The sequence below is a fragment of the Bombina bombina genome, unplaced genomic scaffold (assembly GCF_027579735.1).
Source record: "Bombina bombina isolate aBomBom1 unplaced genomic scaffold, aBomBom1.pri scaffold_1129, whole genome shotgun sequence".
NCBI lineage: Eukaryota > Metazoa > Chordata > Amphibia > Anura > Bombinatoridae > Bombina > Bombina bombina.
The window spans coordinates 4,360-76,448 of record NW_026510736.1 but is presented as its reverse complement, the minus strand read 5'-3'; the positions used below and the strand labels follow the sequence as shown (position 1 = coordinate 76,448).

The following is a 72,089-nucleotide window of genomic DNA, read 5'->3' as shown; positions in this document are numbered from 1 at the left end:
AATACTTTTCTTATTGCGGGATTGCATATCCAGCAATGGAGGACTCTGATAATACGTTAGAAGGTTCAGCACCTTCTATTCTAAATAAATGCCTGTTTATACTGTGAGGAGGCGGTGGTTTGTCCACCTGTTCAATTTTTTTCCAATTGCCTGGGTACCATTCTAAAGTCTAAGAAGGAGCTAAATCTGCTAACTCCCCCTAGCATAATTAGTCCCGCTGAGCCATCAACCTCTCAGGATTCTGTAGTCCGAGAGATGCCTGCCCTATCCCCTCGAACAGTTTCACATGCAGTTCCCCGCAGCACACCTATTACTCTGGCTGGAGGGGGCCTTTTCCCTGCTTCCTTTACCACACAGTTACAATCTGCTGTGTCTGCGGCCCTGAGTGCCTTACCTATCTCTAGTAAATGAAAGAGAAAGGTAAACATAGTTCTACTGAATTAGATTCAGCTAATGTATTTCCAATCGGATTTAGCCAGTATGTCTCAATTGTCCGAGGATGAGTTAACCTCTGTAGCGTCAGAGGGTGAGCTCTAAGAGTCGGAGACTTCATTTACAAAACCCTCTACTTCCGATTTAAGATTGAGCATCTGTGTTTTTTACTAAAGGAGGTGCTGTCTACGTTGGAGGTTCCAGAAGAGAAACTGCCGGAGGGACCTAAGAATCCTTAGTTACAGTTATGAGGACTAAAAGCTTCCGCAAACGTTTCCTGTCCCAGTTCGCATGGCAAATCTTATCAGTAGTGAATGGGAAAGAGTTGGAACTCCCTTTTTCCCCCTTCGCAACTTCTAAGAAGTTATTCCCGGTTCCTGATTCTCAGCTGGAATTGTTGGGTTCCATCCCTTAGGTGGATGGTGCCATTTCGACACTAGCCAAGTGTACCACTATCCCTCTGGAAGATAGTGCTTCCTTTAGGGAACCTATGGACAAGAAGTTGGAAAGTTACCTAAGAAGAATGTTCCAACATACAAGATTTTTATTTCAAGTGGCGGCTGCGGTTGCCACAGTTGCTGGGGCCGCCACCTACTGGTGTGATGCTCTGTCAGAACTTATTGAGGTGGAGAGGATTAAGGCCTTAAGCATAGCTAACTCCTTTATCTGTGATGCAAATATGCAGATTATACGCCTGAACGCAAAGGCTTCAGGGTTTGCCGTCCTAGCTCGCAGGGCTCTCTGGTTGAAATATTGGTCTTCGGATATAGTTTCCAGATTCCTTTCCTCACCCTTCAAGGGGAAGGTTTTATTTGGTCCAGGCCTGGACTCTATCATTTCTTCTGTTACCGAAAGGAAAGGTGCTTTCCTTCCGCAGGATAGAAAGAACAGACCCAAGGGACGGCAGTCTTCAAATTTCCGTTCCTTTCGTTTGGGTAAGTCCCAGGGAACCCAATCATCCTCCAAGTCTGAACAACCCAAGAGTACCTGGAAACCTGCTCAGTCATGGAATAAGTCAAAGCAATCTAAGAAGCCTGCAGATAACAAATCTGCATGAAGGGGCCGCCCCAATCCGGGATCGGATCGAGTAGGGGGCAGACTGTTGTTTTTCTCAGACGCCTGGTTCCATGATGTTCAGGACCCTTGGCTACTGGAGGTTGTATCTCAAGAGTACAGGATAGGATTCAAATCTCATCTGCCCAGGGGCAGATTCCTTCTCTCCACACTGTCTACCCTGGTTCAGGAAGGACAATTTATGACTACAATCGATCTGAAGGATGCATACCTGCATGTTCCGATCCACAATGATCATTTCCAGTTCCTACGATTTGCTTTTCTGGATCAGCACTTCCATTTCATAGCACTTCCATTTGGCTTAGCTACTGCACCAAGGATATTTACAAAAGTTCTGGGTGCTCTTATGGTTGTAGCCAGATCCCAAGGAATTGCAGGAGCTCCGTACCTGGACGATATCATGGTACAGGCACCATCTTTTGGTCTGGCAAAAGATTACTCTGCATTTGAGTCTTCTTCGGTCTCATGGATGGAAGATAAACTTGGAAAAGAGTTTTCTTACCCCTAATACCAGGGTGAATTTTCTGGGCACGGTTATAGACTCGGTATCCATAAGGAACTTTCTAACAGATCAGAGACGTTGCAAGCTGACATCAGCGTGCAGTGCCCTCCAGGCCGCCTCAAGATCTTCGGTGGCCCAATGCATGGATGTGATTTGACTCATGGTGTCTTGTATGGACATTATTTATTTAGCCAGATTCCGTCTCAGACGTTTACAACTATGCATGCAGACAATGGAACGGCGATCACTCGGTCCTGTCGCAACAGATCAAATTGGACAGCCTGTCGAGAGATTCGATCTCTTGGTGGCTTTGTCAAGATCACCTGTCTCGAGGCACGTGCTTCTTGAGACCGTCTTTGGAGTTTGTGACTACGGACGCCAGCCTTTCGGGCTGGGAAGCAGTCTGGGGTGCCAGGAAGGCACAAGGTTTGTGGACTCAGGAGGAGTCCACTCTTTCAATCAATATTTTGGAACTGCAGGCTATCCCAGTTTATCAGATTCCAATCAGATAATATAACTATGGTCGCCTACTTCAACCATCAAGGAGGAACAAGGTGTTCCTTAGCGATGAGGGAGGTGTCCTAAATCTTAGAATGGGAAGAAGCCCACAATTGTATGCTGTCAGCGATCCACATTCCGGGTGTGGCAACTGGGAAGCAGACTTCCTCGTCAGACGATCCTTTCACCCGGGGGAATGGTCACTCCTCCCTGAGGTGTTTGCAGAGATTTGCAGCAGATGGGGGATGCCGGAGATAGATATCTTGGCCTCTCGTCTCAATGCCAAACTTCCCAGGTACAGGTTGAGATTGAGGGATCCTCAAGCAGAGTTGATAAGCGCTCTAGAGGTTCCATGGAGGTTCAGACTCTTATATCGCTTTCCTCCATTGCCTCTTCTCCCTTGTCTGGTGGCCCACATCAAGCATGAGTAAGCATCAGTGATTCTAATTGCTCCATCCTGACCGCGAAGGACCTGGTGAGAATGTCCCCTTTTCCTCCGTGGAGGTTACCTTGTCGCAGGGACCTGCTGATCAAGTTCCCTTCCTACATCAAAATCTAGATTCTCTGAGGCTGACTGCATGGAGATTTAACACTTAGTTCTAGCCAGGAGAAGATTCTCTGAGCATATCATAGATTCAAGCTCGTAAGCCGGTTACTCGGCGCATCTACCATAAGGTATGGCGTACTTACCTACACTGGTGTGAGGAACGTGGTTTGTCTTGGCATAAAGTAAAAGTTGCCAGAATTTTATCCTTTCTCCAGGATGGTTTGGAGAAGGGTCTATCGGCCAGTTCTCTGAAAGGACAGAGAATAGCTGAGTTTTCGGATGTGCAGTCCTTTAAGGCTCTTCTGACTAGGATCAGACCTGTGTTTAGACCTGTGGCTCCACCTTGGAGCCTCAATCTTGTTTTGCGTTGTTTTTTTCTTTACAGCAGGCTCCTTTTGAGCCCATGCATGTTGTTGACATTAAACTGTTATCTTGGAAGGTTTTATTTAAGCCTTTGGCTGGATTGTCTTTGCCTCCTCCTGGTGGCCAGGTGTTGTATTTCTCAACATTAAGGAATGAAGTTATTGACTCCTCCCTGCTAGGAAAGAAAGGAATTTATCTGGTAAGAACACATGTTTGTTTTGTTATTTTTTATATAAGGTTATCAAGACCTTCATTCAGGCCAGAAAGCCTGTCGCCATGTGTATCTTTCATAAGGTGTTAAAAATCATTTTGTCCTGGTTGGCTAACAAAGGCTACCATTTGAATTCCTTTAGAATTCCTAGGCTTCTTGATTGTTTGCAGGACTGTCTAGACAAGGGTTTATCAGCTAGTTTTTTTAAGGTACTGAACTTTTACATTAGTTATCATAAGAAAGGTAACAACTTTCCTGATATCCAGACTTTTTCTTCAGGGCTTGATCAGAATCAATTAGTGATTTGACCAATTACTCCTGGTTTCTTGAGCCCCTCCATTTGAACCTATGCATGGTTAAAACTTTAATGTTTATTCTGAAGGCTATTTTTCTATTAGCCATTTTTTTGGGCAAAAGAGTTTCTGAGCTTTCAGCTTTATCTTTCCAGAATTCATTTATCAGAACAATCTGTTTTTCTAACAAACTATTATTTTCTTCCCAAAGTAGTATCTACTCATGAATCTTCTTCACAACCTTGATTTAGTAAGAGCATTACAATTCAGTGTTGAAACTACAAAAGAGTTTAGTCCATTAATGTTAATTCTAATAGCTCTTGAACCTTTTATAGACAAGATATGGAAGATGGCTACTTGGTCTTCATTGCACACTTTCAAAAACTGTTTTACCATATATATATGCTCCACCACCACACATGGTTGTCTTTTGGACGTCACTGGTTCGGTGTAAGATCCCAGATATGATGACCTCAAATACTCTCACCATTTGATGAAAGAAAACAAAATGTTTGCTTACCTGATAAAATTAATTTATTTCATGATGGTGAGACTCCAAATGGTCTCCTTACAGAATATTCATTCAGAGATTAGGGTTTGGTCTTTCTTGGCTACTTGGTCTTCATTGCACACTTTCAAAAAAAGTTTTACCATATATTATATATATATATATATATATATATATATATATATGCTCCACCACCACACATGGTGGTCTTGTGGACGTCACTGGTTTGGTGTAAGATCCCAGATATGATGACCTCATATACTCTCAACATTTGATGAAATAAAACAAAATGTTTGCTTACCTGATAAAATGAATTTCTTTCATGATGGTGAGACTCCAAATGGTCTCCTTACAGCATATTCATTCAGACATTCGGGTTTGGTCTTTCTGTCTGATTGAAAGGAATGTTAAAGGAATATTCAATAGTCTCACAGCCTAGAATGCAGTTGTTTCTTCTTTGAAGTAATAATCTGGATGTTGCTATGGAGACGATTACAGATTGCCCTTCGGTCCTAGATTCTTGTATCATAAAATCTTGATAGATTTGTTCATCAACCTTTATTATTTTTTTTAGCTAGGGCACAAATCTTTATAATGTTCGCTTTTTATTGTCATAATGAAGCTTCTTTAGGACAGTTATTCAAGGCATATATTTAAAAAGTGCCATCAGTTACATCTATTTACCTACCGCAAGTAGGTTTTTATTTCCATTTTATTGCTCCATTGACTTCTATGGGGAATATGTTATGGCATGCGCAATATTCTATTTGCGCTAGAAGTAAGCTGTTTGCGCACGTCAGGTTACCGCAAGCTTGATAACTTTTTACTTTCAACTTGTAATACGAGCGCAACCCGATGTGCGCAAAACGTTTACTATTAGCGCTCTAACGAAAATGCTAAATAGCGCTCCACTCGTAATCTGGCCCTAAAAGTTTGAAGAAATTGATTTTTCAGTAAGTATAACTGGTTTATATGAATCCACTTGTAACAATACAAAATATAAAATAGTGTTAATTTTTCAATGTCATGTAATTTTTTTCCCCCCATTTGTTGTTGGAGCAAAGCTGTAGAATTTACTTGTATTTATTGTTTGTTGTATCCATTACTAACCTTCAGTTCTCTATTTTTTTTCACGATAAAAATTATTTAGCAATGTTTGTTATATCCATGATTAACCTTCACAATAAAAATGATCTAACAATGAATTCCAGTGTTCAGTGGTATAAAAATATATTACATTTATTTGTAATATCACATTATTATTATCGGTTATTTGTGCCAACAGATTCCACAGCGCTAACATTGCTTTTAAACTTTTAGCTCTCACACTGTATATTTCTTGAATGATATTTTGTATTTCAACAGAGCTATGAAGAAAAAATTTCTGAAGACCCTCTCAGACAAGTATGCACAAACACCTTAACTTTACTACTGGCTGTTAGCCGAAGTGCACAAAAACAAAGTTTACATGGTGAGGTTGTTTATTTGCATATTTATATTTACTGCAATGATAAAAAGTAAAAATGTCTGTTCCATTTCCAGTCCTTACATAGATATATTTTGAATTACTGTACAAAAAGTAAAATGCTCATTTCAATCACACAAGATAGAAAGATCCTTGTTGTATGTTCCTTTATTAATAGAAAATTAGATATTTAAAGGGATAGTAAACACCAAAAATGTTATTGTTTAAAAAGATAGATAATCCCTATATTTACCACTAGTGGTAAAGCCATGTACACGGACCAAAATGTTTAATGAAAGAAATATACGTATCAATCTATCCCTATATATATCTATCTCTCTGCCCCTATCCCTCTGCCCCTATCCCTCTCTCTCTCTGCCCCTATCCCTCTATTTCTGTCCCTATCCATCTGTCCCTCCCCCCCCCCCCTTAAAAAGCTATCTAACCCCCCTTACTATATCCGCCATCTTAGCTACTGGCAACATTTAGTGGTCCCCCCGCACCTCCAAACCCATTTTCTGTAGTGTAGCTACCCCATCCCTACCTGTTCCTTTAAACTCTTTTTAGGGTAGGGCCCTCTCACTCCCTTCTCTCACCCCTCCGCTGCTGAGCCTCCCACACCTTCCGCTGACACCAGCAGAGATCATTACAGATGGTGACACACACAGTGTCACTGTCTGTAACGATCAGGCATCTGCCCTCATATGTAGCCGGAGCACCGATCGTGCTCCGGCTCCATATGCAGCAGATGCCTGAAGCTTCAGGAGCTCCAACTCTCGGCTGTTACGGAACTGGAGTGCTGGAGCTTCCTGAAGCTGTCTTGCGCTGCAAGCTACGTGCACTGCTTATGACGGTGACGGACGCGTTAGAAACGCGATTATAGTATAGATTCCCCAGTTTTGCATAACCAACACTTTTATAGAAATATACTTTTTACATCTGTAATTACCTTGTATCTAAGCTTTTGCTGACTGCCTCGTTATCTCAGAACCTTTGACAGACTTGCATTTCAGGCATTTATTGCTGAATCTTAAATAACTCCACGTGCATGGGCCCAATGTAATCGATATGAAACACATGAACTAACGCCCTCTAGCTATGAAAAACTGTCAAATGCATTTAAATAAGAGGCGGTCTTCAAGGGCTTAGAAATTAGCATATGACCCTACCTAGGTTTAGCTTTCAACTAAGAATAACTAGAGAGCAAAGTACATTTGATGATAGAAAGTTGTTTAAATCATGAAAGTTTAATTTGGATTTTACTATCCCTTTAAGTGATATTCAGAAATATATACTGAATTACACCATTATTTTGTGCCATTTATTTGGTGTATTATTGATATGTAAAATTATTTTAACATCTCTAAGAATTTCAAATTTTAATACAAAATCACATCTGATTCTAGTTATATGTTGCTGATCCTTCTAGGACTAGGTATAAAACTGTTAAAAGTCTTTGGAATGCCTCTCATGCCAAAATGCCTACTCTTTTTTTTTTTTTTTTCTACCAACATCTGTTTAAAGTTAGTTTGGGCTGTAGCTCTGTTTTTATACCATGCAGAAATAAGTTTTGACTATGCTGTCCAGACTACATATAGCATTTTAGGTCTCCTTTCTGCATGCCACTCAGCATCCAATATTAGTCCCTCAGATCTTTTTGCTGAGGCACTTACTGGGTATTATTGCCCCAAGATAAGAAATCTAATGGCAAGCGCTGAACTGCATGACATTTATTTTCCTTTTGGCATTCCAGATATCAAACAGCCTTATCTTCCTCTACTCAAGCTGCAGGATCCCCCTACACTTTATGAAGATCTGTCTCTTCCTAGTCTAGTTTAAGCAAACCAAAACGCCCTGTGTTTAGCAAGAAGGATTATTTTTATTTTTCTTTCATATAATTGGTGAGAGTCCACGAGCTGTTACATATAGGATACACATTCTCACCAGGAGGAGGCAAAGTTTCCCAAACCTCAAAAGTCTATAAACCCCCCCACACACACACATACCTCCGTTTTAAATGCTGCCTCTGTTGGTGGTGGTTTGAAGCATGATGTGCTTAATTACTTTAGTGAAAGGTGCTTCAGAGCATATTGAAGCCCGGTTCACCTCAGAGTACAGTGCTTGTCAGAGGAAAGTGATGGGAGTTCTGCCTCATGACACCATGTTTTCGCCCAAATCTTTTCATGGGCTCTCTGTAAATTCGGTTTCAGGGATTAATCTTCTGCCTCCCTTTACAGATAGACTTTAAACTCCTCCATTTCCTCTGCTGATATGATTCAGTACTGGTTTGGTTGTCTGCTATTAGTGGACGAGTGTCTATGTGTAAGTATATTTCTTTCATGTAATTGGCAAGAGTCCATGAGCTAGTGACATATAGGATATACAATCCTACCAGGAGGGGCAAAGTCAGGGCGGGACTGGGACCAAAAATAGGCCCGGGCATTTTAAGGCAAAGCAGCCCACATACATACACTCATAAGCACACACACCACACACACTCATACTCATATGCACGCACAGAACACACATGCACACAATATGCATGCACACCGTACACCACACATATACACAATTATATGCATGGACAACATACATGCACACCACTGATGCCCACACTCATAAGCATGCACACCACACATACAGACACACCACACACTCATGCACCCACAACACACACATATGCACTCACACCACACATACTCATATGCACGCAAACCACTCATACACCCACACTCATATACATGCACAACATACATACACCCACGCTCATATGCATACCCTCACACTCATATGTATGCACACACTACACATACACCCACATATGCACACAACACACAGTGCATGCATTAATACCATATATATATATATATATATATATCTGAAGCGGTTACAGTGGGCACTCTTCGTTCTACAAAAACACATAAAATACCAATGTATGAGATAAAAAAAATTGCAAGTCACATAAAATATAACTAAGCAAAGGACCCATAGGTCACTTGAAACATGCTTGTAACTAGATTATATTTGGTACTCATAATGCAAAGTCTTTTTGATTACTCTCAAACTGGAAAGAGAAGTAAAGGGGTTCCCTCTCTTATACCTAGCCCACAGAGCCCCACTACTTTATATTACAGATATATGTAATGTTATAGAGAGGTCCCCTTTGCCTCACACCCATATATAATATTATGGAGAGGTTCCCCTCTAAGACACACACACCATATCCCCAGTACATTATATAGAGATATATAATATTACGTAGTAGTTCCCTCTTACACACACACTATATCCCCAGTGCATTATACAAAGATATATAATATTATATAGAAGTTCCCTCTGACACACACACTATATCCCCAGTACATTATAGATATATAATATTATGTAGTAGTTCCCTCTGGCACACATACACACACCATATCCCCAGTACATTATATACAGATATATAATATTATGTAGTAGTTCCCTCTGACACACACACACACCATATCTCCAGTGCATTATATACAGATATATAATATTATAGTAGTTCCCTCTGACACACACACAAACACACACTATATCCCCAGTGCATTATACACAGATATATAATGTTATATAGTAGTTCCCTCTGACACACACAAACACACACCATATCCCCAGTGCATTATACACAGATATATAATATCATATAGAAGTTCCCTCTGACACACACACACCATATCCCCAGTAAATTATATGAAGTCTGATATAATATTATGTAATAGTTCCCTTTTGACACACACACCATATCCCCAGTACATTATATGCAGATATAATATTATTATGTAGTAGTTCCCTCTGACACACACACTGAAGTCCATGGCACCTGTAATCTCCATATGTGCAGCCCACAGCAAAGGAGAGACTCTCAGAGAACACCAGTGACTGCTATTGTACATAGGCAGGCGGCCGGCCCAGCCAGGCCTACCTGGCCTAGTACTACAGGCTGCTTAGGCTGCCTAAGCAGCCTGTAGTACTAGCTAGGCCTGGAAGTTAGGCTATGAATCATATACAGTATATAGAACAGAACAACCTCCAACTACACCAAGTCCAAAGAAAAGGTCTTCTCAGTCTCTCTGAGACCAGAGTGACCTCCTACCTGCCCTGCAGCTGCTGGCCACCTGCTGAGTCGAAGCCTCCTCAAGTCAATCATCATTGCTAGTGGCGCCGGCTGCACTCTAGCCCCCGGAATGGATGCCCATGGTCTGGACTCGGAGTCACTCTGGAATCTGGAGATGGAGTGACTGACTGGAGTGGAGTCTACTATGGAGGACTCAGGTCAGGGGACCCACCCGGCCCGGCGGCAGCATGTTTCAGGGGCCTCCATACACTGACACCCACATGACACACAGGCTGCTGCTGCCGCAGCACTAGTCTATCTAACAGCCTTGCAGCCTGAGCCTCTCTGTGTCACGTGGACCCAGCACGCGGCATGAGTGTAGTGCAGCCGCGTGCAGGGCATGTGTGTGACTGTGACGTCACTCGAAGTGCGCAGCTCAGCCTCAGAGTCCCAGGCCAGAAGTAGTGACTGTGAGCCTGTACGTGCAGCTCGATACAAATGGGAATTATGTTGTTGTACCACCAGTACTTGTAATTGTTTGTGTGCTGCAGCTTAATACAAAAAAAAATAATTTCTCAAAAAATTTTTTAAAAAAATTGTATGCCGTGTGTGAGGTTGCAGTGGGCAGGGCTAAACTACCCTGCGGCCTACCGGGCAAATGCCCGGTATGCCCTATGGCCAGTCCGGGCCTGGGCAAAGTTTCCCAAACCTCAAAATGCCTATAAATACACTCCTCACCACACCCACAATTCAGTTTTTACAAACTTTGCCTCCTATGGAGGTGGTGAAGTAAGTTTGTACTAAGATTTATACGTTATGCGCTTCTCAGCATTTTGAAGCCTGATTCTTCTCAGTGTACAGTGAATGTCAGAGGGATGTGAAGGGAGTATCACCTATTGAATGCAGTGGTTTTCATAGGTTCTCTGTTATCGGTCGTAGAGATTCATCTCCTACCTCCCTTTTCAGATCCACGATATACTCTCATATTCCATTACCTCTACTGATAACCGTTTCAGTACTGGTTGGGCTATCTGTTATATTTGGATGAATGTCTTTTGGTAAGTATGTTTTCATTACTTAAGACACTCTCAGCTATAGTTTGGGACTTTATGTATTTGATAAATTTCTAAATATATGTATTGTACTTATATTTGCCATTATTCATGTTTTCAGTATATTTCCTTTTGCAGACTGTCAGTTTCATATCTGGGAAATGCTTTTTTTAGGAAAAATGTATTTCTTACCTGGGGTAAAGTCTCTTTCTCCTGTTAAGTGTGTTCAGTCCACGGGTCATCCATTACTTATGGGATATATTCTCCTTCCCAACAGGAAGTTGCAAGAGGATCACCCAAGCAGAGCTGCTATATAGCTCCTCCCCTCACATGTCATATCCAGTCATTCTCTTGCAACCCTCAACAAAGAAGGAGGTCGCGAGAGGAGCTGGAGTTTTTACTTAACTATTCTTCAATCAAAAGTTTGTTTGTTTTTAAATGGCACCGGAGTGTGCTGTTTTTCTATCTCAGGCAGTATTTGGAAGAAGAAACTGCCGGCGTTTTTTATCTATGATCTTAGCAGGCGTAACTAAGATCCACTGGCTGTTCTCGACATTCTGAGGAGTGGGGTAACTTCAGAAACTGGGAATAGCATGCGGGGTCCTCCGCAAATGAGGTATGTGCAGTACTTTATTTTCTGGGAATGGAATTGACTAAGAAAATACTGCTGTTACCATATGATGTAAGTACAGCCTTATATGCAGTAGTAGCAACTGGTATCAGGCTGATAAATGTATGCGCAGTCGAGTTATATTCTAGGGACTAGAATTTGACTGAGAAAATACTGTTAACACTGAAATAATACTTAAGCCTTCTCTGCAGTGGTAGCGACTGGTAGCAGGCTTAGTGATAGCTTTGCATGACATTGAAAAATGTTTTTTTTTTTTTAATAAAACGTTTACTGGCAGGTTATTCGTTTTTGTGAGGTACTTTGGTGATAAATCGCTTTGGGCATGATTTTTTTCCACATGGCTAACATATTTTTCTGCATGGAAACCGTTATATCAGGGCTCCCACTGTTGTGATTGAAGTGGGAGGGCCCTTGTTTTAGCGCCTTGTTGCGCAGTTAAAATTATAGCACAGTCTTTCTGCTTCTTCCTCCTTGATCCAGGACGTCTCTAGAGAGCTCAGTGGTCTGCAAATTTCATTTGTGAGGGAGGTAATCAGTCACAGCAGATCTGTGACAGTGTGCTGACTGTGATTAAAAACGTTAAATCTTAATTGATATCTGTTTTATCCGTTTTGGATATTGAGGGGTTAATCATCCTTTTGCTACTGGGTGCAATCCTCTGCTAATAATACACTTCTTGTTAAGAATTGTTTAATTATATCTGTATTTTTGAAGCGCTGCAGCGTTTTTTATATTGCTTGTAAACTTATTGAAAGTGATTTCCAAGCTTGTTAGTTTCATTGCTAAGTCTGTTTTAACATGTCTGATTCAGAGGAAACTGTTTGTTCATCATGTTCAAAAGCCATTTTTGATTTGATATTGCTTTGAATAAAAGTCAATCTGTACCTATAAAGAAGCTATAACCAGACAACGAGGGGGAAGTTATGCCGCCTAACTCTCCTCACGTGTCAGTACCTGCGTCTCCTGCTCGGGAGATGCGTGGGATTGAGACACCTAGTACATCTAGGCCCTTACAAATCACTTTACATGATATGGCTAATGTTATGAAAGAAGTATTATATAATATGCCTGAATTAAGGGGCAAACGCGATAGCTCTGGGTTAAGGACAGAGCGCGCTGATGACACGAGAGCCATGTCTGATACTGCGTCACAATTTGCAGAACATGAGGACGGTGAGCTTCATTCTGTCGGTGACGGTTCTGATCCGGGGAGACCGGATTCAGAAATTTAAAATTTTAAATTTAAGCTTGAGAACCTCCGTGTGTTACTAGGGGAGGTATTAGCGGCTCTGAATGATTGCGACACGGTGGCAATTCCAGAGAAATTGTGTAGGTTGGATAGATACTATGCAGTACCGGTGTGTACTGACGTTTTTCCTATACCAAAAAGACTTACAGAAATTATAAGTAAGGAGTGGGATATACCCGGTGTGCCTTTTTCCCCTCCCCCGATAATTAGAAAAATGTTCCCTATAGACGCCACCACACGAGACTTATGGCAGACGGTCCCTAAGGTGGAGGGAGCAGTTTCTACGTTAGCCAATTGTACCACTATCCCGGTGGAGGATAGCTGTGCTTTCTCAGATCCAATGGATAAAAAATTAGAGGGTTATCTTAAGAAAATGTTTGTTCAACAGGGTTTTATATTGCAGCCTCTTGCATGCATTGCGCCTGTCACGGCTGCAGCGGCATTCTGGTTGGAGTCACTGGAAGAGGCGATTCGCACAGAGCCGTTAGATGAGGCCTTGAGCAAAGTTAGAACCCTTAAGCAAGCTAATGCGTTTGTTTCAGATGCTGTAGTACATCTAACCAAACTTACGGCTAAAAATTCCGGATTCGCCATACAGGCGCGCAGAGCGCTCTGGCTTAAATCCTGGTCAGCGGATGTAACTTCCAAGTCTAAACTACTTAACATTCCTTTCAAAGGGCAGACCTTATTCGGGCCCGGCTTGAAGGAAATTATTGCTGACATTATGGGAGGTAAGGGCCACGCCCTTCCTCAGGACAGGGCCAAACGAAAGGCCAAACAGTCTAATTTTCGTGCCTTTCGTAACTTCAAGGCAGGAGCAGCATCGACTTCCTCCGCTCCAAAAACAGGAAGGAACTACTGCTCGTTACAGACAAGGTTGGAAAGGCAACCAGTCATGGAACAAGGGCAAGCAGGCCAGAAAGCCTACTCCCGCCCCTAAGACAGCATGAAGTCAGGGCCCCCTATCCAGAGACGGATTTAGTGGGGGGCAGACTTTCTCTCTTTGCCCAGGCTTGGGCAAGAGATGTGCAGGATCCCTGGACGTTAAAGATTATATCTCAGGGATACCTTCTGGACTTCAAAACCTCTCCTCCACAAGGGAGGTTCCATCTTTCGAGGTTATCGACAAACCTAGTAAAGAGAGAGGCATTTCTACAATGTGTACAAGACCTCTTAATCATGGGGGTGATCCACTCAGTTCCGCGATCGGAACAGGGACAAGGATTTTACTCAAATCTATTTGTGGTTCCCAAAAAAGAGGGAACCTTCAGACCAATCTTGGACTTAAAGATCTTAAACAAATTCCTAAGGGTACCATCGTTCAAGATGGAAACCATTCGAACCATCCTACCCATGATCCAAGAGGGTCAATATATGACCACGGTGGACTTAAAGGATGCTTACCTTCATATACCGATTCACAAAGATCATTATCGGTACCTGAGGTTTGCCTTTCTAGACAGGCATTACCAGTTTGTGGCTCTTCCCTTCGGGTTAGCCACGGCCCCGAGAATTTTTACGAAGGTTCTGGGCTCACTTCTGGCGGTACTAAGACCACGAGGCATAGCGGTGGCTCCATACCTAGACGACATTCTGATACAAGCGTCAAGTTTTCAGAATGCAAAGTCTCATACAGAGATAGTTCTAGCATTTCTGAGGTCGCATGGGTGGAAAGTGAACGTGGAAAAGAGTTCTCTGTTACCACTCACAAGGGTTCCTTTTCTAGGGACTCTTATAGATTCTGTAGAGATGAAGATTTACCTGACGGAGTCCAGGTTATCAAAGATTCTCAATGCTTGCCGTGTCCTTCATTCCGTTCCAAGCCCATCAGTAGCTCAGTGCATGGAGGTAATCGGCTTAATGGTCGCGTCAATGGACATAGTGCCATTTGCGCGCCTGCATCTCAGACCGCTGCAACTATGCATGCTCAGTCAATGGAACGGGGATTACTTAGATCTGTCCCCTTTGCTAAATCTGGACCAGGTGACCAGAGATTCGCTTCTCTGGTGGTTGTCACCGGTTCATCTGTCCAAAGGAATGACCTTTCGCAGGCCAGATTGGACGATTGTAACAACGGATGCCAGCCTTCTAGGCTGGGGAGCAGTCTGGAATTCCCTGAAGGCTCAGGGATCGTGGACTCAGGAGGAGAAACTCCTCCCAATAAACATTCTAGAATTAAGAGCAATATTCAATGCTCTTCTAGCTTGGCCTCAGTTAGCAAAGCTGAGGTTCATCAGATTTCAGTCGGACAATATCACGACTGTGGCTTACATCAATCATCAAGGGGGAACCAGGAGTTCCCTAGCGATGTTGGAAGTCTCGAAGATAATTCGCTGGGCAGAGTCTCACTCTCTCAACTGTCAGCGATTCACATCCCAGGCGTAGAGAACTGGGAGGCGGATTTCCTAAGTCGCCAGACTTTTCATCCAGGAGAGTGGGAACTTCACCCGGAGGTATTTGCTCAACTGATTCGTCGTTGGGGCAAACCGGATCTGGATCTCATGGCATCTCGCCAGAACGCGAAGCTTCCTTGTTACGGATCCAGGTCCAGGGACCCGGGAGCGGTGCTGGTAGATGCATTAGCAGCCCCTTGGGTTTTCAACATAGCTTATGTGTTTCCACCATTTCCGTTGCTACCTCGGCTGATTGCCAGGATCAAACAGGAGAGGGCATCGGTAATTCTGATAGCGCCTGCGTGGCCACGCAGGACCTGGTATGCAGACCTAGTGGACATGTCGTCCTGTCCACCATGGTCTCTTCCTCTGAGGCAGGATCTTCTAATTCAGGGTCCTTTCAACCATCCAAACCTAATTTCTCTGAGGCTGACTGCCTGGAAATTGAATGCTTGATTCTATCAAAGCGTGGGTTTTCGGATTCGGTTATTGATACATTAACACAGGCTCGGAAACCTGTGACCAGAAAAATTTACCATAAGATATGGCGTAAATATTTATATTGGTGCGAATCCAAGAGTTACTCATGGAGTAAGGTTAGGATTCCTAGGATATTAGCTTTTCTACAAGAGGGTTTAGAAAAGGGTTTATCCTCTAGTTCGCTAAAGGGACAGATTTCAGCTCTGTCTATTCTTTTACACAAACGTCTGGCAGAGCATCCAGACGTCCAGGCCTTTTGTCAGGCTTTGGCTAGAATTAAAGCTGTTGCTCCTCCGTGGAGCTTAAACTTGGTTCTTAAAGTTCTTCAGGGTGTTCCGTTTGAACCCCTTCATTCCATTGATATTAAGCTTTTATCTTAGAAAGTTTTGTTTTTGATGGCTATTTCCTCGGCTCTAAGAGTCTCTGAGTTATTTGCCTTACATTGTGATTCTCCTTATCTGATCTTTCATTCAGACAAGGTAGTCCTGCGTACTAAACCTGGATTTTTACCTAAGGTTGTTTCTAACAAGAATATCAATCAAGAGATTGTGGTTCCATCATTATGTCCTAATCCTTCTTCAAAGAAGGAACGTCTTTTGCATAATCTAGACGTGGTCCGTGCTCTGAAGTTCTACTTACAGGCAACTAAAGATTTTAGACAAACTTCTTCTCTGTTTGTCGTTTACTCTGGACAGAGGAGAGGTCAAAAGGCTTCGGCTACCTCTCTCTCCTTTTGGCTTCGTAGCATAATACGTTTAGCCTATGAGACTGCTGGACAGCAGCCTCCTGAAAGAATTACAGCTCATTCCACTAGAGCTGTGGCTTCCACCTGGGCCTTTAAGAATGAGGCCTCTGTTGAACAGATTTGCAAGGCTGCAACTTGGTCTTCACTTCATACTTTTTCCAAATTTTACAAATTTGACACTTTCGCTTCTTTGGAGGCTGGTTTTGGGAGAAAGGTTCTACAGGCAGTGGTTCCTTCTGTTTAATGTTACTGCCTTGTCCCTCCCATCATCCGTGTACTTAGCTTTGGTATTGGTATCCCATAAGTAATGGATGACCCGTGGACTGAACACACTTAACAAGAGAAAACATAATTTATGCTTACCTGATAAATTTATTTCTCTTGTAGTGTGTTCAGTCCACGGCCCGCCCTGTCTTTTTCAGGCAGGTTCTAAATTTTAAAATTATAACTCCAGTCACCACTGCACCTTATAGTTTCTCCTTTCTCGTCTTGTTTCGGTCGAATGACTGGATATGACATGTGAGGGGAGGAGCTATATAGCAGCTCTGCTTGGGTGATCCTCTTGCAACTTCCTGTTGGGAAGGAGAATATATCCCACAAGTAATGGATGATCCGTGGACTGGATACACTACAAGAGAAATAAATTTATCAGGTAAGCATAAATTATGTTTTTTTCAATTGACTGCATTTTCAAATTCGCAGGCAGAATTAGGCTTGCGTAGGTGCAAAATGCTGAAGTTTATTGCTTCAATCTTGGCGCAAGATTTTTTTGGCGCAAAGTTATGTTCTTTGAAGCAAATTTGTCATTTCCGGCGTCTTAGTTGACGCCGGGTCCTTCACAAGGTTGCGTCATCTGTGACGCGAATGTCATTTCCGGACGTTTTTGGCGCCAATTTTTTTTTCTGTTTTTGTTGTGCGTCATACTTGGCGCCAAAGATTTTCATTATTTAAGACCCCATTCCTATATGCCTCTTGCCTTTTTCTCTATCAGATGGCTATGTTGTTTGTATTTTTTCCCATTCCTGAAACTGCCATATAAGGAAATTAATAATTTTGCTTTATATGTTGTTTTTTTCTCTTACATTTGCAAGATGTCTCAATCTGATCCTGTCTCAGAAATCACTGTTGGAACCCTGCTGCCTGATAACAGTTCTACCAAAGCTAAGTACATTTGTTGTAAACTTGTGGAGGTTATATCTCCTGCTGTGGTTTGTAATAGTTGTCATGATAAACTTTTACATGCAGAGAATGTATCCATCAGTAGTAGTTCATTACCTGTTGCTGTTCCCTCAACATCTAATGCACAAGATATACCTGTAAATTTAAAATAATTTATTTCTGATTCTATTCAGAAGGCTTTGTATGCCATCCCGCCTTCTAATAAACGTAAAAGGTCTTTTAAAACTTCTCATAAATGTTAATGAAATTTCAAATGACCAAGAACATGCTGAATTATCCTCCTCTGATGAGGATCTATCTGATTCAGAAGATCCTGCCTCAGATATTGACACTGACAAATCTTCTTATTTATTTAAAATGGAGTATATTCGTTCTTTGTTAAAAGAAGTGTTGATTACATTGGATATGGAGGAAACTAGTCCTCTTGATATTAAAACTAGTAAACTTTAAATTCTGTTTATAAACCTCCTGTGGTTATTCAAGAGGTTTTTCCAGTTCCTGATGCTATTTCTGATATGATTTCTAAGGAATGGAATAGGCCTGGTACTTCTTTTATTCCTTCTTCAAGGTTTAAAAAATGATATCCTTTGCCAGCAGTTACTTTAGAGTTTTGGGAAAAGATCACTAACGTTGATGGGGCTATCTCTACTCTTGCTAAACTTACTACTATTCCTATGATTAGTAGATAGGAAACTTTAATCTTATCTAAGGAAAGCCTATTTATATTCAGGTCATCTTCTCAGGCCTGCTATTTCTTTGGCTGATGTTGCAGCTGCTTCAACTTTTTGGTTGGAAAATTTAGCTCAACAAGTATTGGATCCTGATTTATCTAGCATTGTTCACTTGATTCAACGTGCTAATAATTTTATTTGTGATGCCATTTTTTATATCATCAACATTGATGTTAAATCTATGTCTTTAGCTATTTTAGCTAGAAGAGCTTTGTGGCTTAAATCTTGGAATGCTGATATGAGTACAGATTGCTATCTCTTTCTTTCCAAGGTAATAAGTTATTTGGTTCTCAGTTGGATTCAATAATTTCACTGGGGGGAAGGGAGTTTTTCTTTCATGTAATTAGCAAGAGTCCATGAGCTAGTGACGTATGGAATATACATTCCTACCAGGAGGGGCAAAGTTTCCCAAACCTCAAAATGCCTACAAATACACCCCTCACCACACCCACAAATCAGTTTTACAAACTTTGCCTCCTATGGAGGTGGTGAAGTAAGTTTGTGCTAGATTCTACGTTGATATGCGCTCCGCAGCAGGTTGGAGCCCGGTTTTCCTCTCAGCGTGCAGTGAATGTCAGAGGGATGTGAGGAGAGTATTGCCTATTTGAATTCAATGATCTCCTTCTACGGGGTCTATTTCATAGGTTCTCTGTAATCGGTCGTAGAGATTCATCTCTTACCTCCCTTTTCAGATCGACGATATACTCTTATATATATATATACCATTACCTCTGCTGATTTTCGTTTCAGTACTGGTTTGGCTTTCTACAACATGTAGATGAGTGTCCTGGGGTAAGTAAGTCTTATTTTCTGTGACACTCTAAGCTATGGTTGGGCACTTTTTTATAAAGTTCTAAATATATGTATTCAAACATTTATTTGCCTTGACTCAGGATGTTCAACATTCCTTATTTTCAGACAGTCAGTTTCATATTTGGGATAATGCATTTTATTGCGTCATTCTTGGCACGGACTTTTGCGTCATTTTTGACGTTCTTTTGTGCCAAAAATGTCGGCGTTCCGGGTGTGGTGTCATTTTTGGCGCCAAAAGCATTTAGGCGCCAAATAATGTGGGCGTCTTATTTGGCGCTAAAAAAATATGGGCGTCACTTTTGTCTCCACATTATTTAAGTCTCATTTTTTTATTGCTTCTGGTTGCTAGAAGCTTGTTCACTGGCATTTTTTCCCATTCCTGAAACTGTCATTTAAGGAATTTGATCAATTTTGCTTTATATGTTGTTTTTTCTATTACATATTGCAAGATGTCCCATGTTGAAGCTGAGTCAGAAGATACTTCTGGAAAATCGCTGCCTGGTGCTGGAGCTACCAAAGCTAAGTGTATCTGCTGTAAACTTTTGGTAGCTGTTCCTCCAGCTGTTGTTTGTATTGAATGTCATGACAAACTTGTTAATGCAGATAATATTTCCTTTAGTAAAGTTACATTACCTGTTGCTGTTCCATCAACATCTAATACTCAGTGTTCCTGATAACATAAGAGATTTTGTTTCTAAATCCATTAAGAAGGCTATGTCTGTTATTCCTCCTTCTAGTAAACGTAAAAAGTCTTTTAAAACTTCTCATTTTTCAGATGAATTTTTAAATGAACATCATCATTCTGATTCTGATAATGGCTCTTCTGGTTCAGACGATTCTGTCTCAGAGGTTGATGCTGATAAATCTTCATATTTATTTAAAATGGAATTTATTCGTTCTTTACTTAAAGAAGTCCTAATTGCATTAGAAATTGAGGATTCTGGTCCTCTTGATACTAAATCTAAACGTTTAGATAAGGTTTTTAAATCTCCTGTAGTTATTCCAGAAGTTTTTCCTGTTCCTGGTGCTATTTCTGAAGTAATTTCCAGGGAATGGAATAATTTGGGTAATTAATTTACTCCTTCTAAACGTTTTAAACAATTATATCCTGTGCCATCTGACAGATTAGAATTTTGGGACAAAATCCCTAAGGTTGATGGGGCTGTCTCTACTCTTGCTAAGCGTACTACCATTCCTACGGCAGATGGTACTTCCTTTAAGGATCCTTTAGATAGGAAAATTGAATCCTTTCTAAGAAAAGCTTACTTGTGTTCAGGTAATCTTCTTAGACCTGCTATATCTTTGGCGGATGTTGCTGCAGCTTCAACTTTTTGGTTGGTAGCTTTAGCGCAACAAGTAACAGATCATAATTCTCATAGCATTATTATTATTCTTCAACATGCTAATAATTATATTTGTGATGCCATCTTTGATATCATTAGAGTTGATGTCAGGTATATGTCTCTAGCTATTTTAGCTAGAAGAGCTTTATGGCTTAAAACTTGGAATGCTGATATGTCTTCTAAGTCTACTCTGCTTTCCCTTTCTTTCCAGGGTAATAAATTATTTGGTTCTCAGTTGGATTCTATTATCTCAACTGTTACTGGAGGGAAAGGAACTTTTTTTTTACCATAGGATAAAAAATCTAAAGGTAAATTTAGGTCTAATAATCGTTTTCGTTCCTTTCGTCACAACAAGGAACAAAAGCCTGATCCTTCATCCTCAGGAGCGGTATCAGTTTGGAAACCATCTCCAGTCTAGAATAAATCCAAGCCTTTTAGAAAATCAAAGCCAGCTCCTAAGTCCACATGAAGGTGCGGCCCTCATTCCAGATCAGCTGGTAGGGGGCAGATTACGTTTTTTTCAAAGAAATTTGGATCAATTCCGTTCACAATCTTTGGATTCAGAATATTGTTTCAGAAGGGTACAGAATTGGCTTCAAGATAAGGCCTCCTGCAAAGAGATTTTTTCTTTCCCGTGTCCCAGTAAATCCAGCGAAGGCTCAAGCATTTCTGAAATGTGTTTCAGATCTAGAGTTGGCTGGAGTAATTATGCCAGTTCCAGTTCTGGAACAGGGGATGGGGTTTTATTCAAATCTCTTCATTGTACCAAAGAAGGAGAATTCCTTCAGACCAGTTCTGGATCTAAAAATATTGAATCGTTATGTAAGGATACCAACATTCAAAATGGTAACTGTAAGGACTATCCTGCCTTTTGTTCAGCAAGGGCATTATATGTCTACAATAGATTTACAGGATGCATATCTGCATATTCCGATTCATCCAGATCACTATCAGTTTCTGAGATTCTCGTTCCTAGACAAGCATTACCAGTTTGTGGCTCTGCCATTTGGCCTAGCAACAGCTCCAATGATTTTTACAAAGGTTCTCTGTGCCCTTTTGTCTGTAATCAGAGAACAGGGTATTGTGGTATTTCCTTATTTGGACGATATCTTGGTACTTGCTCAGTCTTCACGTTTAGCAGAATCTCATACGAATCGACTTGTGTTGTTTCTTCAAGATCATGGTTGGAGGATCAATTTACTAAAAAGTTCATTGATTCCTCAGACAAGGGTAACCTTTTTGGGTTTCCAGATAGATTCAGTGTCCATGACTCTATCTTTGACAGACAAGAGACGTCTAAAATTGATATCAGCTTGTCGAAACCTTCAGTCACAATCATTCCCTTCGGTAGCCTTATGCATGGAAATTCTAGGTCTTATGACTGCTGCATCGGACGCGATCCCCTTTGCTCGTTTTCACATGCGACCTCTTCAGCTCTGTATGCTGAACCAGTGGTGCAGGGATTACACAAAGATATCTCAATTAATGTCTTTAAAACCGATTGTACGACACTCTCTGACGTGGTGGACAGATCACCATCGTTTAGTTCAGGGGGCTTCTTTTGTTCTTCCGACCTGGACTGTAATCTCAACAGATGCAAGTCTTACAGGTTGGGGAGCTGTGTGGGGGTCTCTGACAGCACAAGGGGTTTGGGAATCTCAGGAGGTGAGATTACCGATCAATATTTTGGAACTCCGTGCAATTTTCAGAGCTCTTCAGTCTTGGCCTCTTCTAAAGAGAGAATCGTTTATTTGTTTTCAGACAGACAATGTCACATCTGTGGCATACATCAATCATCACGGAGGGACTCACAGCCCTCTGGCTATGAAAGAAGTATCTCGAATTCTGGTTTGGGCGGAATCCAGCTCCTGTCTAATTTCTGCGGTTCATATCCCAGGTATAGACAATTGGGAAGCGGATTATCTCAGTCGCCAAACGTTGCATCCGGGCGAATGGTCTCTTCACCCAGAGGTATTTCTTCAGATTGTTCAAATGTGGGGACTTCCAGAAATAGATCTGATGGCCTCTCATCTAAACCAGAAACTTCCCAGGTATCTGTCCAGATCCAGGGATCCTCAAGCGGAAGCAGTGGATGCATTGTCACTTCCTTGGAAGTATCATCCTGCTTATATCTTTCCGCCTCTAGTTCTTCTTCCAAGAGTGATCTCCAAGATTCTGAAGGAATGCTCGTTTGTTCTGCTGGTAGCTCCAGCATGGCCTCACAGGTTTTGGTATACAGATCTTGTCCGGATGGCCTCTTGCCAACCGTGGACTCTTCCGTTAAGACCAGACCTTCTGTCGCAAGGTCCTTTTTTCCATCAGGATCTCAAATCCTTAAATTTAAAGGTATGGAGATTGAACGCTTGATTCTTAGTCAAAGAGGTTTCTCTGACTCTGTGATTAATACTATGTTACAGGCTCGTAAATCTGTATCTAGGGAGATATATTATAGAGTCTGGAAGACTTATATTTCTTGGTGTCTTTCTCATCATTTTTCCTGGCATTCTTTTAGAATTCTGAGAATTTTACAGTTTCTTCAGGATGGTTTGGATAAAGGTTTGTCTGCAAGTTCCTTGAAAGGACAAATCTCTGCTCTTTCTGTTCTTTTTCATAGAAAGATTGCTAATCTTCCTGATATTCATTGTTTTGTACAAGCTTTGGTTCGTATAAGACCTGTTATTAAGTCAATTTCTCCAACATAGGTGTGTCCGGTCCACGGCGTCATCCTTACTTGTGGGATATTCTCTTCCCCAACAGGAAATGGCAAAGAGCCCAGCAAAGCTGGTCACATGATCCCTCCTAGGCTCCGCCTACCCCAGTCATTCTCTTTGCCGTTGTACAGGCAACATCTCCACGGAGATGGCTTAGAGTTTTTTAGTGTTTAACTGTAGTTTTTATTATTCAATCAAGAGTTTATTTTGAAATAGTGCTGGTATGTACTATTTACTCAGAAACAGAAAAGAGATGAAGATTTCTGTTTGTATGAGGAAAATGATTTTAGCAACCGTCACTAAAATCCATGGCTGTTCCACACAGGACTGTTGAGAGCAATTAACTTCAGTTGGGGGAACAGTGAGCAGTCTCTTGCTGCTTGAGGTATGACACATTCTAACAAGACGATGTAATGCTGGAAGCTGTCATTTTCCCTCTGGGATCCGGTAAGCCATGTTTATTACGATTGTAAATAAGGGCTTCAAAAAGGGCTTATTAAGACTGTAGACTTTTTTTGGGCTAAATCGATTGATTATTAACACATATTTAGCCTTGAGGAATCATTTTATCTGGGTATTTTGATATAATAATATCGGCAGGCACTGTTTTAGACACCTTATTCTTTAGGGGCTTTCCCAAAGCATAGGCAGAGCCTCATTTTCGCGCCGGTGTTGCGCACTTGTTTTTGAGAGGCATGGCATGCAGTCGCATGTGAGAGGAGCTCTGATACTTAGAAAAGACTTTCTGAAGGCGTCATTTGGTATCGTATTCCCCTTGGGGCTTGGTTGGGTCTCAGCAAAGCAGATACCAGGGACTGTAAAGGGGTTAAAGTTCAAAACGGCTCCGGTTCCGTTATTTTAAGGGTTAAAGCTTCCAAATTTGGTGTGCAATACTTTTAAGGCTTTAAGACACTGTGGTGAAAATTTGGTAAATTTTGAACAATTCCTTCATGTTTTTTCGCATTTGCAGTAATAAAGTGTGTTCAGTTTAAAATTTAAAGTGACAGTAACGGTTTAATTTTAAAACGTTTTTTGTACTTGTTATCAAGTTTATGCCTGTTTAACATGTCTGAACTACCAGATAGACTGTGTTCTGAATGTGGGGAAGCCAGAATTCCTATTCATTTAAATAAATGCGATTTATGTGACAATGACAATGATGCCCAAGATGATTCCTCAAGTGAGGGGAGTAAGCATGGTACTGCATCATTCCCTCCTTCGTCTACACGAGTCTTGCCCACTCAGGAGGCCCCTAGTACATCTAGCGCGCCAATACTCCTTACTATGCAACAATTAACGGCTGTAATGGATAATTCTGTCAAAAACATTTTAGCCAAAATGAACACTTATCAGCGTAAGCGCGACTGCTCTGTTTTAGATACTGAAGAGCATGACGACGCTGATATTAATATTTCTGAAGGGCCCCTAACTCAGTCTGATGGGGCCAGGGAGGTTTTGTCTGAGGGAGAAATTACTGATTCAGGGAACATTTCTCAACAAGCTGAACCTGATGTGATTGCATTTAAATTTAAGTTGGAACATCTCCGCATTCTGCTTAAGGAGGTATTATCCACTCTGGATGATTGTGACAAGTTGGTCATCCCAGAGAAACTATGTAAAATGGACAAGTTCCTAGAGGTGCCGGGGCTCCCAGAAGCTTTTCCTATACCCAAGCGGGTGGCGGACATTGTTAATAAAGAATGGGGAAGGCCTGGTATTCCTTTCGTCCCTCCCCCCATATTTAAAAAATTGTTTCCTATGGTCGACCCCAGAAAGGACTTATGGCAGACAGTCCCCAAGGTCGAGGGAGCGGTTTCCACTTTAAACAAACGCACCACTATACCCATAGAGGATAGTTGTGCTTTCAAAGATCCTATGGATAAAAAATTAGAAGGTTTGCTTAAAAAGATATTTGTTCAGCAGGGTTACCTTCTACAACCAATTTCATGCATTGTCCCTGTCGCTACAGCCGCATGTTTCTGGTTCGATGAGCTGATAAAGGCGGTCGACAGTGATTCTCCTCCTTATGAGGAGATTATGGACAGAATCAATGCTCTCAAATTGGCTAATTCTTTCACCCTAGACGCCACTTTGCAATTGGCTAGGTTAGCGGCTAAGAATTCTGGGTTTGCTATTGTGGCGCGCAGAGCGCTTTGGTTGAAATCTTGGTCGGCTGATGCGTCTTCCAAAAACAAGCTACTTAACATTCCTTTCAAGGGGAAAACGCTGTTTGGCCCTGACTTGAAAGAGATTATCTCGGATATCACTGGGGGTAAGGGCCACGCCCTTCCTCAGGATCGGCCTTTCAAGGCAAAAAATAAACCTAATTTTCGTCCCTTTCGTAGAAACGGACCAGCCCAAAGTGCTACGTCCTCTAAGCAAGAGGGTAATACTTCTCAAGCCAAGCCAGCTTGGAGACCAATGCAAGGCTGGAACAAGGGAAAGCAGGCCAAGAAACCTGCCACTGCTACCAAGACAGAATGAAATGTTGGCCCCCGATCCGGGACCGGATCTGGTGGTGGGCAGACTCTCTCTCTTCGCTCAGGCTTGGGCAAGAGATGTTCTGGATCCTTGGGCGCTAGAAATAGTCTCCCAAGGTTATCTTCTGGAATTCAAGGGACTTCCCCCAAGGGGGAGGTTCCACAGGTCTCAGTTGTCTTCAGACCACATAAAAAGACAGGCATTCTTACATTGTGTAGAAGACCTGTTAAAAATGGGAGTGATTCATCCCATTCCATTAAGAGAACAAGGGATGGGGTTCTACTCCAATCTGTTTATAGTTCCCAAAAAAGAGGGAACGTTCAGACCAATCTTAGATCTCAAGATCTTAAACAAGTTTCTCAAGGTTCCATCGTTCAAGATGGAAACCATTCGAACTATTCTTCCTTCCATCCAGGAAGGTCAATTCATGACCACGGTGGATTTAAAGGATGCGTATCTACATATTCCTATCCACAAGGAACATCATCGGTTCCTGAGGTTCGCATTCCTGGACAAACATTACCAGTTCGTGGCGCTTCCTTTCGGATTAGCCACTGCTCCAAGGATTTTCACAAAGGTACTAGGGTCCCCTCTAGCTGTGCTAAGACCGAGGGGCATTGCTGTAGTACCTTACTTGGACGACATTCTGATTCAAGCGTCGTCCCTTCCTCAAGCAAAGGCTCACACGGACATTGTCCTGGCCTTTCTCAGATCTCACGGATGGAAAGTGAACGTGGAAAAGAGTTCTCTATCTCCGTCAACAAGGGTTCCCTTCTTGGGAACAATAATAGACTCCTTAGAAATGAGGATTTTTCTGACAGAGGCCAGAAAAACAAAACTTCTAGACTCTTGTCGGATACTCCATTCCGTTCCTCTTCCTTCCATAGCTCAGTGCATGGAAGTGATCGGGTTGATGGTAGCGGCAATGGACATAGTTCCTTTTGCACGCATTCATCTAAGACCATTACAACTGTGCATGCTCAGTCAGTGGAATGGGGACTATACAGATTTGTCTCCGAAGATACAAGTAAATCAGAGGACCAGAGACTCACTCCGTTGGTGGCTGTCCCTGGACAACCTGTCACGAGGGATGACATTCCGCAGACCAGAGTGGGTCATTGTCACGACCGACGCCAGTCTGATGGGCTGGGGCGCGGTCTGGGGTTCCCTGAAAGCTCAGGGTCTTTGGTCTCGGGAAGAATCTCTTCTACCGATAAATATTCTGGAACTGAGAGCGATATTCAATGCTCTCAAGGCTTGGCCTCAGCTAGCGAGGGCCAAGTTCATACGGTTTCAATCAGACAACATGACAACTGTTGCGTACATCAACCATCAGGGGGGAACAAGGAGTTCCCTGGCGATGGAAGAAGTGACCAAAATCATTCTATGGGCGGAGTCTCACTCCTGCCACCTGTCTGCTATCCACATCCCAGGAGTGGAAAATTGGGAAGCGGATTTTCTGAGTCGTCAGACATTGCATCCGGGGGAGTGGGAACTCCATCCGGAAATCTTTGCCCAAGTCACTCAGCTGTGGGGCATTCCAGACATGGATCTGATGGCCTCTCGTCAGAACTTCAAAGTTCCTTGCTACGGGTCCAGATCCAGGGATCCCAAGGCGGCTCTAGTGGATGCACTAGTAGCACCTTGGACCTTCAAACTAGCTTATGTGTTCCCGCCGTTTCCTCTCATCCCCAGGCTGGTAGCCAGGATCAATCAGGAGAGGGCGTCGGTGATCTTGATAGCTCCTGCGTGGCCACGCAGGACTTGGTACGCAGATCTGGTGAATATGTCATCGGCTCCTCCTTGGAAGCTACCTTTGAGACGAGACCTTCTTGTTCAGGGTCCGTTCGAACATCCGAATCTGGTTTCACTCCAGCTGACTGCTTGGAGATTGAACGCTTGATCTTATCGAAGCGAGGATTCTCAGATTCTGTTATCGATACTCTTGTTCAGGCCAGAAAGCCTGTAACTAGAAAGATTTACCACAAAATTTGGAAAAAATATATCTGTTGGTGTGAATCTAAAGGATTCCCTTGGGACAAGGTTAAGATTCCTAGGATTCTATCCTTCCTTCAAGAAGGATTGGAAAAAGGATTATCTGCAAGTTCCCTGAAGGGACAGATTTCTGCCTTGTCTGTGTTACTTCACAAAAAGCTGGCCGCTGTGCCAGATGTTCAAGCCTTTGTTCAGGCTCTGGTTAGAATTAAGCCTGTTTACAAACCTTTGACTCCTCCTTGGAGTCTCAATTTAGTTCTTTCAGTTCTTCAGGGGGTTCCGTTTGAACCCTTGCATTCCGTTGATATTAAGTTATTATCTTGGAAAGTTTTGTTCTTAGTGGCAATTTCTTCTGCTAGAAGAGTTTCAGAATTATCTGCTCTGCAGTGTTCTCCTCCTTATCTGGTGTTCCATGCAGATAAGGTGGTTTTACGTACTAAACCTGGTTTTCTTCCAAAAGTTGTTTCTAACAAAAACATTAACCAGGAGATTATCGTACCTTCTCTGTGTCCGAAACCAGTTTCAAAGAAGGAACGTTTGTTGCACAATTTGGATGTTGTTCGCGCTCTAAAATTCTATTTAGATGCTACAAAGGATTTTAGACAAACATCTTCCTTGTTTGTTGTTTATTCCGGTAAAAGGAGAGGTCAAAAAGCAACTTCTACCTCTCTCTCTTTTTGGATTAAAAGCATCATCAGATTGGCTTACGAGACTGCCGGACGGCAGCCTCCCGAAAGAATCACAGCTCATTCCACTAGGGCTGTGGCTTCCACATGGGCCTTCAAGAACGAGGCTTCTGTTGATCAGATATGTAGGGCAGCGACTTGGTCTTCACTGCACACTTTTACCAAATTTTACAAGTTTGATACTTTTGCTTCTTCTGAGGCTATTTTTGGGAGAAAGGTTTTGCAAGCCGTGGTGCCTTCCATTTAGGTGACCTGATTTGCTCCCTCCCTTCATCCGTGTCCTAAAGCTTTGGTATTGGTTCCCACAAGTAAGGATGACGCCGTGGACCGGACACACCTATGTTGGAGAAAACAGAATTTATGTTTACCTGATAAATTACTTTCTCAAACGGTGTGTCCGGTCCACGGCCCGCCCTGGTTTTTTTAATCAGGTCTGATAATTTATTTTCTTTAACTACAGTCACCACGGTACCATATGGTTTCTCCTATGCAAATATTCCTCCTTAACGTCGGTCGAATGACTGGGGTAGGCGGAGCCTAGGAGGGATCATGTGACCAGCTTTGCTGGGCTCTTTGCCATTTCCTGTTGGGGAAGAGAATATCCCACAAGTAAGGATGACGCCGTGGACCGGACACACCGTTGGAGAAAGTAATTTATCAGGTAAACATAAATTCTGTTTTCTCCTCCTTGGAGTTTGAATTTGGTTCTGGGGGCTCTTCAAGCTCCTCCGTTTGAACCTATGCATTCATTGGACATTAAATTACTTTCTTGGAAAGTTTTGTTCCTTTTGGCCATCTCTTCTGCTAGAAGAGTTTCTGAATTATCTGCTCTTTCTTGTGAGTCTCCTTTTCTGATTTTTCACCAGGATAAGGCGGTGTTACGAACTTCTTTTGAATTTTTACCTAAGGTTGTGAATTCCAACAACATTAGTAGAGAAATTGTGGTTCCTTCATTATGTCCTAATCCTAAGAATTCTAAGGAGGAGAAATTGCATTCTTTGGATGTAGTTAGAGCTTTGAAATATTGTGTTGAAGCCACTAAGAATTTCCGAAAGACTTCTAGTCTATTTGTTATCTTTTCCGGTTCTAGGAAAGGTCAGAAGGCCTCTGCCATTTCTTTGGCATCTTGGTTGAAATCTTTAATTCATCATGCTTATGTTGAGTCGGGTAAAACTCTGCCTCAAAGGATTACAGCTCATTCTACTAGGTCAGTTTCTACTTCCTGGGCGTTTAGGAATGAAGCTTCGGTTGATCAGATTTGCAAAGCAGCAACTTGGTCTTCTTTGCATACTTTTACTAAATTCTACCATTTTGATGTGTTTTCTTCTTCTGAAGCTGTTTTTGGTAGAAAAGTACTTCAGGCAGCTGTTTCAGTTTGAATCTTCTGCTTATGTTTTCAGTTTTTTTCATTATAAAATTTAAACTTTATTTTTGGTGTGGATTATTTTTTCAGCGGAATTGGCTGTCTTTATTTCTCCAACATAGGTGTGTCCGGTCCACGGCGTCATCCTTACTTGTGGGAATATTCTCTTCCCCAACAGGAAATGGCAAAGAGCACAGCAAAAGCTGGTCACATGATCCCTCCTAGGCTCCGCCTTCCCCAGTCATTCTCTTTGCCGTTGTACAGGCAACATCTCCACGGAGATGGCTTAGAGTTTTTTGGTGTTTAAATGTAGTTTTTATTCTTCAATCAAGAGTTTGATATTTTAAAATAGTGCTGGTATGTACTATTTACTCTGAAACAGAAAAGAGATGAAGATTTCTGTTTGTAAGAGGGAAATGATTTTAGCAACCGTTACTAAAATCGATGGCTGTTTCCACACAGGACTGTTGAGAGGAATTAACTTCAGTTGGGGGAAACAGTGAGCAGACTTTTGCTGCTTGAGGTATGACACATTTCTAACAAGACTTGGTAATGCTGGAAGCTGTCATTTTCCCTATGGGATCCGGTAAGCCATTTTTATTAAATCAGAATAAAGGGCTTCTCAAGGGCTTTAAAGACTGGTAGACATTTTTCTGGGCTAAAACGATTGATTTATAGGGGCCTTCTCTAATCATAGGCAGAGCCTCATTTTCGCGCTTCTATTGCGCAGTTGTTTTTGGGAAGCAAGGCATGCAGATGCATGTGTAAGGAGCTCAGATACATAGGAAAAGCTTACTGAAGGCGTCATTTGGTATCGTATTCCCCTTTGGGCTTGGTTGGGTCTCAGCAAAGCAGATACCAGGGACTGTATAGGGGTTAAATATGCAGACCTGGTGAATATGTCATCGGCTCCACCATGGAAGCTACCTTTGAGACAGGACCTTCTTGTTCAAGGTCCTTTCGAACATCCGAATCTGGTCTCACTCCAACTGACTGCTTGGAGATTGAACGCTTGATTTTATCAAAGCGAGGGTTCTCAGATTCTGTCATTGATACTCTTGTTCAGGCCAGAAAGCCTGTAACTAGAAAAATCTACCATAAAATATGGAAAAAATATATCTGTTGGTGTGAATCTAAAGGATTCCCATGGAACAAGATAAAAATTCCTAAGATTCTATCCTTTCTTCAAGAAGGTTTGGAGAAAGGATTATCTGCAAGTTCTTTGAAGGGACAGATTTCTGCTTTATCTGTTTTACTTCACAAAAAGCTGGCGGCTGTGCCAGATGTTCAAGCTTTTGTTCAGGCTCTGGTTAGAATCAAGCCTGTTTACAAACCTTTGACTCCTCCTTGGAGTCTCAATTTAGTTCTTTCAGTTCTTCAGGGGGTTCCGTTTGAACCCCTACATTCCGTTGATATCAAGTTATTATCTTGGAAAGTTTTGTTTTTGGTTGCAATTTCTTCTGCTAGAAGAGTTTCAGAGTTATCTGCTCTGCAGTGTTCTCCTCCTTATCTGGTGTTCCATGCAGATAAGGTGGTTTTGCGTACTAAACCTGGTTTTCTTCCGAAAGTTGTTTCTAACAAGAACATTAACCAGGAGATAGTCGTGCCTTCTTTGTGTCCGAATCCAGTTTCAAAGAAGGAACGTTTGTTGCACAATCTGGATGTAGTTCGTGCTTTAAAATTCTATTTAGATGCTACAAAGGATTTCAGACAAACATCTTCCTTGTTTGTTGTTTATTCTGGTAAAAGGAGAGGTCAAAAAGCAACTTCTACCTCTCTCTCTTTTTGGCTTAAAAGCATCATCAGATTGGCTTATGAGACTGCCGGACGGCAGCCTCCTGAACGAATCACAGCTCATTCCACTAGGGCCGTGGCTTCCACATGGGCCTTCAAGAACGAGGCTTCTGTTGATCAGATATGTAAGGCAGCGACTTGGTCTTCACTGCACACTTTTACCAAATTTTACAAATTTGATACTTTTGCTTCTTCTGAGGCTATTTTTGGGAGAAAGGTTTTGCAAGCCGTGGTGCCTTCCATCTAGGTGACCTGATTTGCTCCCTCCCATCATCCGTGTCCTAAAGCTTTGGTATTGGTTCCCACAAGTAAGGATGACGCCGTGGACCGGACACACCTATGTTGGAGAAAACAGAATTTATGTTTACCTGATAAATTACTTTCTCCAACGGTGTGTCCGGTCCACGGCCCGCCCTGGTTTTTTAATCAGGTCTGATGATTTATTTTCTTTAACTACAGTCACCACGGTATCATATGATTTCTCCTATGCAAATATTCCTCCTTTACGTCGGTCGAATGACTGGGGAAGGCGGAGCCTAGGAGGGATCATGTGACCAGCTTTGCTGGGCTCTTTGCCATTTCCTGTTGGGGAAGAGAATATCCCACAAGTAAGGATGACGCCGTGGACCGGACACACCGTTGGAGAAAGTAATTTATCAGGTAAACATAAATTCTGTTTTTATCCCTCCCTCTCTAGTGACTTGCGTGGAAAGATCCACATCTTGGGTAGTCATTATCCCATACGTCACTAGCTCATGGACTCTTGCTAATTACATGAAAAAAACATAATTTATGTAAGAACTTACCTGATAAATTAATTTCTTTCATATTGGCAAGAGTCCATGAGGCCCACCCTTTTTTGTGGTGGTAATGATTTTTTTGTATAAAGCACAATTATTCCAATTCCTTATTTTTTATGCTTTCGCACTTTTTTCTTATCACCCCACTTCTTGGCTATTCGTTAAACTGATTTGTGGGTGTGGTGAGGGGTGTATTTGTAGGCATTTTGAGGTTTGGGAAACTTTGCCCCTCCTGGTAGGAATTTATATCCCATACGTCACTAGCTCATGGACTTGCTAATATGAAAGAAATTAATTTATCAGGTAAGTTCTTACATAAATTATGTTTTTCTCACTTTTTCTGTTCTGTGTGAGTTTACTCTGAAGATACTAATGTTGAGCAATTGTGTGGTGTAAACTATTGTTTTGTTTTTCTCTCTCCAGGTGTCAAAGAATTTCAGTGAAGTCTTCCAGAAATTAGTACCAGGTGGAAAAGCCACTCTGGTTATGAAGAAGGGAGATGTGGAAGGAAGTCAGTCTCAAGATGAGGGAGAAGGAAGCGCTGAAAGTGAGAAGGGTTCCAGCTCACAGAGTAGCGTGCCATCAGTTGACCAGTTTACTGGAGTCGGCATCAGGGTAAGTTTTTGTGTTTTGGATATGTTAAGAAGTTCTTATATACATGTGCACACTGTTTGTCTTTTGCATTAACACTTATGAATTGTGAAAAACTAAGCTGTGCTGAACTGAAACTCTTGCACAAGTTAGCCATTGTTTTATGCATGTGACATTCGCCACTAAAGACAGACCTGCATATGTTATGGTTCATTTGCATGTTAGAACTTGCAATAATCACAAGATTGCTCACATCTGGTCTGGCAGTTTGTTTCTCATATATATGGTGTGGTGTTCACTATATGCTCTCTGAATTTTTAAAACTAAAAATGTTCTTATGTTTTTCGGAGCCAGCCTTAAAAAAACAGAAACTCTGGCATTGAACTTGGTCTGTTATCTGAGACGTCTTTCACACAGGAAGAAACCTATAGTAAAATCGTAATTTTTTTTTTTTAGGTGCCCATTGTATACCTTTCTTTCCATGTAATTTAATTCTAAATTGTGACAACTGCATTGCATAGATGGTAACCTTACATCCTATGTCCTCTTTCTCAGTAGTCCATAGGTGGAAAAAACTGCTCATAGCATTTGTTCTTGCTGTGTTGTCACTAGAGACAATCAGTTTATTTTAGGCAGTTAGTAGTCTTACTAAATAAAGTGTATGCTGTACAACTCGTTTTCCTTTCTACTTAAGATACCTGTTTTGTCTTTATACTAGCCTGCATTTTAAGGGGCAGTCTCGTAGAATGGTTTATTGTTAAACATGCTTTTTCTATGACACTGAATTTAACTCCTGCAAAGAAACGTTTTTCACATATTGCTTTGGATAAAGATCTAGATGAACTGGTCAGAAGCACTCATACAAACTTGCTTTATTCATAGACTGCATTCTCAGCTGGAGTAGCATGGGACTTTCTGTGTGGCTATGCTGTTTAACAAAAAAATTATTTCTCCAACATAGGTGTGTCCGGTCCACGGCGTCATCCTTACTTGTGGGATATTCTCTTCCCCAACAGGAAATGGCAAAGAGCCCAGCAAAGCTGGTCACATGATCCCTCCTAGGCTCCGCCTACCCCAGTCATTCTCTTTGCCGTTGTACAGGCAACATCTCCACGGAGATGGCTTAGAGTTTTTTAGTGTTTAACTGTAGTTTTTATTATTCAATCAAGAGTTTGTTATTTTAAAATAGTGCTGGTATGTACTATTTACTCTGAAACAGAAAAGAGATGAAGATTTCTGTTTGTAAGAGGAAAATGATTTTAGCAACCGTTACTAAAATCGATGGCTGTTCCACACAGGACTGTTGAGAGGAATTAACTTCAGTTGAGGGAACAGTGAGCAGAATTTTACTGCTTGAGGTATGACACATTCTAACAAGACGATGTAATGCTGGAAGCTGTCATTTTCCCTATGGGATCCGGTAAGCCATTTTTATTACAGACAATAAATAAGGGCTTCACAAGGGCTTTTTAAGACTGTAGACATTTTCTGGGCTAAATCGATTCATATATAAACATATTTAGCCTTGAGGAATCATTTTAATCTGGGTATTTTGTAAAATAATATCGGCAGGCACTGTTTTGGACACCTTATTCTCTAGGGACTTTCCCTAATCATAGGCAGAGTCTCATTTTCGCGCCGGTATTGCGCACTTGTTTTTGAGAAGCATGACATGCAGTCGCATGTGTGAGGAGCTCTGATACATAGAAAAGACTTTCTGAAGGCGTCATTTGGTATCGTATTCCCCTTTGGGCTTGGTTGGGTCTCAGCAAAGCAGATACCAGGGACTGTAAAGGGGTTAAAGATAAAAACGGCTCCGGTTCCGTTATTTTAAGGGTTAAAGCTTCCAAATTTGGTGTGCAATACTTTTAAGGCTTTAAGACACTGTGGTGAAATTTTGGTGAATTTTGAACAATTCCTTCATACTTTTTCGCAATTGCAGTAATAAAGTGTGTTCAGTTTAAAATTTAAAGTGACAGTAACGGTTTTATTTTAAAACGTTTTTTGTACTTTGTTATCAAGTTTATGCCTGTTTAACATGTCTGAACTACCAGATAGACTGTGTTCTGAATGTGGGGAAGCCAAGGTTCCTTCTCATTTAAATAGATGTGATTTATGTGACACAAAATTTAGAGAAAATGATGCCCAAGATGATTCCTCAAGTGAGGGGAGTAAGCATGGTACTGCATCATCCCCTCCTTCGTCTACACCAGTCTTGCCCACTCAGGAGGCCCCTAGTACATCTAGCGCGCCAATACTCCTTACTATGCAACAATTAACGGCTGTAATGGATAATTCTATCAAAAACATTTTAGCCAAAATGCCCACTTATCAGCGTAAGCGCGACTGCTCTGTTTTAGATAATACTGAAGAGCATGAGGACGCTGATGATATTGTTTCTGAAGGGCCCCTACACCAGTCTGAGGGGGCCAGGGAGGTTTTGTCTGAGGGAGAAATTTCAGATTCAGGGAAAATTTCTCAACAAGCTGAACCTGATGTGATTACATTTAAATTTAAGTTGGAACATCTCCGCGCTCTGCTTAAGGAGGTGTTATCCACTCTGGATGATTGTGAGAATTTGATCATCCCAGAGAAACTATGTAAAATGGACAAGTTCCTAGAGGTCCCGGGGCCCCCAGAAGCTTTTCCTATACCCAAGCGGGTGGCGGACATTGTAAATAAAGAATGGGAAAGGCCCGGTATACCTTTCGTCCCTCCCCCCATATTTAAAAAATTGTTTCCTATGGTCGACCCCAGAAAGGACTTATGGCAGACAGTCCCCAAGGTCGAGGGGGCGGTTTCTACTTTAAACAAACGCACCACTATACCCATAGAAGATAGTTGTGCTTTCAAAGATCCTATGGATAAAAAATTAGAAGGTTTGCTTAAAAAGATGTTTGTTCAGCAAGGTTACCTTCTACAACCGATTTCATGCATTGTCCCTGTCACTACAGCCGCGTGTTTCTGGTTCGATGAGCTAGAAAAGGCGATCACTAGTGATTCTCCTCCTTATGAGGAGATTATGGACAGAATCCGTGCTCTCAAATTGGCTAATTCTTTCACCCTAGACGCCACTTTGCAATTGGCTAGGTTAGCGGCGAAAAATTCTGGGTTTGCTATTGTGGCGCGCAGAGCGCTTTGGTTGAAATCTTGGTCAGCGGATGCGTCTTCCAAGAACAAATTGCTTAACATTCCTTTCAAGGGGAAAACGCTGTTTGGCCCTGACTTGAAAGAGATTATCTCTGATATCACTGGGGGTAAGGGCCACGCCCTTCCTCAGGATAGGTCTTTCAAGGCCAAAAATAAACCTAATTTTCGTCCCTTTCGTAGAAACGGACCAGCCCCAAGTGCTACGTCCTCTAAGCAAGAGGGTAATACTTCTCAAGCCAAGCCAGCCTGGAGACCAATGCAAGGCTGGAACAAGGGAAAGCAGGCCAAGAAACCTGCCACTGCTACCAAGACAGCATGAAATGTTGGCCCCCGATCCGGGACCGGATCTGGTGGGGGGCAGACTCTCTCTCTTCGCTCAGGCTTGGGCAAGAGATGTTCTGGATCCTTGGGCACTAGAAATAGTCTCCCAAGGTTATCTTCTGGAATTCAAGGGGCTTCCCCCAAGGGGGAGGTTCCACAGGTCTCAATTGTCTTCAGACCACATAAAAAAACAGGCATTCTTACATTGTGTAGAAGACCTGTTAAAAATGGGAGTGATTCATCCTGTTCCATTAGGGGAACAAGGGATGGGGTTCTACTCCAATCTGTTCGTAGTTCCCAAAAAAGAGGGAACGTTCAGACCAATCTTAGATCTCAAGATCCTAAACAAGTTTCTCAAGGTTCCATCGTTCAAAATGGAAACCATTCGAACAATTCTTCCTTCCATCCAGGAAGGTCAATTCATGACCACGGTGGATTTAAAGGATGCGTATCTACATATTCCTATCCACAAGGAACATCATCGGTTCCTAAGGTTCGCATTCCTGGACAAGCATTACCAGTTCGTGGCGCTTCCTTTCGGATTAGCCACTGCTCCAAGGATTTTCACAAAGGTACTAGGGTCCCTTCTAGCGGTGCTAAGACCAAGGGGCATTGCAGTAGTACCTTACTTGGACGACATTCTGATTCAAGCGTCGTCCCTTCCTCAAGCAAAGGCTCACACGGACATAGTCCTGGCCTTTCTCAGATCTCACGGATGGAAAGTGAACGTAGAAAAGAGTTCTCTATCTCCGTCAACAAGGGTTCCCTTCTTGGGAACAATAATAGACTCCTTAGAAATGAGGATTTTTCTGACAGAGGCCAGAAAAACAAAACTTCTAAACTCTTGTCAAATACTTCATTCCGTTCCTCTTCCTTCCATAGCGCAGTGCATGGAAGTAATAGGTTTGATGGTAGCGGCAATGGACATAGTTCCTTTTGCACGCATTCATCTAAGACCATTACAACTGTGCATGCTCAGTCAGTGGAATGGGGACTATACAGACTTGTCTCCGACGATACAAGTAAATCAGAGGACCAGAGATTCACTCCGTTGGTGGCTGTCCCTGGACAACCTGTCACAAGGGATGAACTTCCGCAGGCCAGAGTGGGTCATTGTCACGACCGACGCCAGTCTGATGGGCTGGGGCGCGGTCTGGGGACCCCTGAAAGCTCAGGGTCTTTGGTCTCGGGAAGAATCTCTTCTACCGATAAATATTCTGGAACTGAGAGCGATACTCAATGCTCTCAAGGCTTGGCCTCAGCTAGCAATGGCCAAGTTCATACGGTTTCAATCAGACAACATGACGACTGTTGCGTACATCAACCATCAGGGGGGAACAAGGAGTTCCCTGGCGATGGAAGAAGTGACCAAAATCATTCAATGGGCGGAGACTCACTCCTGCCACCTGTCTGCAATCCACATCCCAGGAGTGGAAAATTGGGAAGCGGATTTTCTGAGTCGTCAGACATTACATCCGGGGGAGTGGGAACTCCATCCGGAAATCTTTGCCCAAATTACTCAATTGTGGGGCATTCCAGACATGGATCTGATGGCCTCTCGTCAGAACTTCAAGGTTCCTTGCTACGGGTCCAGATCCAGGGATCCCAAGGCGACTCTAGTAGATGCACTAGTAGCACCTTGGACCTTCAAACTAGCTTATGTATTCCCGCCGTTTCCTCTCATCCCCAGGCTGGTAGCCAGGATCAATCAGGAGAGGGCATCGGTGATCTTGATAGCTCCTGCGTGGCCACGCAGGACTTGGTATGCAGATCTGGTGAATATGTCATCGGCTCCACCATGGAAGCTACCTTTGAGACGAGACCTTCTTGTTCAAGGTCCGTTCGAACATCCGAATCTGGTCTCACTCCAACTGACTGCTTGGAGATTGAACGCTTGATCTTATCAAAACGAGGGTTCTCAGATTCTGTTATTGATACTCTTGTTCAGGCCAGAAAGCCTGTAACTAGAAAAATTTACCACAAAATATGGAAAAAATATATCTGTTGGTGTGAATCTAAAGGATTCCCTTGGGACAAGGTAAAAATTCCTAAGATTCTATCCTTTCTTCAAGAAGGATTGGAGAAAGGATTATCTGCAAGTTCCTTGAAGGGACAGATTTCTGCCTTGTCTGTGTTACTTCACAAAAAGCTGGCCGCTGTGCCAGATGTTCAAGCCTTTGTTCAGGCTCTGGTTAGAATCAAGCCTGTTTACAAACCTTTGACTCCTCCTTGGAGTCTCAACTTAGTTCTTTCAGTTCTTCAGGGGGTTCCGTTTGAACCCTTACATTCCGTTGATATTAAGTTATTATCTTGGAAAGTTTTGTTTTTGGTTGCAATTTCTTCTGCTAGAAGAGTTTCAGAATTATCTGCTCTGCAGTGTTCTCCTCCTTATCTGGTGTTCCATGCAGATAAGGTGGTTTTACGTACTAAACCTGGTTTTCTTCCGAAAGTTGTTTCTAACAAAAACATTAACCAGGAGATAGTCGTGCCTTCTTTGTGTCCGAATCCAGTTTCAAAGAAGGAACGTTTGTTGCACAATTTGGATGTTGTTCGCGCTCTAAAATTCTATTTAGATGCTACAAAGGATTTTAGACAAACATCTTCCTTGTTTGTTGTTTATTCTGGTAAAAGGAGAGGTCAAAAAGCAACTTCTACCTCTCTCTCTTTTTGGATTAAAAGCATCATCAGATTGGCTTATGAGACTGCCGGACGGCAGCCTCCTGAAAGAATCACAGCTCATTCCACTAGGGCTGTGGCTTCCACATGGGCCTTCAAGAACGAGGCTTCTGTTGATCAGATATGTCGGGCAGCGACTTGGTCTTCACTGCACACTTTTACCAAATTTTACAAGTTTGATACTTTTGCTTCCGCTGAGGCTATTTTTGGGAGAAAGGTTTTGCAAGCCGTGGTGCCTTCCATTTAGGTGACCTGATTTGCTCCCTCCCTTCATCCGTGTCCTAAAGCTTTGGTATTGGTTCCCACAAGTAAGGATGACGCCGTGGACCGGACACACCTATGTTGGAGAAAACAGAATTTATGTTTACCTGATAAATTACTTTCTCCAACGGTGTGTCCGGTCCACGGCCCGCCCTGGTTTTTTAATCAGGTCTGATAATTTATTTTCTTTAACTACAGTCACCACGGTATCATATGGTTTCTCCTATGCAAATATTCCTCCTTTACGTCGGTCGAATGACTGGGGTAGGCGGAGCCTAGGAGGGATCATGTGACCAGCTTTGCTGGGCTCTTTGCCATTTCCTGTTGGGGAAGAGAATATCCCACAAGTAAGGATGACGCCGTGGACCGGACACACCGTTGGAGAAAGTAATTTATCAGGTAAACATAAATTCTGTTTTCGCCACTGATTACACTGTAACTTGTAAATATTTTTGTAGGTTTCATTCACCGGAAAGCAAGCAGAAATGAGAGAAATGCAGCAGCTGTCTGGTGGACAGAAATCGCTGGTTGCTCTGGCACTTATTTTCGCCATCCAGAAGTGTGACCCTGCTCCATTTTACCTTTTTGATGAAATTGACCAGGCACTGGATGCTATGCACAGAAAAGCTGTGTCAGGTAAACTATTTGGGATTTACAGAATATTTTGCTATCCAGTTTATTTAAAGGACTATGCAGTAGAATTGCATAATAAACAAGTGCATATTAAAAAAACAATGATTTAACACCTACTCTGAATTTCAAATAAGCAGTAGATATTTTTTTTTTCTCACAAATTTATTTTCTCTCCCATTTTCCTGCCCCCTGTATAATGTGATAGACATCATCCAATCACAGATTAGTATATTTATACCCTGTGAGCTTCTGCACATGCTCAGTAGGATCTTGTTCCCCCGAAAGTGTGAATATAAAAAGACTGTGCACAATTTGATAATGGAAGTAAATCGGAAAGTGTCTTAAAACTGCTGCTCTTTCTAAATCATAAAAAATTATTTTGACTTGAGTGTCCCTTTAAGGAATATGAAGAGACCATGTAAAGCAGCCTTTTCAGATCTTTCAACAATCTAGATGTCCTTTTGATTTATTAAAAAAAAAAGATAAAAGCAGGATTCTCTCTTAATCCCTTCGCAACAGACTGCCATACCCTGCACATTGGGCGTTGCAAAGGCATCCAGGGCTTTAGGAATGCGGGTCTTGCCAACAGAGGTGAGACTGCACTCCTATAGCCCTGGAAGCCCATGTAGCAGCTGAAAAGTGGTTAATATGATAATATATATATGCTTCAAGGTTTTATTCTAAGCTCATTAGAGTCCTCCACTTTGTTTAAATGGAATGAGCCATACAGCTTCTAAATGTATTTAGTGGGCCGCGGGTTGTCTGATCATGATAGGCCAGTTCACATAATATCATTCAACAAGGGGACTGGAGACATATTGGCAATATAAGCAATAACATCTACATAGACCATGGGTAAAGCTGATTCTTGCTGCTTTGCGGCTCTTTTATACTGTGCTATCTAGAGACCACACAATCTAATTAGTAAGATTACTATTTTCAAAGTAGACCTCCTCTCATGGAGTTCTCTATAGAGCAAATGTACCCGCTACTTTTTCAACTCTAATTCAGTTGGATTATTGACAATAAAGTCAAATTTCAAGGGGAAAAAACATGTTTGATTATTTCTGAGTCTCCTCCTACATCCTAACATACTTTTACTAATCTTGCATTTTATTGTTTTTGCAAATAGGGCAGTTTATCTGTTTATAATTTAAATAGAATTTACATGTAGTGTTTCTTTCAAGTAAAATGATGATCTTAATACAGTGGACTATATTATGATTCCAATAACTGGATGTGGTGTTTTTTTATCTTCTCCATGTGTGTTTCTTTCCCTAGATTATTTTTTTATTTGTGCAAAGCTGATATTTGTTTTTTTATTATTATTATTATTATATCAGGTCATCCATTTTAATTAGGCCTCGATTCAGTGCCATCAGCATTCTTTTTTTTATTTCCCCTCCAGAATTCAGCTTGGGCATGACCCATGTGCAGTGCTGCCATGGTGACAAAACATAAAACTGATATAAACTTCACAAATTGGTTGTAAACCCTGGCTTAATTACTTGGATGTCAATCTTTGTTCAGTATCCGGCTGTAATAGGGGTGTATTGGGTGATGAGGTAAGGGAAGCTTGGAGTTTGTCCTGTTGGCTAAAGGAAGTTAGTTGCCTATTTGTATTACTCCAATGATTACTTCCTGAAAGTCTAATTATTTCTCTTGTAAGGTGTATCCAGTCCACGGATCATCCATTACTTGTGGGATATTCTCATTCCCAACAGGAAGTTGCAAGAGGACACCCACAGCAGAGCTGTCTATATAGCTCCTCCCCTAACTGCCATATCCAGTCATTCTCTTGCAACTCTCAACAAACATGGAGGTAGTAAGAGAGAAGTGGTGAAATGTAGCTGTTATTTTGCTTCAATCAAAAGTTTATTATTTTTAAATGGTACTAGAGTTGTACTATTTTGTCCCAGGCAGAAACTAGAAGAAGAATCTGCCTGTGATGTCTATGATCTTAGCAGGTTGTAACTAAGATCAATTGCTGTTCTCACACATGACTGAAGAGAGAGATAACTTCAGCGGGGGAATGGCGTGCAGGTTATCCTGCTATGAGGTATGTGCAGTTAAGATTTTTCTAGAAGATGTGAATGCTAGAAAATGCTGCTGATGCCAAATTTATGTAAGGTAAGCCTGGATACAGTGATTTAATAACGACTGGTATCATGCTTACTTTCTGAGGTAATACTCTTTTATATTTACAATATAAATCGTTTGCTGGCATGTTTAAACGTTTTTATATATACTTTGGTGATAAAACTTTATTGGGGCCTAGTTTTTTCCACATGGCTGGCTTAAATTTGCCTAGAAACAGTTTCCTGAGGCTTTCCACTGTGTTACTAGGCCCACAGCAAGGCTGTGGCAGTTTGGTGTGACTGTTAAAAAACAGTTTTTTTTATCCGTTTTTTGAACTAAGGGGTTAATCACCCATTTGCAAGTGGGTGCAATGCTCTGTTAACTTATTATACACACTGTAAAAAATTTGTTTCTCTTAAAGGCACAGTACCGTTTTTATATTTGCTGTCCATCTGTCCAAAGGTATGACCTTTCGCAGGCCAGATTGGACAATTGTAACGACAGATGCCAGCCTTCTAGGTTGGGGTGCAGTCTGGAACTCCCTGAAGGCTCAGGGATCGTGGACTCAGGAGGAGTCACTCCTTCCAATAAACATTCTGGAACTAAGAGTGATATTCAGTGCTCTTCAGGCTTGGCCTCAGCTAGCGACAATGAGGTTCATCAGATTTCAGTTGGACAACATCACGACTGTGGCTTACATCAACCATCAAGGGGGAACAAGGAGTTCCCTAGCGATGTTAGAAGTCTCAAAGATAATTCGCTGGGCAGAGATTCACTCTTGCCACCTATCAGCTATCCATATCCCAGGTGTAGAGAACTGGGAAGACAGACTTTTCATCCGGGGGAGTGGGAACTCCATCCGGAGGTGTTTGCACAATTGGTTCATCGTTGGGGCAAACCAGAACTGGATCTCATGGCGTCTCGCCAGAACGCCAAGCTTACTTGTTACGGATCCAAGTCCAGGGACCCCAAGGCAACATTGATAAATGCTCTAGCAGCGCCTTGGTCCTTCAACCTGGCTTATGTGTTTCCACCGTTTCCTCTGCTCCCTCGTCTGATTGCCAAGATCAAGCAGGAGAGAGCATCGGTGACGCAGTACTTGGTATGCAGATCTAGTGGACATGTCATCTTTTCCACCATGGACTCTGCCGTTGAGACAGGACCTTCTACTTCAAGGTCCTTTCAACCATCCAAATCTAATTTCTCTGAGGCTGACTGCCTGGAGATTGAACGCTTGATTTTATCAAAACGTGGTTTCTCCAAGTCAGTCATTGATACCTTAATTCAGGCACGAAAGCCTGTCACCAGGAAAATCTATCATAAGATATGGCGTAAATATCTTTATTGGTGTGAATCCAAGGGCTACTCATGGAGTAAGGTCAGGATTCCCAGGATATTATCTTTTCTCCAAGAAGGATTGGAGAAAGGATTGTCAGCTAGTTCCTTAAAGGGACAGATTTCTGCGCTATCCTTTTGCACAAGCGTCTGGCGGATGTCCCAGACGTTCAGGCATTTTGTCAGGCTTTAGTTAGAATCAAGCCTGTGTTTAAACCTGTTGCTCCACCTTGGAGCTTAAATTTGGTTCGTAAAGTTCTTCAGGGGGTTCCGTTTGAACCTCTTCATTCTATAGATATCAAACTTTTATCTTGGAAAGTTTTTTTTTGATAGCTATTTCCTCGGCTCGTAGAGTTTCCGAGTTATCTGCCTTACAATGTGATTCTATATTCCATGCAGATAAGGTAGTTCTGCGTACCAAACCTGGGTTTTTACCTAAGGTGGTATCTAATAAGAATATAAATCAAGAGATTGTTGTTCCGTCTTTGTGTCCTAATCCTTCTTCAAAGAAGGAACGTCTATTACACAATCTGGACGTGGTTCGTGCTTTAAAGTTTTACTTACAAGCTACTAAAGATTTTCGTCAAACATCTGCTTTGTTTGTGGTCTACTCTGGACAGAGGAGAGGTCAAAAGGCTTCGGCAACCTCTTTCTTTTTGGCTAAGAAGCATAATCCGCTTAGCCTATGAGACTTCTGGACAGCAGCCTCCTGAAAGGATTACAGCTCATTCTACTAGAACTGTGGCTTCCACATAGGCCTTTAAAAATGAGGCTTCTGTTGAACAGATTTGCAAGGCGGCGACTTGGTCTTCGCTTCATACTTTTTCAAAATTCTACAAATTTTATACTTTTGCTTCTTCGGAGGCTATTTTTGGGAGAAAGGTTTTACAGGCAGTGGTACCTGCCTTGTCCCTCCCTTCATCCGTGTACTTTAGCTTTGGTATTGGTATCCCACAAGTAATGGATGATCCGTGGACTGGATACACCTTACAAGAAAAAACATAATTTATGCTTACCTGATAAATTTATTTCTCTTGTGGTGTATCCAGTCCACGGCCCGCCCTGTCATTTTAAGGCAGGTATTTTTTAATTTTAAACTACAGTCACCACTGCACCCTATGGTTTCTCCTTTCTCTGTTTGTTTTCGGTCGAATGACTGGATATGGCAGTTAGGGGAGGAGCTATATAGACAGCTCTGCTGTTGGTGTCCTCTTGCAACTTCCTGTTGGGAATGAGAATATCCCACAAGTAATGGATGATCCGTGGACTGGATACACCACAAGAGAAATAAATTTATCAGGTAAGCATAAATTATGTTTTTGCAGAGCAGGTCAGAGAAGGTGCTCCGCACAGGGCGTTCTGGTGTGTAATGCTGAGAAATCTCCTTAATCGTGCACCTTGTGAAATATCTTTATTTCTGCAGATATGATCATGGAACTCGCTTCTCATGCCCAGTTTATTACAACAACTTTCAGGCCTGAACTGTTGGAATCAGCTGACAAGTTCTATGGTGTCAAATTTAGAAATAAGGTAAACTAAAAGTTTTGCTACTTGTGTGCATAATTACCTGTACATTTAACAGTGTGTATTACATTCTCTTCAAATACAAAATGTTAAACACTGTCAAAAATTTATTTTCTTAAACTGTTCCAAATCTACATGTCAACATCCTTTGCTAATAGAATGTCTAAATTTCTCCCATACTTTTGGGTGTTTTTGTATTTAACTGTAGAATAGAGACCAGGACATTATAATACATCTGTTTGTCCATTAAACAAGTCTACTGCTCAGGTTTTCCTCAACTAGTGGATGAAACGTTGAACATGTAGTGGAAGGGGAAATTGCTATGTGTCTCTTACATTCAAGGATAAGGGCATTTAGGTTAACAAATATAATTTGTACCTTGTATGCAACACGTTAATTGATTCTTTCGCTTTAACATTAACCTTTAGTGCCCCACTAGAAAATCTTATCTGTGCTGTAGAGGTTTTGTTTCCATTACTCTGAAACATTATATAGTGTAATTGGACATATGCTGTATCAAATAGCACTCCCTCTTTACTTGGCCTCTCGCAAGTATCTGCTGTGCTCAAGTCTAATACAAAGTTTACAAATGCTTCTAAAATGCCAGACTTGACGATTGAATGGCAAGGTTACAAGCTTTTTGGTATCTTTTGCTATTACACATTTATTGAAATGATATAGAAAATTACATTGTTCATTTTTCAGAGTGTAAAATTAAAAAAAATAAAGGGACAGTCTACAATAGAAATGTTATGGTTTTAAAAGCACCATAATCCCTTTATTACCCATTCCCAAGTTTTGCATAAACACAGTTATATTTATATACTTTTTACCTTGTATCTAAGCCTCTTCTGACAGCCCCCTGATTACATGATGTTTTAGTTATTATCTATTGACTTGCATTTAGTACTGTGTTGTGTTAACTCTTAAAGGGACAGTAAACCATAAAAAAAAATGTTATATAATTCTGCACATAGTGCAGAATTATATAACATTATAATAGCGCAAACATTGTAAAACCAAATTTCCCCTTTGAATTTAAAAAATAACTGCTGTTTTACAGACACGCTCTCTGTGATCTTCTGAGCGGGTCTGTTTTTTTTTTTCAAACAGCGCATCGGGCCAGCTGTATAGTCACAGCCCGGCCCGACCGCGCCATAGCACTAAGTGCAGCTCGCTCCTGCTCTGTCAGGCATCAGGAGCGAGCTGCACTTAGTGCTATGGCGCGGTCGGGCCGGGCTGTGACTATACAGCTGGCCCGATGCGCTCAGTAAAAACAACAGACCCGCTCAGAAGATCACAGAGAGCGGGTCTGTAAAACAGCAGTTATTTTCTCCTGTTAAGTGTAGTCAGTCCACGGGTCATCCATTACTTATGGGATTATATCTCCTCCCTAACAGGAAGTGCAAGAGGATCACCCAAGCAGAGCTGCTATATAGCTCCTCCCCTCTACGTCATACCCAGTCATTCTCTTGCACCTAACTAATAGATAGGACGTGTGAGAGGACTGTGGTTGTTAAACTTAGTTTTTATTTCTTCAATCAAAAGTTTGTTATTTTAAACAGCACCGGAGTGTGTTGTTTTTTCTCAGGCAGCATTAGAAGAAGAATCTACCTGAGTTTGTGTATGATCTTAGCGGTCGTAACTAAGATCCATTTGCTGTTCTCGGCCATTCTGAGGAGTGAGGTAACTTCAGAACAGGGGACAGCGGGCAGGGTTCACCTGCAAGGAGGTATGTTGCAGTATATTATTTTCTAAGGAATGGAATTGACTGAGAAAATACTGCTAATACCGATGTAATGTAAGTGCAGCCTTAAATGCAGTAGTAGCGACTGGTATCAGGCTGATATGTATGTATGTTTACACTGAGGTATTTCTGGGGAATGGAACTTCACTAAGAAAATACTGTATACATTTAACTTATCTTTGAGCCTCCACTGCAGTGAAAGCGACTAGCAGCAGGCTTATTAATAACATTTCATAATTTTATTTTTTAAACGTTTACTGGCATGTTAATCGTTTTTCTATGAGGTACTTGGTGATAAAACTTTTTGGGCATTATTTTTCCACATGGCTGTCGTTTATTTATGAATAAAATCAGTTTACTGAGCTTCCCCACTGTTGTAATATGAGTGGGAGGGGCCTATTTTGGCGCTTTATTGCGCAGTAAAAATTCAGTCACAGTCTTCCTATTCTTCCTCCATGATCCAGGACGTCTCTACAGAGCCCAGGGGTCTCCAAAACTAGTTTTGAGGGAGGTAATCACTCACAGCAGACCTGTGAGACTGTGTTTTTGACTGTGATAAAAACGCTTAAAAATTGTTATCCGTTTTTGGGTATTAAGGGGTTAATCATCCATTTGCTGGTGGGTGCAATCCTTTGCTAACTTAATGCATTTACTGTGAAAATTTGGTTGCTATAACTAATTTGGTTCATTGTTATTTCAACTGTGACAGTTTTTTTGTGCTTCTTAAAGGCACAGTAACGTTTTTTTATATTGCTTATAAATTTATTTGAAAAGTATTTTCCAAGCTTGCTAGTTTCATTGCTAGTTTGTTTAAACATGTCTGACACAGAGGAATCTCTTTGTGCAATATGTTTAAAGGCCAATGTGGAGCCCAATAGAAATTTGTGTACTAATTGTATTGATGCTACTTTAAATAAAAGCCAATCTGTACAAGTAAAGAAAATTTCACCAGACAACGAGGGGGAAGTTATGCCGACTAACTCTCCTCACGTGTCAGTACCTTCGTCTCCCGCTCAGGAGGTGCGTGATATTGTGGCGCCAAGTACATCAGGGCGGCCCTTACAAATCACTTTGCAAGACATGGCTAATGTTATGACTGAAGTATTATCTAAATTGCCAGAATTTAGGGGTAAACGAGACCACTCTGGGGTGAGAACAGAGTGCGCTGATAATAATAGAGCCATGTCTGATACTGCGTCACAATTTGCAGAACATGAGGACGGAGAGCTTCATTCTGTGGGTGACGGATCTGATCCAAGTAAACTGGACTCAGACATTTCAAATTTTAAATTTAAGCTTGAGAACCTCCGTGTATTACTAGGGGAGGTATTAGCGGCTCTGAATGATTGTAACACGGTTGCAATTCCAGAGAAAATATGTAGGCTGGATAAATATTTTGCGGTACCGACGTGTACTGACGTTTTTCCTATACCTAAAAGGCTTACAGAAATTGTTAACAAGGAGTGGGATAGACCCGGTGTGCCTTTTTCACCCCCTCCTATATTTAGAAAAATGTTTCCAATAGACGCCACCACACGGGACTTATGGCAGACGGTCCCTAAGGTGGAGGGAGCAGTTTCTACTCTGGCTAAGCGCACCACTATCCCGGTGGAGGATAGCTGTGCTTTTTCAGATCCAATGGATAAAAAGTTAGAGGGTTACCTTAAGAAAATGTTTGTTCAACAAGGTTTTATATTACAACCCCTTGCATGCATTGCGCCTGTCACGGCTGCGGCGGCATTCTGGTTTGAGTCTCTGGAAGAGACCATTAGCTCAGCTACATTGGATGAGATTACAGACAAGCTTAGAGTCCTTAAGCTAGCTAATTCATTTATTTCTGATGCCGTAGTACACTTAACTAAACTTACAGCTAAGAACTCCGGATTCGCCATTCAAGCGCGCAGAGCGCTGTGGCTTAAATCCTGGTCAGCCGATGTGACTTCTAAATCTAAATTGCTTAACATACCTTTCAAAGGGCAGACATTATTCGGGCCCGGTTTGAAAGAAATTATCGCTGACATTACTGGAGGTAAGGGCCATGCCCTGCCTCAAGACAGAGCCAAACCAAGGGCTAGACAGTCTAATTTTCGTGCCTTTCGTAACTTCAAGGCAGGAGCAGCATCAACTTCCTCCGCTCCAAAACAGGAAGGAACTGTTGCTCGCTACAGACAGGGCTGGAAACCTAACCAGTCCTGGAACAAGGGCAAGCAGGCCAGAAAACCTGCTGCTGCCCCTAAGACAGCATGAAGTGAGGGCCCCCGATCCGGAAACGGATCTAGTGGGGGGCAGACTTTCTCTCTTCGCCCAGGCTTGGGCAAGAGATGTCCAGGATCCCTGGGCGCTAGAGATCATATCTCAGGGATATCTTCTGGACTTCAAAGCTTCTCCTCCAAAAGGGAGATTTCATCTTTCAAGGTTGTCAGCAAACCAGATAAAGAAAGAGGCGTTTCTACGCTGTGTACAAGACCTTTTACTAATGGGAGTGATCCACCCAGTTCCGCGGTCGGAACACGGACAAGGGTTTTACTCAAATCTGTTTGTGGTTCCCAAAAAAGAGGGAACCTTCAGACCAATCTTGGACTTAAAAATCCTAAACAAATTCCTAAGAGTTCCATCGTTCAAAATGGAAACTATTCGGACAATCTTACCTATGATCCAAAAGGGTCAGTACATGACCACTGTGGATTTAAAGGATGCCTACCTTCACATACCGATTCACAAGGATCATTACCGGTATCTAAGATTTGCCTTCCTAAACAGGCATTACCAGTTTGTAGCTCTTCCCTTCGGGTTAGCTACGGCTCCAAGAATCTTTACAAAGGTTCTGGGCTCTCTTCTGGCGGTACTAAGACCGCAAGGAATTTCGGTAGCTCCGTACCTAGACGACATTCTGATACAAGCGTCAAGTTTCCAGACTGCCAAGTCTCATACAGAGTTAGTTCTGGCATTTCTTAGGTCGCATGGGTGGAAGGTGAACGTAGAAAAGAGTTCTCTATTGCCACTCACAAGAGTTCCCTTCTTGGGGACTCTTATAGATTCTGTAGAAATGAAAATTTACCTGACAGAGGACAGGTTAACAAAACTTCTAAATGCTTGCCGTGTCCTTCATTCCATTCAACACCCGTCAGTGGCTCAATGCATGGAGGTAATCGGCTTAATGGTAGCGGCAATGGACATAGTACCTTTTGCTCGCCTGCATCTCAGACCACTACAATTGTGCATGCTAAATCAGTGGAATGGGGATTACTCAGATTTGTCCCCTATGCTGAATCTGGATCAAGAGACCAGAGATTCTCTTCTATGGTGGCTTTCTCAGCCACATCTGTCCAGGGGGATGCCCTTCAGCAGGCCAGATTGGACGATTGTAACAACAGACGCCAGCCTGCTAGGTTGGGGCGCTGTCTGGAATTCCCTGAAGGCTCAGGGATCATGGACTCAGGAGGAGAGACTCCTTCCAATAAACATCCTGGAATTAAGAGCAGTTCTCAATGCCCTTCTGGCTTGGCCTCAGTTAGCAACTCTGAGGTTCATCAGGTTTCAGTCGGACAACATCACGACTGTGGCTTACATCAACCATCAGGGAGGGACAAGGAGTTCCCTAGCGATGATGGAAGTCTCAAAGATAATTCGCTGGGCAGAATCTCACTCTTGCCACCTGTCAGCGATCCACATCCCAGGCGTGGAGAACTGGGAGGCGGATTTCCTAAATCGCCAGACTTTTCATCCGGGGGAGTGGGAACTTCATCCGGAGGTATTTGCCCAACTGCTTCGGCGTTGGGGCAAACCAGATCTGGATCTCATGGCGTCTCGCCAGAACGCCAAGCTTCCTTGTTACGGATTCAGGTCCAGGGACCCGGGAGCGGTTCTGATAGATGCTCTGACAGCACCTTGGGTCTTCAACATGGCTTATGTGTTTCCACCCTTCCCGATGCTTCCTCGACTGATTGCCAAGATCAAACAGGAGAGAGCATCGGTGATTCTAATAGCGCCTGCGTGGCCACGCAGGACCTGGTATGCAGATCTAGTGGACATGTCGTCCTGTCCACCATGGTCTCTGCCTCTGAGACAGGACCTTCTGGTTCAGGGTCCTTACAAACATCCAAATCTAATTTCTCTGAGGCTGACTGCATGGAGATTGAACGCTTGATTCTATCAAAGCGTGGATTCTCGGAGTCAGTGATTGATACCTTAATACAGGCTAGGAAACCTGTTACCAGGAAAATTTACCATAAAATATGGCGTAAATACTTGCATTGGTGCGAATCCAAGAGTTACTCATGGAGTAAGGTTAGGATTCCTAGGATATTGTCTTTTCTACAAGAAGGTTTAGAAAAGGGTTTATCTGCTAGTTCGTTAAAGGGACAGATCTCAGCTCTGTCCATCCTTTTACACAAACGTCTGTCAGAAGTTCCAGACGTTCAGGCTTTTTGTCAGGCTTTGGCCAGGATTAAGCCTGTGTTTAAAACTGTTGCTCCGCCATGGAGCTTAAACTTAGTTCTTAACGTTTTACAGGGTGTTCCGTTTGAACCCCTTCATTCCATTGATATCAAGCTGTTATCTTGGAAAGTTCTGTTTTTAATGGCTATTTCCTCGGCTCGAAGAGTCTCTGAGTTATCGGCCTTACATTGTGATTCTCCTTATCTGATTTTTCATTCAGACAAGGTAGTTCTGCGTACTAAACCTGGGTTCTTACCTAAGGTAGTCACTAACAGGAATATCAATCAAGAGATTGTTGTGCCATCATTGTGCCCTAACCCTTCTTCAAAGAAGGAACGACTTCTGCACAATCTGGACGTCGTCCATGCCCTGAAATTTTATTTGCAGGCAACTAAAGATTTTCGACAAACTTCTTCCCTGTTTGTCGTTTATTCTGGACAGAGGAGAGGTCAAAAGGCTTCGGCTACCTCTCTCTCCTTCTGGCTTCGTAGCATAATACGTTTAGCCTATGAGACTGCTGGACAGCAGCCTCCTGAAAGAATTACAGCTCATTCTACCAGAGCTGTGGCTTCCACTTGGGCCTTTAAAAATGAGGCCTCTGTTGAACAGATTTGCAAGGCTGCGACTTGGTCTTCACTTCACACCTTTTCAAAATTTTACAAATTTGACACTTTTGCTTCTTCGGAGGCTGTTTTTGGGAGAAAGGTTCTTCAGGCAGTGGTTCCTTCCGTGTAAAGGTCCTGCCTGTCCCTCCCGTCATCCGTGTACTTTTAGCTTTGGTATTGGTATCCCATAAATAATGGATGACCCGTGGACTGACTACACTTAACAGGAGAAAACATAATTTATGCTTACCTGATAAATTCCTTTCTCCTGTAGTGTAGTCAGTCCACGGCCCGCCCTGTTTTTACGGCAGGTCTAAATTTTAAATTAAACTCCAGTCACCACTGCACCCTATAGTTTCTCCTTTCTCGTTTGGTTTCGGTCGAATGACTGGGTATGACGTAGAGGGGAGGAGCTATATAGCAGCTCTGCTTGGGTGATCCTCTTGCACTTCCTGTTAGGGAGGAGATATAATCCCATAAGTAATGGATGACCCGTGGACTGACTACACTACAGGAGAAAGGAATTTATCAGGTAAGCATAAATTATGTTTTTTAAATTCAAAGGGGAAATTTGGTTTTACAATGTTTGCGCTATTATAATGTTATATAATTCTGCACTATGTGCAGAATTATATAACTTTTTTTTATGGTTTACTGGCACTTTAAATGACTTGTTGTACGTGAACACATTGTTATCTATATGGCCCACATGAACTTGCAGTCTCTTGTTGTGAAAAGGAAATATAAAGCATGTGATTAAAAGGCGGCCTGCAGGGGCTTAGAAATAGGCAGAAATTTAGAGGTTTAAAGATTTATAAAGTGTACTAATCTAACAATGTTGGTTATGCAAAGCTGAGGAATAGGTAGTAAAGGCATTATCTATCTTTTTAAACAATAACAATTTTAGTGTAGACTGTCCCTTTAAATTAACTATCATCAAATGTACTTCTTTCTTTTGGTATCCTTGTTTAACTTTTTTTCCAAGAGGGCAAACTGATGTAGGCAGAGGGACATGCATGTGTCTTGAGCTTGATTTGGCAATTGTGCTTGCAACAATGTTTGTAACAATGTTATACATACAGTTCTGAAGACACATGCACACCCCTGAGCTTTACCTCAGTATGCTCTCACAGATAGGAACTAAGTTTCAACTAGGGATACCAAAAGGTAAATTTCAAAATAGCAGTAAATTGTATTTTTTAAAGCTGTACGCTCTGTTCCATGTCTCTTTTAAATCTTAACCCCTTAAAGTGATATTAAATCCAAGTGTATCAAAAACGCTTGGATTTACCATCACTAAAAATAAGCATTACATTCAGTCATCACTTACTAAAAAAACGGTGTTACACTCACCCTATCTGTGCGGCAAGTAAATCTCTAAAATCAGCACCTCCAGCTGCCCATGGCATGGCGTTCTTCTCCAATGAGGTGACGTTTTCAGCTCTAAACAAATAGCCATGCTATTATGTCATTTGACACGCACGGCAAGACCTGCACTCCTCTAGCCATACAATCCCTTAACGACCAGCGATGTACATGGTATGTCGCGGTCATTAAGGGGTTAAGTGTTATAACTCATCTAGGATAGCTTTTAAAGATTTGCAATATTATATCATAATGTAGTATGCGTTTTTGCTTTCATCATAAACCAAAAAATAACTACATCATTTAGCAGCTATACTTATTGTTACTTTGTGTGTTCCTACAGGTGAGTCATATTGATGTGATCACAGCAGAACAGGCCAAGGACTTCGTTGAGGACGATACAACGCACGGCTGAATGACCTTCAGATCATTTCTTTAGGAGATGTTGTACAGATTGTTAACTGTTGTTGAACAGACACTGGGTTATGTATATTTAAAGATAAAATATTTTGCCCTTGTTTAGATAGGATGTGAAAAGCTGTTTTAACACATTGACCTGCAGGCTTAAATATTTTGTACTATGAGCTATAGCATCCATTTTACGTTTGTTTGCAATGTGCTTTTATACAATGCCAGTTACTTTTGTCCTCTGTGCCTATCCTAACTATGCGTCTTTTGACAGTATCCCTTTGCTGTTTTAATATTTTTTGAAAGTGTATTTTCAATTCCTGATATTTCCGTTCTGCCTTTGTTTTCTTTTAAATAGCTTCAATAAAACTGGATTTTATGTCAGTTCGTAATGCCCCCTTGTGATCAGTAAAACAATAAATAATCCTTCTGATTGTCTCTTTACAAGCTACGGCCACTTAAGTGCCAAGAATAATCACCTTTTAGATTTCAAATGGCTCCACTTGTAGTTTCAGACAGCTAGCGTTTAAAGTTCGCCCAGCATATCTTCATAGTGCTCATTACTGTCCAGGGCACATGGGGCTTCTGTAGCTGACAGCTTCGGCTTATCAGTGCTTTCAATAGCTAATATAACATTCCTGAAGTGCACAGACCATCTCATTGAGTTCTCTTCTCTCCTACTACAGCCAAAGAATGTTTAGCTTTTAGATACGAATTATGACAATCATGTTAATGCTTTTTTAATTGTTTAGTTACTCTATATTGTGCGTGCTCAAAAGCATAACATGTACATTTCAGCAATAAATTTGCTTAAGTTAAGTTGTCTTATGTGCATGAGTACTCGGATAGGTGAGAGGTAGAAGGAAATGTTACATTTCTTGCTTCAAAAAAATGGCAGGGGGCCACAGGAAAGTATAGAGTAAATGCATTCTGTACCCAGGGCATCTGAAACCCAATTGTGCCTTAACCCCTTCGCTACCTGGAATTTCAGAGAAAAACTTGCCAAATTGTTGGCATTTCTGTTATCATTCCATTTAAACAGAAATAGAGCCTTGTGTTTTTGTTTTGTTTTTACCTATCAAAACTATATTTCTTTCCTATGACATGGAGAGTCCACGACATCATTCCAATTACTAGTGGTATATTCAACTCAGGAGGAGGCAAAGAGCGAGCACCCCAGCAAAGCTGTTAAGTGTAACTGCCTTACCCATAACCCCCAGTCATTCTCTTTGCCTCTGTCAACGGAGGTTGTGCAAAGTCAGTGTCTGAAGATAATTTGTCCTTTTATGGGTATTTTCCCTGCGAGCAAGGACTGGGGTCTTGCTGGGTCCACGTCAATCTCTTGAGTAAGAGTAGGTGGCTTTTAGCAGTTAAAAGGCGGCGAGGTAGTCTTTGCTTTACTTCTAACACTTTGCTACACCTTTACAGAAAGACAGAGTTGGTGACTCTGTTCTTTCTTTTCCTACAGGGAGTGAAGTACCTGCCACACCTAAGGATCAGCATCTGCCCTGCACTTGGATCTAAGTTAAGTGCCTTTGCCTTCTAGGTACAGAAGGATAGCAGCATTTAAGAGGGTAATCTTCATTATCCGATCCTTTCTTTGGGACTTAATACTCCTTAATAATTAAGGATTCATATTGAGGACATGGCACTTGAGTATTTTTATACAGTATGCGACTCAAATATGTGGAGTTCACTTGGCCAGGGGATTTCATGGGTTAACGGTAAAGGACTTACTTTATTAGTTACCTACTATATAAGTATGCTTCTAGGTTTAGAGGCTTATATATATCTTTTTCATTGTTGGGACTTATATTAAACAGTTTTATTAATGTTTTTTTAAACTGCAAGTTTCTTCGTGCTCTTTTTAGAGATGTGTATTTTTCTGTGACACAGTTTTATTTCTGTTTGACGCTCACGTGGCGACCGCATTTCCGCTTTTACAGGGCGGAACGGTTGGAGAGTGTTTTGTGCAGCCGTCTTTGACTCACTACTACAGAGTTGCTCTTACTAGTTGGACACTTTTTCTGGCTGGTAGGCCATTTGAATCAAATACAAGTATTTAATATTTAACTGTAGGATTAAAATATTTTTTTTTTAATATTTCTTTTTAAAGACACGATGAGTTAACGGATCATCTTCATTACTTATGGGATATTCACCTCCTGGTCAGCAGGAGGAGGCAAAGAGCACCACAGCAGAGCTGTTAAATAGCTCCTCCCTTCCCTCCCACTCCAGTCATTCTCTTTGCCTACGTTAGTGATAGGAAGAGGTAAAGTGAGGTGTTAGAATATATTCTTCAATCAAGAGGTTTTTTTATTTTTAAAGTAGTGCAGGATTGTGCTGCTTTGTTCTAGGGTGTAGCCGTAGTCCATATCAGTCTCTTCAGTAGAGCTCTTGGTGGCTTTAGAGCAATGGGAACTGGTGGGACATAATTCTCACTGCGCCTCCCATGCATTTATGCTGCCCTTATCCTGATGGCCTAATCAAGTCTAACTCGGGCCTTATCATTTTCCACAGGGCTATAGGAGGGAGAGGACCTCTTAAACCTGTTGGGCTGTCCTGCTGTCGGACAGCATTAAGGTAAGTGCAGACTTTTTATTCTGGGGGATAAATACAGACTCAGAGGAAAAGTGGGCACTTTAATTATACCTTTACTACATATAAGGCTCAGAAATGGAGCCTTTGATATGGGACTTCAGGCTCTCTATGCATGGAGGGTGTTTTTTATGGCAGCTTACGTACAGGCACTGGGGCTGGGGGTAAAGCTTTGTCACTATTGGTTTTATTTTTATGAAAAGAAAGCTGGTCGGTTGTGTATATGTTAACGCCCACGATTGGCGCGCTTCAGACTTCCTTAGAGGAGAGCCATATTACACTGCGCAGTTTTCAACTAGTCTGGTATCCTTAGACGTTCCGGTTTAGCTGTGGGGCGACTCTGCTCTAAAACTAGCAAGGACAGTTGAAGTTTAAGTATCGCTCTGGAACCGCATGGTTTTTCAAGCAGAACAAGCATGCGGTTGTTAGCGCTCTACCGCTGGGACATTGCAGTGAGACCGGTCGGCAGGTAGGCGCCTCAGCAGAGCTGCTGAGGCGTAGTGTCTGACTGTTGTGAAAAAAGCAGGAAGATAGTTTTATATTTAAAATTTAAAGGCACAGTATCTTGTTAGACATTCAAAATTTATAGGTATTCTGTTTAAATTTTGTAAACACACTTTTTTTTTTCCTGCAGTAAAAAAGTTCAGTTTTAAATTTTAAAGGGCCAGTAACATTTTTTTGTAATAAAAAATGTTTTACTTTTTTTTTTGATTGTTACATTATTTTCTGTTCTTTAATATGGATTTAGAAGCTGTGCAAAATGTTACTTGCACCATGTGTTTGGATGCCAATGTGGAACCACCAATTCCTTTTTGTCCCTCATGTATTGAGAGGGCTTTAAGCTATAGAGAGAAACATTTTTATGAACAAAATTTTTCAAAAGTGGATGCTTCTCAGGAGTCTAATGTTGATGAGATTCAGAGTATGCCGCAGCTTTCTCCCCAAGCATCCCAATCTTTAACGCCCGCACAAGCAGTGCCCTGTACTTCTACTCTAGCACCTGCTGGAGTTACCTTAAAAGACATAGCTGCACTTATGTCTTCCACAATTTCTGATGTGTTGTCTGCTTTTCCTATGCTACAAGGCAAATGTAAGAGGAAAGACAACCATGTGGTCAGTGAGGTTTCTGATGCCATGGTGGAAATCTCGGATGTACCCTCCCAGGGAACTGAGATGAAGGGTATAGAGGTCCTATCGGAAGGTGAAATTTCAGACTCAGAGAGTTCCTTACCTTTGACTGATTCAGAGGTTGTCTCAGGTTTAAACTAGAACACCCCCGCCTGTTACTCAGGGAGGTTTTGGTTACTTTAGACGACTGTGATTCCACAGTAGTGGTCGCTCCTGCAAAGTCGAGTAAATTGGACAGATATTTCAAAGTTCCTTCTTACTCAGATGTTTTCCCGGTGCCTAAGCGAGCTTCGGAGATTGTTTCTAAGGAATGGGAGAGACCAGGTATTCCCTTCTCTCCTTCTATTTTCAAAAAGATGTTTCCTATAGCTGACGCTGTCAGGGAAGCTTGGCAAACGGTTCCTAAGGTGGAAGGGGCTATTTCCACCTTAGCCAAGCGAACTACTATTCCTATTGAGGATAGTTGTGCTTTTAAAGACCCCATGGACAAGAAGTTGGAGGGTCTACTTAAAGATTTATGTTCACCAAGGTCTGCTATTGCAGCCGGCTGCGTGCATTGCCACTGTCACTAGTGCGGCAGCTTATTGGTTTGATGCTCTGTCTGAGTCTCTTAAGACTGAGACTTCTTTAGAGGAGATCCAAGATAGGATTAAAGCTCTGAAGTTAGCCAATGCTTTTATTACGGATGCCTCTCTGCAAATTACTACATTGGCAGCTAAGAGTTCAGGGTTCTCTATCCTAGCCCGCAGAGCCTTATGGTTAAAACCTTGGTCTGCGGATGTGTCATCCAAGTCTAAGCTTCTAGCAATTCCTTACAAGGGAAAGACCTTATTTGGACCTGGCCTGAAGGAAATTATCTCTGATATCACGGGAGGTAAGGGTCATCTCCTTCCTCAGGATAAGAGAAGTAAACAAAAAGGACAACAAAGTAATTTTCGAAATTTCAAGGGAAATTCTTTTTCTTCCTCCTCTAAACAAGAAGGAAACTATTCGCAATCTAAGCCTACTTAGAGACCCAACCAGTCTTGGAACAAGGGTAAACAAGCCAAGAAGCCTGCTGCTTAATCCAAAACAGCATGAAGGGCATGCCCCCGATCCGGGACCGGATCTGGTAAGGGGCAGACTTTCTTTCTTCGTTCAGGCTTGGGTGCGGGATGTTCAGGATCCCTGGGCTATAGAAATAGTCTCAGGGATACAAACTGGGGTTCAAAAATGTTCCTCCCCGAGGAAGATTTCTTCTTTCAAGATTATCTGCAAACCAGATAAAGAGAGGCGTTCTTACATTGTGTAAGAGACCTCTCCTCCCTGGGAGTAATTATTCCTGTTCCTGTACAGGAACACGGGCATGGTTTTTATTCAAATCTGTTTGTAGTTCCCAAAAAGGAGGGATCTTTCAGACCTATTTTAGACCTCAAGAGTCTAAACAAGTTTCTCAGAGTTCCATCATTCAAGATGGAAACTATTCGTACCATTCTTCCATTGATCCAGGAGGGTCAATTTATGACGACAGTGGACTTAAAGGATGCATATCTACATGTTCCTATCCACAGAGATCATCACAAGTTCCTAAGGTTTGCCTTTCTGGACAAACACTTTTTCAGTTTGTGGCTCTTCTTTTCGGTCTGGCCACGGCACCCAGAATTTTCACAAAGGTTCTGGGGTCTCTGCTGGCGGTTCTAAGACCGCGGGGCATTGCGGTGGCGCCTTATCTGGACGATATTCTAATCCAGGCACCATCTTGTCAACAAGCAAGGTCTCATACCGACATTGTGCTATCCTTCCTGAGAACTCACGGGTGGAAGGTAAATCTGGAAAAGAGTTCCTTAATCCCAAAGACAAGGGTGACTTTCTTGGGAACTCTAATCGATTCTAGATCTATGAGGATTTTTCTGACAGAGGTCAGAAAATTAAAGATTCTAGATGCCTGTCGAGCCCTTCAGTCCTATCTTCAGCCGTCAGTGGCTCAGTGCATGGAAGTAATCGGACTGATGGTGGCGGCAATGGACATCATAGCTTTCTCATCATACTCGGTTTCACCTCAGGCCTCTGCAGTTAAACAGACTCAGGCAGTGGAATGGAGATTATGCAGATTTGTCTCCTCGAATAACCCTGGAACAGGAGACGAGGGACTCTCTTCAATGGTGGTTGTCTCTGGATCATCTATACCAGGGAACCTGCTTTCGCAGACCTTCCTGGGTGCTTGTGACAACAGACGCCATCCTTTTAGGGTGGGGAGCTTTCTGGGGTTCCCTAAAGGTTCAGGGAGTTTGGACTCAGGCAGAGTCTGCTCTTCCTATAAACATCCTGGAACTAAGAGCGATCTTCAATGCTCGCCTGGCCTGGCCTCAGTTGGCTTCGGCCCAGTTTATCAGATTCCAGGCAAACATCACCACGTCAGTGGCTTACATCAATCATCAGGGAGGAACGAGGAGTTCCTTCGCGATGACAGAGGTAGCCAAGATAATCCGGTGGGCGGAGACTCACTCTTGCCATCTGTCAGCGATCCACATCCCAGGGGTGGACAACTGGGAGGCGGCCTTTCTGAGCAGGCAGACCTTTCATCCGGGAGAATGGGAACTCCATCCGGAGGTGTTCTCCAACCTGATTCTCAAATGGGGTCAGCCGGAGTTGGATCTCATGGCAACTCGTCAGAATGCCAAGCTCTCGAGATATGGGTTGAGGTCCAGGGATCGCCAGGCGGAACTGATAGACTCTCTGGCAGTTCCTTGGTCTTTCAATCTATCGGGTAAGCGTAAGAGAAAATCTAAACATCTGCCTGATAGTAAGGCTTCTGACTTTAGGTCTGCATTAGCCACTCTTTCTCAGATGTCTGATGAGAAGAATACTTCAGTAGCTTCTGAAGGTGAGATCTCAGACTCTGACACTTTATCAGAAAAATCTTCAGAAACTTAAGAGGTTAATTTTAGATTTAAGCTTGAACACCTCCGATTACTATTGAAGGAGGTTTTAGCTACTTTAGACGACTGAACCTTCCATTGCTGTCAACCCCACAAAGTCTTCTAAATTGGATAGAGTTTGATTCCCCATCTTCTGAGGAGGTTTTTCCTGTCGCAAGGAAGATGTCTAAAATTATTGCTCAGAAATTGGATAAACCAGTGCTTCCTTTTCCCCTTCTCCTGTTTTTAAGAAGATGTTTCCTGCTGACTCTATTTGTGACTCATGGCGCGCTATTTCTACTCTTGCTAAGAGAATTACCATTCCTATAGAGGATAGTTGCTCTCTTAAGGACCCAATGGACAAGAAGCTAGAGGCTTACTTTAAAAAGATGTACATCCATCAAGGGTTACAGTGGAAACCTGCTGCGAGTATTGCTACGGTTGCAGGAGCAGCATCTTTTTGGTGCGGTGCATTGTCTGATCTTATTACAAAGGAAACTACAATAGAGGAGATCCAAGATATGATCAAAGCTCTCAAATTGGCCAATACCTTTATCTGTGGTGCCAATATGCAGATAATTTGTCTGGGAGCTAAAAAGTCTAGCTTCACGGTTCTAGCCCGCAAGGCTCTGTGGTTAAAATCTTGGTCGGCTGATGTCTCTTCTAAGGCCAAGCTTTTTGGCTTTACCTTATAAGGTAAAAACTCTGTTTGGACCTGGTCTGGCAGAGATCATTTCAGAGATTACGGGTGGAAAGGGATCTGTCCTACCTCAAGATAAGAAGAATAGACCTAGAGGTCGCCAGACTTCTAATTTTCGTTCCTTTCAGGGACAAAAGTCCTCTTCTTCTTCAAAACCAGATCAACCCAGATCCACTTGGAAATTCAACCAGCCCTGGAACAAAGGAAAACAAAACAAGAAGCCTTCTGCTGATTCTAAATCAGCATAAATGTTCCACCCCCGATTCCAGTGTGGATCAGGTGGGGGGCAGGCTTTCTTTTTTTCATCAAGCCTGGATACGCGATGTCCCACACCCTTGGGCAGTGGACATGGTATCCCAGGGTTACAGAATGGGATTCAAGTCTGGCCCTCCAAGGGCAGATTTCTCCTGTCAAGACTATCCTCAAACCAAATAAAGGAGGCCTTCTTAAACTGTGTAAAAGACCTATACTTTCTGGGAGTTATTGTCCCTGTCCCTCTAAGAGAACAGGGTCTATAATTCTATTCAAATCTATTTGTGGTTCCTAAAAAGGAGGGAACTTTTCGGCCCATTCTAGACATCAGGTGTCTCAACAAATTCCTCAGGGTTCTGTCCTTCAAGAGGAAAACTATTTGTTCCATTCTTCCTTTGGTACAGGAAGGTCAATTTATGACGACCATAGACCTGAAGGACGCATACCTTCATGTTCCCATTCACAGGGAGCACCATCAGTATCTGAAGTTTGCTTTTCTGGGCAAGCACTTCCAATTTGTTGCACTTCCTTTTGCTCTGGCCATGGCTCCCAGAATATTCACAAAGGTTCTGGGGGCATTATTTGCTGTGATCAGATCCCAAGGAATTGCTGTGGCGCCTTATCTAGACGACATTTTGGTTCAGGCGTCATCTTTTCAACTAGCCCAATCTCATACACAGAGATGCTGTTGTCTTTTCTACGTTCCCATGGGTAGAAGGTGAATTGTGGAAAAAAGTTTAGTTCATCTACCAAATTGTGTTTCCTAGGGACTATAATAGATTCCCTGTCCATGAAGATTTTCCTGGCGGAAGTCAGAAAAACCAAAATTCTTGCCTGCTTTTCATCCATCTGTGGCTCAATGCATGAAGGGGATTAGTCTGATGGTGGCATCCATGGACATCATTCCTTTTGCTCGGTTCCATCTTCGACCGCTGCAACTTTGTATGCTCGGTCAATCGAACGGAGATCATTTGGATTTATCTCAGAGGATACATCTGGACCCTCTAACAAGAGACTCTCTCTCGTGGTGGGTGTCACAGGAACATCTGTCTCAGGGCACTTGTTTTCTGAGACCTTCCTGGGAAATTGTTACTACGGACGTCAGGCTGGGGTGCTGTTTGGGGTCCTCTAAAGGCTCAGGGCCTGTGGTCTCGGGAAGAGTCCTCTCTTCCCATAAACATATTAAGGTTTGAGAGCTATCTTCAATGCCCTATCAGTGTGGCCTCAACTGTCGTTAGTCCGGTTTATCAGATTCCATTAGGACAACATCACCTCAGTGGCTACATCAACCACCAGGGAGGGACTCAGAGTTCCTTAGCCATGAAGTAGGTGACTCACATTCTGCAATGGGCAGAAGCCCACAATTGTCTATCTGCCATCTACATTCCAGGAGTAGAGAACTTGGAAGCAGATTTTCTAAGCAGCCAGACCTTTCATCCCGGGGAGTGGGCTCTCCATCCGGAAGTGTTCTCTCAGATATCCCTCAAGTGGGGGGTTCCAGAGTTGGACCCGATGGCGTCACGCCAAAGCACCAAGGTTCCAAAGTACGGTTCAAGGTCAAGAGATCCTCAGGCCGTTCTGATAGATGCTCTAGCGGCTCCTTGGAGGTTTTCTCTGGCTTATCTCTTTCCTCCGTTTGCACTCCTTCCACGAGTCATTGCTCGTATCAAACGGGAGAGAGCATCAGTGATACTAATAGCTCCTGCATGGCCTTGCAGGATCTGGTTCGCGGATCTGGTAAGGATGTCATCTCTACCTCCCTTGGAGGTTACCTCAGAGGAAAGACCTACTTCAGGGTCCTTTCCTCCATCCAAACCTAGATTCTCTGACCTAACTGCTTGGAGATTGAACGCCTAGTTCTGTCTAGACGTGGTTTTTCTGAAGCGGTCATTGAAACTATGATTCAGGCTTTATAAACGGTTACTCGCAAGATTTACCCTAAGATATGGCGTAAATATCTTTATTGGTGTGAATCTAAAGGGTTCTCCTGGAGAAGGGTGAGGATTCCCCGGATTTTGTCTTTTCTTCAGGATGGCCTGGATAAGGGTTTATCGGTCAGTACCCTAAAAGGTCAGATTTTATGCGTTATCTATCCTTTTGCACAAACATCTGGCAGATCTACCACATGTTCTTTGTACAGGTTCTGGTTAGAATCAGGCCTGTGTTTAAACCTGTTGCTCCCCTGTGGAGCCTTCATTTAGTTCATAAAGTTTTGCAGCAGTCTCTGTTTGAGCCGATGCACGTTGTTGATATAAAACGGTTATCCCGGAAGGTTTTATTTCTTGTTTGCCATTTCTTCAGTGTGTCTGAGCTGTCAGCTCTGCAGTGTGATTCCCCGTACCTTATTTTTCATGCTGATAAGGCGGTCCTTCATACTAAATTGGGGTTTCTCCCTAAATTGGTATCGGATCGAAACATAAATCAGGAAATTGTTGTTCCTTTTTGTCCTAATCCTTCTTCTCAAAAGGAATGTCTTCTGCATAACTTGAATGTTGTGCTGGGCTCTGAAATTCTACTTGCAAGCTACTAAAGATTTTCGGCAATCTGCCCTGTTGTTTTCTCTGGAAAACGTAAGGGTCAGATGGCCACTTCTACTTCTCTGTCTCTTTGGTTGAGAAGTTTGATTCGTTTTGGCTTATGAGACTGCTGAACAGCAGCCTTTTGAGAGAATTACGGCTCATTCCACTAGGGCTGTCTCCTCTTCTTGGGCTTTCAAAAATGAAGCTTCTGTGGATCAGATTTGCAAGGCGGCAACATGGCCCTCTCTACATGCTTTTTCCAAATTCTACAAATTTGATACTTTTGCCTCGGCCGAGGCTTCTTTTGGGAGAAAGGTTCTTCAAGCGATGGTGCCTTCTGTTTAGGGCCTCCTGCCTTTATTCTCCCTCCCTGTTCATTCCGTGTTCTCTAGCTTGGGTTTTGGTTCCCACTAGTAGTAGGAATGATGATGTGGGCTCTCCATGTCATAAGAAAGAAAACAAAATGTATGCTTACCTGATAAATTTCTTTCTTTACGAACATGGACAGTCCACGACCTCTATCCCTCTTTTTTCATTATAATTCTGCAGTTTTTACCTCAGGCACCTTATCACCCTTGTGTTTCTTCTTTTTCCATTTTCTTTCTGCTGAATGATTGGGGATTATGGGTAAGGGAAGTTACACTAAACAGCTTTGCTGGATGCTCTTTGCCTCCTCCTGCTGGCCAGGAGTTGAATATCCCACTAGTAATTGGAATTATGTTGTGGACTCTCCATGTCCGCAAATAAAGACATGTAAGCATAAATTTTGTTATTAGGGCTTATTTTTTTATTACTATTATTTTTCTGCATTGTATTGATTCCCCCTCAACCCTTCCACTGTCCTGATCCCTCCCATCTCTCTAACCCTCCCACTAGTGGCAGCCATCATTGGTAATGGCAGCTGTCTGCCTGTACCTAACTTTGTTTTATTTATTTTTTCTGTAGTGTAGTGGTCCAACACCTTCCCCATCCCTGCGATGATTATGTAGGGTGCCCCCTCCCTCTCAAAACAATTTTTCTGTTGGTAGGGTCCCTTTCCCTCTGACCTTGGCCCGCCTCCACACTTCCCGTCGGCATTGTGTCACTGTCTGTAACGATCAGGCAACTGCTTTCATATGAAGGCTACGTTACCATATGGCAGCTGTCACTTTATAGCCGAGGCTGCTGTGGCATCCTGCAGCTGCAACGTATATACGTTATTCGGTACAATGGGCAATGTACCCCGCATTATGTATAAATATGTCAGTTTGGGTGAAGGTATAAATAAAATAATTAACAATTGTTCTGTGTCCAGTAACATTGTCCAACTGTAAAAAATATTTCTTTAAATGTGTGTAAAATAAATTTTTTGTAGATAAAATATATGGTTTTATAGAAAAAGAAACTGAAGTTAAAAACAAAATTATTTGAAACATAAGTTATTACTATGGTTTAAAGTGAGTAGTTTATTATTTCCTTTAAAATGGCTGTATGGTTGATGGCCTTTTCTAGTACAGATCATTGGCATTAGTTACAGCTTTAGAAAAGACTGTTGCATGGGTTGAACAATCTGGGGTGATCTGTTATTAAAGGAACACTAAAATCAAACTTAAACTTTTATGATTGATATAGAAGACACAATTTTATGCAACTTTCCAATTCACTTCCACTATATAAATCTGCACAATATTTTTATTTGCACACTTCCTGAGACACCAGCACCTGCTGAGCATGTGTAAGAATTGACGGAATATACGTATATGCGTTTTGTGATTTTCTAAAGGCTGTCACATGATGCAGTGGGAGGGAATATAGAACTTTGTCAGAAAGAAATCTCCTGATTTAATATTTGATTATGCTATTCTACTGTTTAGTGGTCCTTTAACTTTTATGTAAAAATAAAAATGTATAACTTCAAATTCTTAGAACTAGAAGTGCACACGGCAGATTTTCCAAGCCTAACACTGCTACATATCTATCCATATCTGTTCCTAATTGGTCTTTAGCAGAGGTGATAAGATAAGGAGCTGCAAAAGAGAATTACAGCTACAAGTCTTGTCCACTGCAGTAACAAGTCCTGATTTGACTCCTCCAAAGAATGTGTAGTATCCTTTCTCCTATGCTTGGTATACGTGAATAATGACTGACCAAAGCAATGGTAAAGTGAAGTCTGGTGAAATATTTTGGGACAGAAACCTTCCGTAACCCCATTGTAATACAGAGCATCTGTTCTCTATTAAAGGGACACTCAGGTTAAATTAAATTTTCATGATTCAGATACAACATGTAATTTTAAACTACTTTCCAATTTACTTCCATTTAAAAAAATGTGCACAGTCTTTTATATTTATACCTTTTGAGTCACCAGATCCTACTGAGCATGTGCAAGAATTCACAGACTATACGTATATGCATTTGTGATTGGCTGATTGCTATCACATGGTACAAGGGGAGTGGAAATATACATAACTTTGAAATTTGTTATAAAAAAATCTACTACTCATTTGAAGTTCAGACTAAGTGCTATTGCATTGTCTTGTTATCTTGCATTTGTTGATTATGCAAATCTAATGTGTTGACTGGTCCTTTAAATATTGCCTAAAATCTGTCCTATTTCCAATCTGTGTTTAAAAGAACCTCCTGGTCATCAGATTGACTTGGATAAAACAATTGAAGAACAATTTATGAATTAATAGTAGTGACTTCAACTTTTTTTCTAGGCAGTTAAGTGACTCACACTGCCTTGCTGTCTGTGTGGAAAAGTAGGTTTTTAAGAAAATACAATAAGCTTATTTAAAGGGACAGTATGCTCCAATGTTCATATAACTGCATGTAATAGACACTACTATAAAGAATAATATGCACAGATACTGATAAAAAAAATCCAGTATAAAACCTTTTAAAAAAGTTATTTAGAAGCTTCCAGTTTACCTCTGTTGATGAGGAAAACAAGAGCAGACACCCTCTCTTCCCTTCATATGAAAAGACAGATAACATAAACAGGAGCCAGCAGTAGTCTGTAAACGCGTGTATACATCTGACACTGTGGGGCTTGGTTAGGATTCTGAAAATCACCATAATGTTATTAAAATATGAGCAAAACTATACATATTTATAAAAATACTACCAGATGGGCTTTATAAAATGGATCATCTACAAAACATTTATGCAAAGAAAAATCTAGTGTGCAATGTCCCTTTATCCAATTCAGAAGATATGCCCATTGCATATAGTGTCTTCATGGCGAGTGGGAGTGAATCATAATGAAAAGGATCTCAAGTGTAATATTTAGGTCCCGAGGAGGAATAGGATTGAAAGAAGGGCAAAGCTGGTGTAGAGCTTGAAGACAAATCTTGATGTCATGGTGGAAAGAGTGGGAATTTGGACCTTTGGAATGTTCATTATTATTGGTCCTGAGAAAATGCAGTATCTGTTCCAATCGGCCAATAGAATGCGAGCTCAATCCTATTGGCTGATAGGATCAGCCAATAGGATTGACCTTCAATCCTATTGGCTGATTGCATCAGCCAATAGGATTTTTTCTACCTTAATTTCCGATTGGCTGATAGAATTCTATCAGCCAATCGCAATCTAAGGGACGCCATCTTGGATGACGTCACTTAAAGGTACCTTCATTCTGTGTTAGTCGTCGGATGAAGTGGATGCTCCGCGTCGGATGTCTTAAAGATGGACCCGCTCCGTGCTGGATGGATGAAGATAGAAGATGCCGTCTGGATGAAGACTTCTGCCCGGCTTGGATGAAGACTTCTGCCCGTCTGGAGGACCACTTCACCCGGCTTGGATGAAGACGTCTCCCGGTAAGTCTATCTTCAGGGGGGTAGTGTTAGGTTTTTTTTTAAGGGTGTATTGGGTGGGTTTTATTTTTAGCTTAGGGACTTTGGGCGGCAAAAGAGCTAACTGCCCTTTTAAGGGCAATGCCCATCCAAATGCCCTTTTCAGGGCAATGGGGAGCTTAGGTTTTTTTAGATAGGTTTTTATTTGAGGGGTTCGTTGTGTGGGTGGTGGGTTTTACTGTTGGGGGGGGGTTGGTTGTATTTTTTTTACAGGTAAAAGAGCTGATTACTTTGGGGCAATGCCCCGCAAAAGGCCCTTTTAAGGGCTATTGGTAGTTTAGTTTAGGCTAGGGTTTTTTTTATTTTGGGGGGGCTTTTTTTATTTTAATAGGGCTATTAGATTAGGTGTAATTAGTTTAAATTTTTGTTATTTGTTTATTATTTTCTGTAATTTAGTGTTTGTTTTTTGTACTTTAGCTAATTTAATTTATTTAATTTTATGTAATTTATTTAATTGTATTTAATTTAGTTAATTTATTTAATTATAGTGTAGTGTTAGGTGTAATTGTTAGGGACGGCAGATTAGGGGTTAATAATATTTAACCATTGTTTGCGACGCGGGAGTGCGGCGGTTTAGGGGTTAATATATTTATTATAGTGGTGGCGATGTCCGGTTCGGCAGATTAGGGGTTACAATTTTTCTTTTAGTGTTTGCGATGTGGGAGGGCCTCGATTTAGGGGTTAATAGGTAGTTTTTGGGTGTTAGTGTACTTTTTAGCACTTTAGTTAAGAGTTTTATGCTACGGCGTTGTAGTGTAAAACTCTTAACTACTGACTTTAATATGCGGTACCAGTCTTGACAGGAGAGGGTGTACCGCTCACTTTTTGGCAGACTCGTAATACCAGCGCTATGCAAATCCCATTGAAAAAAGAGGATAGGCAATTTACATAAGTGGATTTGCGGTATTTTCAAGTCTGGCCAAAAAAGTGAGCGGTACACCTGTACCTGCAAGACTCGTAATACTAGCGGGCATTAACAAGCAGCGTTAGGACCGACTAACGCTGCTTTTTAAGACTAACGCAAAACTCGCAATCTAGCCGAATGTCTTTAAAGACCAGAATGAAACCGATAGAATTGTTTTTCTCTTACATGGTGTATCCAGTCCACGGATTCATCCTTACTTGTGGGATATTCTCATTCCCTACAGGAAGTGGCAAAGAGAGCACACAGCAGAGCTGTCCATATAGCTCCCCCTCAGGCTCCGCCCCCCCCAGTCATTCTCTTTGCCGCTCTAACAAGTAGCATCTCCACGGCGGAGGCCAAATTCATCAGATTTCAGTCGGACAACATCACGACTGTAGCGTACATCAATCATCAGGGAGGAACAAAGAGTTCCCTAGCGATGAAGGAAGTAACCAAGATCATCAAATGGGCGGAGGATCACTCCTGCCACCTATCTGCAATTCACATCCCAGGAGTAGACAACTGGGAAGCGGATTTTCTGAGTCGTCAGACTTTTCACCCGGGGGAGTGGGAACTCCACCCGGAGATTTTTGCTCAGCTGACCCAGCTATGGGGCATTCCAGAATTGGATCTGATGGCGTCCCGTCAGAACACCAAACTTCCCCTTTACGGATCCAGGTCCAGGGATCCCAAGGCGGCATTGATAGATGCTCTAGTAGCGCCTTGGTCCTTCAATCTGGCTTATGTCTTCCCACCGTTTCCCCTTCTTCCTCGGCTGGTAGCTAGAATCAAACAGGAGAAGGCTTCGGTGATTTTGATAGCGCCTGCGTGGCCACACAGGACTTGGTATGCAGACCTAGTGGACATGTCATCGGTTCCACCATGGAAACTGCCATCGAGGCAGGATCTTCTAATACAGGGTCCATTCAAGCATCCAAATCTAGTTTCTCTGCAACTGACTGCTTGGAGATTGAACGCTTAATTCTAGCTAAGCGTGGGTTCTCTGAATCAGTTATAGATACTCTGATCCAGGCCAGAAAGCCTGTCACCAGGAAAATTTACCATAAGATATGGCGGAAATATCTTTGTTGATGTGAATCCAAGGGTTACTCGTGGAGTAAGATTAGGATTCCAAGGATATTGTCTTTTCTCCAAGAAGGATTGGAGAAAGGATTGTCAGCTAGTTCCTTAAAGGGACAGATATCTGCTCTGTCTATCCTGTTACACAAGCGTCTGGCAGCAGTACCAGACGTTCAGGCGTTTGCACAGGCTCTAGTTAGAATCAAGCCTGTCTATAAACCTGTGGCTCCTCCATGGAGTCTAAATTTAGTTCTTTCAGTTCTTCAAGGGGTTCCGTTTGAACCGTTACATTCCATAGATATTAAGTTATTATCTTGGAAAGTTTTGTTTTTGGTAGCTATTTCTTCTGCTCAAAGAGTTTCAGAATTGTCTGCTTTGCAGTGTAATTCACCCTATCTGGTGTTCCATGCAGATAAGGTTGTTTTGCGTACCAAACCTGGTTTCCTTCCAAAAGTGGTTTCTAATAAGAATATTAACCAGGAAATCATTGTTCATTCTCTGTGCCCTAATCCAGTTTCTAAGAAGGAACGACTGTTACACAATCTTGATGTGGTTCGTGCTTTAAAATTCTATTTAAATGCAACTAAAGATTTCAGACAAACATCATCTTTGTTTGTTGTCTATTCTGGTAAGAGGAGAGGTCAGAAAGCGACTGCTACCTCTCTTTCCTTCTGGCTGAAAAGCATCATCCGATTGGCTTATGAGACTGCTGGACAGCAGCCTCCTGAACGAATTACAGCTCATTCCACCAGAGCTGTGGCTTCCACATGGGCTTTCAAGAATGAGGCTTCTGTTGAACAGATTTGTAAGGCAGCGACTTGGTCTTCACTGCATACTTTTGCCAAATTTTACAAATTCGATACTTTTGCTTCTTCAGAGGCTATTTTTAGGAGAAAGGCTTTGCAAGCAGTGGTGCCTTCCGTTTAGGTTACCTGACTTGTTCCCTCCCTTCATCCGTGTCCTAAAGCTTTGGTATTGGTATCCCACAAGTAAAGATGAATCCGTGGACTGGATACACCATGTAAGAGAAAACAGAATTTATGCTTACCTGATAAATTACTTTCTCTTACGGTGTATCCAGTCCACGGGCCGCCCTGGCAATTAAGTCAGGTTCAAATTTATTTTTATAAAACTGCAGTCACCACTGCACCCTATGGTTTCTCCTTTTTCTCCTAACCGTCGGTCGAATGACTGGGGTGGCGGAGCCTGAGGGGGAGCTATATGGACAGCTCTGCTGTGTGCTCTCTTTGCCACTTCCTGTAGGGAATGAGAATATCCCACAAGTAAGGATGAATCCGTGGACTGGATACACCGTAATAGAAAGTAATTTATCAGGTAAGCATAAATTCTGTTTTTGTTTTATTTTTTTCTTTCATCTTGCTAGGTTTAGATGATATAACAATGGGTGGGAAAACACTGGCTAAGAGAAGGCCCTTAAGTGCTCTATAGTTGTTTGGATGTCCTTTGTTCTGGAGCCATAAATCAGAATTTTCAAGTTGAGAAATTGAGATCCACTGTAGTGCTCCTTGGCATGACTGATATCCGATTGTCTACACTCAGAATGTGATCACTGAAAAGACTTTGCACATGCCATGATGACTTGTAGATATGTGCATTAATAGTTTTCCAATACCTCAGAATGTGGAAGAAGACGGCCACTCGTACCGTAGGCTATTTTCAGAGCCCAATTTATTCTTGTGAAACTGCAACACACTAGGATCTGTGCAAATAAATATCCTAGTGTATTGTAGTGTCAAAATAATAAATTTGGCTCCAAAAATAGCTGAACGGAATGAGCGGCTACACCCTTCCGCATTATAAGCTATCAAAAACTATTGAATGCACATATCTAGTGACTTGGCACTCAAGCTATGTAGTGGTTTCATGCTTGAACTGTAAATACTGATGTGTAATGATACATCAGTAAAATTATCAGGAAAAACATCAGGGAGATAGGCGCCGTTACTGATTTCTAGCTGTTATTGATAGTTCTGGCTAAATCAGTAGTAATCACAAATATTGAGCATAAAAATGAAAAAAAAAAACTTTTCCTGGCTATCTCTGATCTCTTCAGGGAAGAATGGAGGAAATTATGTTCACAGATATAAAACTCTCTTAGAGTTGGGGTGAAAAGCTTTTTCAGTAGATTGAGGGTGGGAACCACCTTGGTTACTTAAAGGGACATAAAACAGCTGTGTACAACTATAAAAGAATAGTAACTAACTCTCACATAGATTACAAGTTATGCGTTTGTGTTTTAACGCTGAAAAAATTGTAATTTCAGTGTTAAAACAGCACCGCAGCCATTACAAGTCTTGTCGGTATAGCTGTGTAGCGCAGGCCTTTTAGCCTGTAACGCAACGTCAGTCCTTGACTCGTAAAAATGACGTTTTTTTAATGGGACTTCCATAGTGCAGCCATTACAAGTTTTGCGTTCTGGCTAAAAAGCTTGCATTACACCCTATAACGTCAAGATCCGTACTGCCATCTGAAAGCAGCAGTTATGAGTTTTACGCAACAAAACTTACATAAAACTCATAACTAAAGTGTTAAAAATTACACTAACACCCATAAACTACCTATTAACCACAAAACCGAGGCCCTCCCGCAACGCAAACACTAAATT

The 72,089-nt window shown here is 42.0% G+C and overlaps 1 protein-coding gene across 1 annotated transcript; it reads left to right on the top strand.

Annotated features, from left to right (window-relative positions):
* Positions 1-32,843: 32,843 nt before the first annotated feature.
* LOC128643351 (structural maintenance of chromosomes protein 3-like) lies at positions 32,844-54,371 on the top strand (the record flags this gene model as incomplete). Its single annotated transcript, XM_053696281.1, has 4 exons — positions 32,844-33,035; positions 39,878-40,055; positions 44,890-44,996; positions 53,488-54,371. Coding segments are annotated over 4 exons (549 nt in total), but the record flags the coding sequence as incomplete, so codon positions are not given.
* Between the last annotated feature and the right edge of the window lie 17,718 nt (positions 54,372-72,089).